General features: G+C 38.9%; 1 protein-coding gene across 1 annotated transcript; it reads left to right on the top strand.

The window, feature by feature from the left end:
• Positions 1–38,516: 38,516 nt before the first annotated feature.
• LOC140839109 (uncharacterized) lies at positions 38,517–40,553 on the top strand. The gene is made up of 2 exons (XM_073205743.1): positions 38,517–39,147; positions 39,757–40,553. Exons 1-2 carry the CDS (start codon positions 38,517–38,519, stop codon positions 40,551–40,553), a joined length of 1,428 nt encoding a protein of 475 aa, XP_073061844.1.
• The last annotated feature ends 31,536 nt before the right edge of the window (positions 40,554–72,089 follow it).

Genomic DNA, 72,089 nt, shown 5'->3' with positions numbered 1-72,089 from the left:
CAAACTCCCGTACCACTGGTAAATCTGCCAATGCCGGGCTCGATTTCTGTACATCTACTGCATACACAAGGAACCCATCTGCCCCTTTCTGCAACAACTTATTCATAGTCAAAGCCAAAATCAAGGGAATCTGAGATCTGGAACCCTTCCCGTAGAATTTCCATTCTTCTGCCATTTCTGGTCTGAATCTGACAATCTTGTGGAAACAATTCAGGGTGGCTCTGTACTTCGTTAACATGTCAATCCCAATAATACAATCAAAAGTATCTAACCCAAGTACTATGCAAGCTAGATCAATTTCATGACCCTCAAATTGTAAGATGCAATGTCTAACCGTAGTCACAGCTATCAAACCACTTCCCAACGGAGAAGTAATGGACACTAAATCCAACAAAGACTCAACAGGCAGGGAATGCAATAATGCAAATCGTTCTGAGATGAATGTATACGATGCACCCGTATCTATCAATATGTAGGCAGGATAACCGCAAAGAGAACAATTACCTGCTATGACATCATCTGGGGCATCCTGTGCTTGCTCCTCTGTCAATGCAAACACCTGAGCCTGTTGTCGAGGAGGCTGGCTCATGGTCTGGCTACCTCTGCCTCTGGGCTGCGTCTGTGACTGTGGTGGCTGAAATGAGTGAACAGATGAAGCTTGCCTCTCAGGCTGAGTTACAGATGCAGATGACCCTGCACCTTGAAATCTCTGTGAGCTTCTCTGGGGACACACTTTGGCGAAGTGCCCTGTTGCCTACATATGTTGCATCTCCCTGTCACTCCCTGGCACTGTTCAGTCGCATGTCTACCCCCACAAGAACTGCAGTAGACACCTGTATACCTTGTATTCGGATCAAAACCACTCTGTCTTGATCCACTGGAGCTCGACGAACTGCTCCCAGGTCTTATAAACTGCTTCCCTTTTGCTTTCAACTGATCCTTTCGCCCACTGCTACTACCACCTGTATCGAATCTAGGAGAAGGTTGTGTTGGAGGTAGTGGTGGTCTCGGACTCGGGGCAACATACGGAACACTCCGTTGCCTAAGCAGTCCTGCTTCTGCTCCTTTGGCACGGTTCAATGCCTCAGCAAAATTGTTGGGTCTTCTAGTATTTACCAACGTAAAGATATCAGGATTTAAGCCGTTTATGAACTGATCTGCCACAGCCTCATCACTACCTGAAACATGAGGTGCAAAACGAAGCAAGGAAGAAAATTTAGCGACATACTCTTAAATGTTCAGTTGCCCTTGCCTCAAGTTTGCAAACTCAGCGCCTTTATCTTTACGGTAGGATATAGGAAAGAATCGCTGATAAAACTCTATCTTGAACACTTTCCATGTAATCTCCGTGCCACGCTATTCCAATGCTCTTTTAATGTTCAACCACCAATTCTTAGCCACGTCTTGCAGTTGATGGCCAATGAGTTTCACTCTTTTCTCATCACTGTATTGTAGAGACTCAAACCACATCTCGATATCCTCCAACCAGCTTTCACATTCGATGGCGTTTTCTATACCCCGTAAGGTAGGTGGTCTGAAAGACTGGAATCGTTTTAACAGAGTCTCCATGGGTGTAGCAGTAACGTCCATTGGATCCCCGGATGTGCTACCCTGTTCTGGTGCTGTGGGTCGTAGAGGCACTGCTGCTCTTCTAGGAGGCATGTATCTGCTATTCAACAAATTAGTATACAAGCTACACAAACTGTCTCAGCCCTCCTCTGATCATTTACCTCTGATCCAGAATCGGTTCTGATTCAGTCTTTACTAACACATGCTGTAATACAAGTCAGATAATCATACAACATGCAATAATGAAAACAATAAATCATGCTAGCACATCATAAAGCAAGGAAGAAGACTCGATCTTCCCCGCTCATTCTATCTTATCTTAATCTAAAGGATCTATCGCTCTGATACCACCTGTTGTGGGGACCCGGGCTCTAATTTTGTTCTTTTGGGATTAAATGGATCATTAATATAAAAAGTGGGTCAAATTTTTGCTTTACAACATTACTTCTAATGTATGTATACAAGCACAAGTCTTATTTATATTACAACATACAAGCATATCTTGTTCTAGTACATTCATCCAACTAGTGTTTAATACAAAAGAGCAAATACAAATAGTCCAAGTCTACTAAAACAACCACTAGTCCTCTGCTGTGCCCGTAGTCTCCACGCTATATCAATCTCGTCTCTGTCTCGACCCAGATCCTGCCCCACATGTTGTTATGCACACATACAGACATAACAATAGCCGGAAACTCCGGTGAGAACAAATCCCAGTATAAACATGTATACATGCATATATCAAACTAAACATGAAACATGCTATAATGAATGTCATCCATATAAATATGCAATGCAATGCGAATCAAACCATGTCTGGACTCGATCGACTAGAACTCTAGGGATCCTCGTGTGAATAAGACGATCTATCACCTACCCTCCCAATCGGGGTGACGGTATGTCTTATTCCTAGACTTCGGCCTGATCTGTATCCACATCTACAATAGGAGAATGATCTTCCCCTAAGCTGTGATATCACTGAACATCTAGAAGTTTGACGGATCTGTCAAGACTCCCTATCTTAAATGCAATGCACAACAATATGTAAACAATGCATAATCATCTCAAAAGATTTGAATACAAGTCTATAAACAAATCACAATCATAATTCAAGATAAACAATAAATCTAGTATGTGATTTTGGTTGGGAAACTCAAATATGATCTCATTTGAGTTGTATCTCCCCAAACAAAACATGCATTATACCTTTCGTCGCACAATCGTCAAAGTCTCGAAGACGACTCTATCACTATCAGATCTGAAATACAAATGGGAATACATATTCTATTAATCTCTAATCTAATCAACCCATATCTAATTCTATACGTGATCTCGGTACAATTTGACGGCATAACGACGTAATTCTTGATACCGGTAAATTCAATTCTCAACATATATCAACATAGATTATATCCTCAATTCATAACCATCACAATATCTAAGTCAAGATCTCAAAATCTGCATAATCTCATCTCAATATATGCTAAAATTCATAACAAATGCATGCGATATCCAGTTACGAATATATATTCACTAACTTCACAAGAATACATAATCTAGAGTAATTCATAATTTCCCCAACATCCATATCTCAAATCATGTAGGAATTGAAGGAAACTTACATCACCTTGTAGCTAATAATGCGAGAAGTTCAAAACCGAAATCTGATTAAAGTTTGGATGGCTAAATCTTGTTCAATCACAATTTAAGAGTATAAGGAAAAGTTGAAGCTTTCCTCTGAAACTTCCGATTACTTTTGCTGAAAATGAAGAGAGAATCGTGTAATGTTATATATATATTGCATGCCTACACACACATGGCAAATCCTTTGAAGTACACGTCTCGCGCATATGCGCGACATCACCCGCGCATATGCGCGAGACCTACTGGTCTCGGCAATGCAGAATTTATCACCTCGCGCATATGCGCCACTTTTCTCGCGCATATGCGCCATTGCTACTGGAGGTGTCGCGCATATGCGCCGCTTCTTTCCGCGCATATGCGCTGATGCTACTGTAGGTGTCGCGCATATGCGCCTCTTCTTTCCGTGCATATGCGCCACTGCTACTGTAGAAATATTTCATTTCTTGTGCCAACCGCGGGTGCAGGACTTCCCAGACCGCGGGTGCGGTCCTGCTTGGCCCATAATTTTCAGATTTCTTTCTATCAATTATAATTCTTGGGCATTACAAATTCTGAGAGGGGATTGCTGTGTCTGGGGTTGCTTCACACACAACCTCCCTAGCTGTCTAATCAGATTCGCCTCAGCTCTCTTCGCTCTACTCAGGATTTCAGCAAAATGGTAAGGTCGTTACAGATTCATAAATGCAACTACCTCCGAATTCAACCCTCTAATGAACTGATTTACTATAGCTTCATCATTCCAAGCTATCTGAGGAGCAAAATGCAGTTGAGTAGAGAATTTGGCGATATATTCATCAATATTTAACTGACCTTGGCTCAAATTCTCAAATTCTGCTCTTTTATCCTCCCGGTAGGAAACGGAGAAAAATCTTTGATACAATTCAGTTTTGAAGACTCCCCACGTGATCACAGTACCACGTTGTGCTAATACTCCTTTGATTGTAATCCACCAACTTCTGGCAGCCTCTCGTAACTGGTGAAATACCAATTTAACTCTCTGTTCATTTGTGCAATCAAGTAGATCAAATAGTATTTCTATATCATCAACCCAATTCTGACAATCTTCGGATGTCTCGGTACCACTCAGAATCGGCGGCTGAAATAACTGAAGTTCTGCCAACTTTACTTCCATCCGAGTTTCTGATGCATCTATCTGTTCAGAAGAAGTACTACCCCTTTCTGGAATTCGCCGTGGAGGTATATCTGAATATCAAACAAATCAATACCCAATCTATATAATCTGTCTCAGCCCTCCTCTGATCATATACTTCTGGTTCAGACTCGGTTCTGATTCAGTCTTGGTAATTACATGCTGTAGTCAACTCAGATAACAAACAACATGTAATAGGGAAAGCAATAAATCATGCTAGCACACACAATGTAAGTCAACATTAACATAATTCTCATGCTAGCAATCACATGCAAGGAAAGAAAATCCAATCTACCCCGCTCATTCTCTTCTATCTCAATCTAACTCAGTCTAAAGGATATATCAGTTCTGACTATCTCAATCTAAAGGATCTATCGCTCTGATACCACCTGTTGTGGGAACCCGGACACTGATCTTTTTCTTAATCTTCTTTGGGATTTAATTATCAGTTCTGATAAACAGGGTCTAAAAAAAAAATTTCTTTTTAAAATGTCAAGTGCGGAAGGTAATGGAATCTAAATAATATACATCTCTGTATAAAACTACATTTCAGTATAAAAGTACAATGCTGTACAGACTAGGTCTAAGGTTCAGTTACTAAATTCAAGTAATAAAACCAAGTGTACAACAAGTCCGGAATCACCACGCTAACTCGTCTTCTCTCATAATCTTCTTGTCCCCGATCCAGTCCCACCTGTTGTCATGCACACATACAAAACAAGACAACAGCCGGATAACTCCGGTGAGAATAAATCTCAGTATAAAACATGGTAAACATGCATATACATAAAGTAAATCATGAAATATTCTATCATGAATAAACTTAAAAACAATAGATTTCATAATCTATGAAATCAAATCAAATAAGCATGCAACTCGAATCTGATAAACATGCAACTCAAATCAAATCAAAAAAACATGCTATCATGACTGAAAGCAATAGCAATGGGCTCCATAATCTATGAATCCCATTCATCTACGCATGCAGTTCTAATCAAATCATGTCATGAATCGACTCCATGCTGACTCTAGGGATCCCGGTGTGAATAAGACGTCAATGGCTGTCACCTACCCTCCCACTCGGGGTAACTGTACGTCTTATTCCTAGACTTCGGTCTGAGCTGTATCAACGACTGCAATAGGAGTCAGGGTTGCTCCTAAGCTGAGACACACCGAACATCTAGATATTTGACAATGGCTGTCAACGACTCTCCTATATGAAATGCAATGCATATAAATCTATAAACAGAGCAATCACATATCAGCATATAAACAAAGCATATTCATATCAGAATATAACAATAATCTAGTATGTGATTTTATTGGGAAACTCAAATAAGATCTTATTTGAGTTGTGTCTTCCCGAATATCACATGAATTATACCTTTGTCGTCCCGGTCTGACGAAGACGATGACCTGTATTCAAATATGTCCATATCCAATCAGAAAAGACAATATCGAATACATAGTATCAATGAATAACTCAATTCCCAATCTGTTCTGATCAATACTCAACTCAGTACATAATCTGATCAATATCTAAACAAAATACAATCTGATTCATATCAACGATATCACGATGAAATCTAAATCATTATTGAATCTGATCAATCCAAATCAACTGATGTTGCGACGGCATAACAATACAGTCTCGGTAACCCCGTCAATCTCAACATCACAGATATAATATCAGAATTCATAATCAATACTAGTATAACTCGTAATCACAATGATAACACAAATCAGATATTGAATCTCAGTCAAATCAACTCTGAAATTCATAACAATTACAAACACAATCTGTTCTTTAATCTGACTTCAATTATACAATATCTACTGTAGCAGAAACATCATATCTGCTTCATATTCAATTCTGACAATATCATAAATTCAAAACATGTCTAAACATAATAAAAATTACGTCCTTGTATAGCTCGTAGCTAGAGGAACACGATACTGCAATCGGATTCGAAAACAGATGGACTGATTTCTCGTAACACTCAATTCTCACTCGGAAGAAGTTGAAGCTTCCCTCGGTTCTTTATTTCTGATTCTGGAGGAGAATTGCTTGTGTATACATATATATATATATATCCATCTCGCATGCAAGGCAAGTAGCACCATGCATGTGCTGCACGTTGCGCGCATATGCGCGTACAAAGCCGCGCATATGCGCCAGTTATTGAACTAGCGATTTTCCTTCTCGCGCATATGCGCCAATTACTTCCGCGCATATGCGCCAACCATTTTGTCCCTCCCGCGCATATGCGCCATTTACGTCACGCATATGCGCCGATGCTTCTGGACATGCCGCGCATGTGCGCGCAGTGAAGTCGCGCATGTGCGCGCGGGCTTTTGTCTTCCTCGCGCATGTGCGCCGATACCCATCGCGCATGTGCGCGAGGACGCTTTCTTGGCACATTTATGTCGATTCTTTTCTCGACTCTCCCGGTCCGATCCGTTCCGTCTATAATTACCTTGATTAATGAATAAATCATTTCAGATTAATCTCAAATTACCGGAATAAAATCTCGGGCATTACAAACTCTGACCACTTCAAAGCTGAAACATCGACACCAACCTTGGTGGCATTCCACCAGATACGTGCAGCCTTTACCAACATGAATACTGCACAGCTGATCCTGTCTTTATCCTCATACTGGAGATGGTCGAAGATTGCTTCAAGCGCCTTGACCCACTCGACAGCCACTAACGGATCAGTGCTACCTGCGAACTCCGGTGGATCCATCCTCTTGAAAGCAGAAAAGACGGCATCAGCTGCTGAATCTGCTCGCTATGAACTTTGGCCTGCTCCTTAAGCAACTTGCCGAACTCGTCGACAACTCTCGAGGAAGAACTATCCTCACCCTCTACAGCTTTCCTCTTAGGAGGCATACTCTACAATGTGCTCACAAAAGACATATCAATAAATAACAATGGATAGATGCAAAGAAAACATACCCGGACAGTTGAAAGTAGACGAAGTCATATGCATTGGTCCGAAGAACGGTGCTCTGATACCACTAAATGTGATACCTTGACCGATACAATAAAAATACAGTGGAATTTAAAATTTTCTTACAAATGGAAGGAGTTTCAAAATACATTTCCAAATATCATCAAATGTATCAACATGATCAACTAAATGATACATCAAAATACAAAACATCATTTTAAGAATCATGGACAAAATATTGCTTGCAAAACAAACTTCTTCCTTCCAATCTTCGTATGCATATGACCCCAATCCACAGTCAACGTCCTGGCCCGTCGCTCTTAGCTGCATCACATGAAATAACTGAAATGAGTATAAAACTCAGCAAGTGGAACTCTTACATAGCAATGAACATAGCATACTGAAAGGGGATCGGTTACGGTGGCCGGAAACGCAACGGAAGCACAAAATTTTTCGATTTTAGCATATAAATTTCGGCCACCGTGAGTTTGTGTAGGAAATACAATAAAACACCAAAATGACATTCATAGTGTGTTTAGAAATAGTTACCTATCAACCTCTTAAGGTTGATGATGGCTCCAACCAAGTTGTAAACAACTTGGCTGTTGAATGGAATGAAGATCTACAAGCTTCCTTGGACTCCTTTCTTTCCTTCAAATTAGGCCCACCACTAGCAAACTAGAACCCCTCTTATTTTGCACTAGAAAAATAAAAGGATTTTTCAAAGAGAAGTATTTTTCTTCCTCAACACTTGAAGAGAAAAATTGAGAGAACACTTAAGAGAATATGTGTATGAGTTTCGGCCATTCTAGCTTGAATGAGGGGGAAGGGAGACTTGTCTTGGTCTTGCAAAAAGTAGAGACAAAAGTAGCATGCCAAGCCTTGATAGTTGCAAAAGTTGTCTCCAACCCTTCACCTCCCATGTATGCATATATTATATGGTTTTTTTAACAAATTAAAAAACCATGGACTAAATTTAATTATCTCAAACATATTTGAGACTAATTAAACATTACTTGAATTTACCCAAGTCCCACTAGTTAAATAATTAATTTAAATTGAGCTCTACAAGACTCAATATGGTTTAATTAATTCAACACTTGAATTAATTTAATTATTTGCACTCTACTAAGTCCACTAGTGTTTAGTTAATTCAACACTTGAGTTAATTTAATTTAGTCCATAATAATGTTTATGAAAATCACAATTTTCAAATACATTATTCACTTGGCCAAATTTTAATTTAGGAACACTTCCATAAATTAAAATTTACGTTTCTCTCATAGAAGTCATTCTTCTATTTTTCCTTACACTTATAAACTCCTTTATAAGCCGTTCAACACATTGAACTATTTTACTTCTCAACGGGATCTAGAAAGCCAGCACTTGTGTGGCCCTCAATGGTTCATTGATACAACTAGTCGTGGGTTCACATCTCCATGTGATTCGGACTAAACATGTCCTTATATGAGTATACCCCAATTGCTCCATTTTTACTTATCAACTCCTTGATAACAAGAACGTCAGAACTCAAGTCTGATAGTACCCAACCAATCATGTTAAACGCCTAGCAGCATCGCTTACATGATTCCCTAGGTATCAAATGATAGTGCCTGCAAGAACCATTCAATTATGGTTAGCGTACAGTACGGTCCCTTCAACTCATATATCCCGACCGATTCGACAACCATTGGTTTATCGAGAGTTGTCAATGAATCGATACTATGTGTCATGCCGTAGTTGCATCGATGGTGTAATCTATGAAACTCCTTTTATAATTATCACCATACTTTGATCAGAGATTTCACACTACATATACATGAAAACACATAGGATATCCATACCCGAAGGTAAGCGGTGAATCCCCGACTACAATGCATCGACTCCTATATGTTTCGACAGAACACCCAACCTTGCCACCTGATGACCCCTTGAGAGTTGGTAAACAAGTCAAAGTGCAATGCTAGCACATAGAGTCTCAATGTTGTCACGGGTCATAAGGACTAATGGTGTACAACCATAAACTAGGACGTTTCCACTCGATAAGTGAGAACCACTTGGAAAGTCCTTTAATGGAGGGTTGTTCAGTGCACTCTACCAGGAGCACCTATCTGCATTCTTTGACATCACAATGTCCCCTACCAATGAAACATGGTACTCACATCGCAGATACTAGTCTCTAACTCGAGCGGCCTATATCCTTCTTAGCGGCGGCTGAATCGAATAGGAACTATTTAGAATATACAGTATTCCAAATATGAGTTTTATGATACTCATCATATGAGCATCTCATATTCTTTCTACTATTTGTATATTCAAGGACTTTATCTATGCAACTAGCATGGGTATACAGATAAAGATGTGCCAAAACAATAATTTCAAATAAAATTAAAATAAAGATCGTTTATACATAGAGTTTCATTGTGAACACTCGGCCAACACTTGGCTCGACGGGCACCTACTCTAACAATCTCCCACTTGCACTAGAGCCAACTACCCATATGTTTCAAACCCATTGATTCGCGATGGTTCTCGAATAATGGTCCAGGTAAAGGCTTAGTTAGTGGATCAGCAACATTATCTGCGGAGTCGACTATGTCAATCATGACATCTCCTCTTTCCACGATCTCTCTGAGGATGTGGTACTTTCTCAATACGTGTTTGGACTTCTGATGAGACCTCGGCTCCTTTGCTTGAGCAATGGCTCCCGTGTTGTCACAAAACACCGGGACAGGAGCAACTCCATTAGGAATGACGCCCAACTCTTGGACGAAATTCCTTATCCAAACTGCCTCCTTTGCTGCAGCTGATGCAGCAATGTATTCTGCCTCAGTGGTGGAATCCGCTGTACTGTCTTGCTTGGAACTCTTCCAAGAGACAGCAGCACCATTGAGCATGAATATGAATCCAGATGTTGACTTTGAGTCATCAATATCGCTTTGGAAGCTAGAGTCGGTATAGCCTTCCAATTTTAGTTCTCCACCCCCATAGACCAAGAACAATTTATTGGTCCTCCTCAAGTACTTGAGGATGTCTTTCACAGCTTTCCAATGTGGAAGACCAGGGTTCGATTGATATCTACTCACTACACTTAGTGCAAAAGCCACGTTAGGACGTGTGGATATCATTCCATACATGATGCTACCAATTGCCGAAGCATAAGGAATGTGTGTCATCGCCGCTATCTCCGCATCAGTCTTGGGAGACATAGACTTGGATAGGGTCACGCCATGACACATTGGTGTTAGAGTAGGTGCCCGTCGAGCCAAGTGTTGGCCGAGTGTTCACAATGAAACTCTATGTATAAACGATCTTTATTTTAATTATATTTGAAATTATTGTTTTGGCACATCTTTATCTATATACCCATGCTAGTTGCATAGATAAAGTCCTTGAATATACAAATAGTAGAAAGAATATGAGATGCTCATATGATGAGTATCATGAAACTCATATTTGGAATACTGTATATTCTAAACAGTTCCTAGTCGATTCAGCCGCCGCTAAGAAGGATATAGGCTGCTCGAGTTAGAGACTAGTATCTGCGATGTGAGTACCATGTTTCATTGGTAGGGGACATTGTGACGTCCAAGCATGCAGATAGGTGCTCCTGGTAGAGTGCACTGAACAACCCTCCATTAAGGACTTTCCAAGTGGTTCTCACTTATCGAGTGGAAACGTCCTAGTTTATGGTTGTACACCATTAGTCCTTATGACCCGGGACAACATTGAGACTCTATGCGCTAGCATTGCACTTTGACTTGTTTACCGACTCTCAAGGGGTCATCAGGTGGCAAGGTTGGGTGTTCTGTCGAAACATATAGGAGTCGATGCATTGTAGTCGGGGATTCACCGCTTACCTTCGGGTATGGATATCCTATGTGTTTTCATGTATATGTAGTGTGAAATCTCTGATCAGAGTATGGTGGTAATTATGAAAGGAGTTTCATAGATTACACCATCGATGCAACTACGGTATGACACATAGTATCGATTCATTGACAACTCTTGATAAACCAATGGTTGTCGAATCGGTCGGGATATATGAGTTGAAGGGACCGTACTATACGCTAACCATAATTGAATGGTTCTTGCAGGCACTATCATTTGATACCTAGGGAATCATGTAAGCGATGCTGCTAGGCGTTTAACATGATTGGTTGGGTACTATCAGACTTGAGTTCTGACGTTCTTGTTATCAAGGAGTTAATAAGTAAGAATGGAGCAATTGGGGTATGCTCATATAAGGACATGTTTAGTCCGAATCACATGGAGATGTGAACCCACGGCTAGTTGTATCAATGAACCATTGAGGGCCACACAAGTGCTGGCTTTCTAGATCCCGTTGAGAAGTAAAATTAGTTCAATGTGTTGAACGGCTTATAAAGGAGTTTATAAGCGTAAGGAAAATTAGAAGTATGACTTCTATAAAGGAGAAACTAGTTCAATGTGTTGAAAGACTTATAAATGAGTTTATAAGTGTAAGGAAAAATAGAAGTATGACTTCTATGAGAGAAATGTAAATTTTAATTTATGGAAGTGTTTCTAAATTAAAATTTGGCCAAGTGAATAATGTATTTTAAAATTGTGATTTTCATAAACATTATTATGGACTAAATTAAATTAATTTAAGTGTTGAATTAATTAAACACTAGTGGACCTAGTAGAGTCCAAATAATTAAATTAATTCAAGTGTTGAATTAATTAAATTATATTGAGTCTTGTAGAGCTCAATTGAAATTAATTATTTAACTAGTGGGGCTTGGGTAAATTCAAGTAATGTTTAATTAGTCTCAAATATGTTTGAGATAATTAAATTTAGTCCATGGTTTTTTAATTTGTTAAAAACCATATAATATATGCATGCATGGGAGGTGAAGGGTTAGAGACAACTTTTGCAACTATCAAGGCTTGGCATGCTACTTTTGTCTCTACTTTTTGCATGACCAAGACAAGTCTCCCTTCCCCCTCATTCAAGCTAGAATGGCCGAATTCTCCACACAATATTCTCTCAAGTTTTCTCTCAATTTTTCTCTTCAAGTGTTGAGGAAGAAAAATACTTCTCTTTGAAAAATCCTTTTATTTTTCTAGTGCAAAATAAGAGGGGTTCTAGTTTGCTAGTGGTGGGCCTAATTTGAAGGAAAGAAAGGAGTCCAAGGAAGCTTGTAGATCTTCATTCCATTCAAGAGCCAAGTTGTTTACAACTTGGTTGGAGCCATCATCAACCTTAAGAGGTTGATAGGTAACTATTTCTAAACACACTATGAATGTCATTTTGGTGTTTTATTGTATTTCCTACACAAACTCATGGTGGCCGAAATTTATATGCTAAAATCGAAAAATTTTGTGCTTCCGTTGCGTTTTCGGCCACCGTAACCGATCCTCTTTCAATTGGTAGATGTCCTCTCTTGGACTCATCCATCGAGAATCGCTTCAGGATGGTATCAATGTATGTGGACTGGGTGAGACCAAGCAATCTCTTCGATCTATCTCTATAGATTTGTATTCCCAATACAAAAGATGCTTCACCCAAGTCTTGCATCGAGAACTTGCTTGCTAACCATATCTTGGTTGATTGCAACATTCTTACATCATTCCCAATGAGTAGAATGTCATCAACATACAACACCAAGAATGTCACAGCACTCCCACTGACCTTTTTATACACACAGGGTTCCTCAGGATTCTTAGTAAAAGCAAACTCTTTGATTGTACTATCGAATCTAAGGTTCCATCTCCTATATGCCTGTTTTAGACCATAAATAGATCTCTGAAGTTTTCATACCATATGCTCACTTCCGACAGATGTAAACCCTTCGGCTTGAGACATGTAAATTTCTTCCTTAATATCCCCATTAAGAAAGGCTGTCTTAACATCCATCTAGCATATCTCATAGTCATACCATGCAGCTATGGCTAGCAAAATCCTTATGGACTTGAACATTGCGACTGGAGAAAAGGTTTCTTCAAAGTCAACTCCTTGTCTTTGAGTATATCCTTTTGCTACCAATCGCGCTTTGAAGGTCAATACCTTCCCATCCGCCCCAAGTTTCCTCTTGTAAATCCATTTACACCCTATGGGAACAGTTCCCTCAGGTGGATCCACAAGATTCCACACTTGGTTCGAATGCATGGAATTCATCTCAGATTCCATTGCTTTAAGCCACTTGGATGAATCGGCATCAGATAACGCTTCCTTGAAGGTCCTTGGATCACATCCAAGGTTAGGCTCATCACGGCCCTCTTCAAAAAGCAGACCATACCTCATAGGTTGTGGGGACCCGGGCTTTAACTCAATTGTTTTGGGATTTATTGGATCTTTGCTCGAAAATGTGGGTCAAAATTTTGCTTTTAACATTAATTCAAATGTATAATTAAAACAGAATCTGTCTCTAGAACAATTTAACAACATAATGTACATACACGTCTGTTTAGTACAACCATACACTAGTGTTCAAATCCCAACTACAAACATAAGTAGTAACAGTCTAATAAGAAACACTAGAAATCTTCAACGCCCGAGATCTCCATGCTATCATCAATCTCTCATCTAGCTCGAGACCCAGATCCTGCCCCACCTGTTGCCATGCACACATACAGACACGACAACAGCCGGATAACTCCGGTGAGAACAAATCCCAGTATAAAACATGTATGCATGCAATGTAATAATCATGTACAAAAGCATAGCGTATATCAAGTAACATGAATTAAAATCTAAACATGTAAAGGAATACAAATCTGTATTCAACATCAAATTCTTGACTCGATTCGCTTGTAATCTAGGGATCCCGATGTGAATAAGACGGTCTGTCACCTACCCAACCACTCGTGATGACGGTACGTCTTATTCCTAGACTTAGGTAAACTCTGTATCGAGGGTCTACACATAGAGAAAATCTACTACTATGCGTCGATACACCAAAACGTCTAGTTTTGGCCGATCTGCCAATGTCTCCAATCTCAGGACTTGAATATAAATCAATAAACAAGACATTACATAATCAAATGTAATAACAATCTAGTATGTGATTTAGGGAAACTCGTATCAAATCTGAATCGAGTTGTGCAATCCCGTGACCACATGAATTATACCTTTATTGTCGTAGGAATCTGTGTCGTAGCCGGAGTCTTGAGTTCACAATAGCCAATACAAATCTGAAATGGCATTGTGTAAACACATTCTATCAATATACATCTCAATCAACTCAATGTATAAATCTGTAATTGATTTCAATACAATTCAACGGCATAACGGCGTAGTCTCGCGATACCGATAACTCAAACAATATCATAATCAATCCCAATAACTCATAATCTCATCCAACACAAACATGTATACTGAAATCTGTAAAATCTTCACATAATACATGCTGTAATTTCGAAACAGTAACATACGGCGTCTGAAAATCGATCCGTTTACGTTTCTACCATGCTCAAGATATCAAGAACACGTATAAAGCTCAAATCTGAATTTCTCCAACATGTGTTTTTTTCGAAACATGCTGAAAATATATGAAACTATACCCCTTTTATAGTCCTTGAGGAGAGGAACAAGAATCTCTACTTAGATTTAATTTTGGATGTGTAAATCTTACCCAACCACAATTCTAGGCTTGAAAAACTTGAAGAACACTTGCACATGCTCTCGGTTCTTAGCTCTGGAATGAAGAAGAAATGATTCAGCCCAAAATCTATATATATGTATGCCATGTGTCAAAACAAGAAACAAAGGTGGCATTTTCGCATGCAGCACCGCGGGTGCGGTCACCTAGCACCGCGGGTGCGCTTTGCTCTCGGCCGCATTTCCATTTTCCAGAAATCATCGACCGCGGGTGCGGTCTTGTTCTTACCGCGGGTGCGGTCCTTCCTGCACCGCGGGTGCATTCTTGCTTCGCTCAAAACTTCCCAGCCTACTGCCCATCTGCCGCGGGTGCGGTCCACTTCTGAGTGCGGGTGCGGTCTGGCTTTGGCCTTACATTGTAAAATTCTATCTTTTTTTCACTTAACACTTCTTATAATATGACATGCATTCTCATATTTGTGAATCTCACATCAATGACTACTGATAATTCTCGAGCCTTACATAGGTGGTCTCGAGACACTCTCGGATCTTCTAGGAGCTTGTATCTCCTCCCTTGGCTCTTCGGGTGTGGGTTCTACAATTGTGGGTGTCTCTCGAACTTCTTCGATTTCTATCATCTCTCCTTTTCTATTCAATAGAAATTCCCTTTCCAAAAAGGTTTCATTCCTAGAAACAAATACCTTTGTTTCTTGGGGATGATAGAAGTAATATCCAACAGAATTCTTTGGATATCCCACAAAGTAACATAAAATGGACTATCCAATTTATCTCCCACTACCTGCTTCACATAAGCAGGGCACCCCCATATTCAAAAAATATGAATATTTGGGTGGCTTACCCATCCATATCTCATATAGTGTCTTATCAACTGCTTTTGTATGGACATTGTTCAACAACAGTGCCGCTGTCTCAAGCGCATATCCCCAAAAGGATGGCGGCAACTCCGTGAACCCTATCATAGACCCAACCATGTCCATCAAAGTCCGGTTACGACGCTCCGAAACACCATTCAACTGTGGTGTAGCGGGCGGAGTCCACTGCGAGAGAATCCCATTCTCCCTTAGATACTCTTGGAACTCGGCACTCAAGTACTCACCACCCCGATCCGATCGAAGTGTCTTGATGCTTCGTCCCAACTGATTCTCTACTTCACTTTTGAATTCTTTGAACCTTTCAAAAGCTTCAGATTTGTATTTCATCAAATACACATACCCATACCTCGAGAAATCATCGGTAAAGGTGATGAATTAGGCATGTCCATGCTTAGTGGTGATGCTAAGCGGACCGCACACATCGGTATGGATCAAATCCAATAACCCTTTGGCTCGCTCCACATGGCCCTTAAATGGAATTTTGGTCATCTTTTGTAATGCCCGAGAATTATAGAATTGTTAAACCAAGATTATTAATCTTCATTAACGGGAGACTCGGAAGATATGAGGATGCATGACATGCAATGAGGGAAGGAAAGACTTGAGAAACCAGTGGTGGCATGATCAGAAAACTAGAATTTAGAAGTTTGCACAACCGCACCCGCGGTGCTAGCACGACCGCCCCCGCTGTGCGTGTGCAGAAAATGTAGTGCAAAGCCGTAGCCACATCGCACCTGCGGTATTAGATGGAGCGCACCCGCGCTGATGACACCGCACCCGCGGTCTTGTAGGCAGCGCACCCGCGGTCTTTGCTTCGAACATTTTGGATATAGATCACCGCTTGAGCACACCCGCGCTGCTACTCTCACCGCACCCGCGGTCATGCGTGTTGCATGAAGAAATAAGCCACGTTTCCCAGCTTTTGCATGCAGTATATATAGACGAAGGAAGCGTTGTTTACCTCAGAAAATTCAGAAAAAGGGGCGAGGCTTTGGAGAGAAATATCCTTACGCCTTTTGTGAGAAATTCGTGTATTAGAATTCGAAGCTGAACGCAGCAGCGTGTTCCTCTCGACTAGAGCTACACAAGGACGTAAGTGTTATTACGTTTTGCAGTGTTTTGAAAATATGATGTTGCTAGAATTGCATGGGATTCAGATATGGTGTTTCTACTACCGTAGACAATGTAGAATTGAAGACAGATTAAAGAACATACTGTTTCTGTAATTGTTATGATTTTCAGTAGATATTGATTTAGATTAAACACTAGATTTGTATTGTTGTACCGTTGAAACATTCGCTGATTCAGATTGATTAGATTCAGAAATGATTTCGATTATATCGTGATATTGTTAATATGAATCAGATTGTATTTTGTTCAGATATTGATCAGATTTTGTACTGAGTTGAGTATTGATCAGAACAGATTGTGTTTTGAGTTACACATTGATACAGTGTATTTATATTGTCATGTCAGATCGGATATGGACAGACTGAACTTCGAGACTTCGTCTTCCTCAGACGGGGACGACAAAGGTATAATTCATGTGATATTCGGGAAGAAACAACTCAATTGAGATCACATTTGAGTTGCCCAATAAAATCACATACTTGTTCATTGTTTTATTTTGAGATGATTATGATATATCTTGACATGATTAGATTTGTTTATAGATCTTGTATGCAAATTATGTTAAGATGATTATGTTTTGTTTACAGATCATGTTACATCGCATTAAGATGATTATGCTTGTTTACAGATTTTGTATTCATGCATTAAGATAGGACAGTCTGGAGATCAGGCAGACTTCTAGACGTTCGGCGATATCACAGCTTAGGGGAAGATCACCTCCCCTATTGTAGATGCGGATACAGATCAGACCGAAGTCTAGGAATAAGACGTACCGTCACCCCGATTGGAGAGTAGGTGATAGATCGTCTTATTCACCCCGGGATCCCTAGAGTTATAGATCGAGTCAAGTCTAGACATGATTTGATTAGGACTTCATGCTTATATGGATGTGGCTCCTAGATCATGGGACCCATCGTTATTGCTTTTAGTTGTGCTAGCATGTTTTATGATTTAGATTGCTTACATGCATGTTTATGTGAATTGAGCTGCATGCTTAATTTCATAGATTATGAAATATATTGTGATTATACATGACGACATGTTTTATGAATTAGTTTGTTTATATACATGCTTACCATGTGTTATACTGGGATTTATTCTCACCGGAGTTATCCGGCTGTTGTCGTGTTTTGTATGTGTGCATGACAACAGGTGGGGCTGGATCAGGGTCGAGAAGATGACGAGAGAAGACGAGTTTAGCGTGGCGATTCCGCACTTACAGTAGATTGGATTTTACTACTTGAACTTTAGTAGTTGAACCTTAGATTAATTAAAAAGACTGTTGTACATTATTGTATCTTTATACTGAAATGTAGTTTTAAACAGATATGTATATCATGTAGATGCCATTACCTTCCGCACTTTATTTTAAAAAGAAAAATTTTTAGACCCTGTTTATCAGAACTGATAATTAAATCCCAACGATGATTAAGAAGATGATTAGCGTCCGGGTCCCCACATCTTTCCTTTTAGACAGGATTCACAAGTCGTGAGAGCATTAATATCAGACATATCAAACATGCCAACTCCCACTAGCTTGTTCATCCTTCTTAAGGAAATATGTCCTAATCGAGCATGCCATAATTGTGCCGAATTTAGAGTATCTTGTTTTCTCTTGTTTGTTGTTGTTATCGCTTGGACATTGTTTAGTGGAATATCTTTCAATTTTAAGTTATAGAGATGGTTTTCAAGTTCCCCGGTACCAACTAAACATTCATTCTTGTAAATGTTGCAAACACCTTTGCTAAATAAACAAGAAAATCCATCTTTGTCCAACATAGAAATGGAAATAATGTTTTTCACCAAGTCGGGTACAAACAAAACATCTCTCAAAATTAACTTAAAATCATTGTTCAAAAGCAAGTAAACATCTCCTACGGCCTTGGCAGCAACCCTTGCTCCATTGCCCATCCTCAAAAAGGTCTCACCTTTTCTAAGCCTTCTACTTCTTCCCATCACCTGCAAATCATTACAGAGATGTGAGCCACAGCCGGTATCCAATACCCAAGAAGTAGAGTTAATTGAAATGTTTACTTCAATATAGAACATACCGTTTCCAGAACCCTTCTGGGCAAGATATTCCCTGCAGTTACGCCTCCAATGCCCAGGCTTCTTGCAGTAATGACAAACGTCAACAGTCTTGTTAGCCTTCACTGGTGTGGCTACCACAACGGGACTCGGAGCTTGCCTCTTCAAGGGCACGTTCTTCTTGGGACATTGGAAAGAACGCTTCTTCCTCTTCCCACGTGGATCGGTCTTCGTACCAGATGAAGAACCCACATAAAGAACCGACTTCTCTTTCTTGATAGTGGACTCAAAAGTCACAAGCATGTTCACCAACTCCTCAAGGGTCGGCTCCATCTTGTTCATATTGAAATTCACCACAAAAGGATCAAATGAGCTAGGCAGTGATAACAACAACACGTCGGTGGTCAACTCCGAAGGCAACATCACATCCATGCCAACAAGCTTGTCCACGAGCCCAATCAACTTTAGGCCATGCTCATGGACCGAGGCCCCATCTCGCATGCGCAAAGTGATTAGCTCCTTGACGGTAGCATGCCTAAGAGGCCGAGTCTGCTCACCAAAGAGCTCCTTGAGGTGCAAATGAATGTCAGCAGCACTCTTTGCAACCTCAAAACGCATCTGCAGCTCATCATTCATAGAAGCCTGCATATAACACTTGGTCTTCAAGTCATGGTCACACCAATCCTTGTAGGTCTGCAATTCCTCAGGAGTGCAGTCAGTCGGAGCCTTATCAGGGGGCGACTTAGTCAGTGTATATGCAATCTTTTCCGAGTTCAAGACGATTTTCAGGTTTCTTAGCCAAGTGAGGTAGTTAGGTCCGGTTAACACATGTTTTTCGAGTATGGCAGAAAGCGGATTGCGAATTGAAGACATTGTCAAATAGTACTGAAAAGTAAACAGATAAATGTTAATGACTATTTTAAAATATTTAGTAAGATATAAAGTATGGACTTTAACCTTATAAATGTTTACTCCCACTGTTTTGACATCTTTCACTACCCTCTAGTGAAAACGGGAAACTCCTTTCCTCAGTAGGTACGTAAGGTCCAATTAGCGAATTATGATCCCGAATAATATCAGCCAATCACAATTCCTAAAAGATAGTTTCCAATTGCATCACAATGCAACCCTCTATGTAAACTTTTGTCTCACGTTTGATTAGGACCCAATAATATGACGTCGTTCATCTTTACGTGTCAAGCCTTACCCATCGATGTTGAACCTTAATGGACGGTCGCCAAGAGTTCCCTCAATAATATGAGCCAAAGTCATGGGAGTTCCACGTAGTTCATATCACCATGTCAAATGGATGTCATAGCTTTCTGGTACTAAGGGCCCCTCCAATAATATGAGCCGAGCCCCGAGTACGGGTAGCGATTCGTCATGCACCCATTTGTCGATGGAAGACAAGGAAATTATAAACAAATTTATAATTCCCCTTTTCGGGCTTGATATTAATTTTGATTCTAATTCAAAACGAGGGTTTTTAATTTTGAAAAGGTCTCATCATTAATTTTATTTAAAAGCTCGCCATGTTTGATCGTATGTTTGCCGGATTCATGCAACTTTGTTATTATAATAATAACGCACATACTCATTATTTATAACATTACATGCATATATTATAAATAGAAAACAAGACAAGGATGATCAATTGCCCCAATACTAATGGCCCGTGTGAGCTAAACACGGGCCTAGGTCCAATCCTAGGGTAAATGCACGGGATGCAATGCAACTATTACATTAGCTTCCAATATTTACATGTCTTCGATCTTCATAATCATCATGGCCACCATCTTCCAATCTTGATCATCCACTATACTAATATTTACAAATAAATATCCATGGCAAATAGAGATACATCTCATGGGGTGGGAACGGGCCATAAACCAAGCCCACTTTATAAATTGATAATTATTACAATAATTCAACACAAAATATCCTAGCATACACCTAGAAAATTGGGCTTGGGCTTTTGATTATCCTTCATGCATTATATCACATATCATGCACCATCAATTAATTATCACAATAATTAATTGATCCAATATTATATATCTTGATTCAATCACTAACCGCCACGATTATAAACTAAATTAACAAAGTATACAAACACCTTTGTCTACTTTCAAACTAATTTATTTATAACCGAATTTCTTGTAAATCACCATTTACCATGAATATTTAAAGTCCAACTTAAAATATTTATTTCATGAGAAAATATTTGCAACTTTTGTAATTTTAAACTTAAGGGCCCAAAAACTCCTTTTTCACCAAAAACATTTTGGCCCATTTAAAATTCACAAATATGTTAGCCATCCAATGACCCAACAACTCAAGGCCCATGACACTTTGATAATCCAAAACACTTTTGGAAAACCATAGTCGTCATCGCCGTCGCCGGATTCCGGCAACAAAAAATATTTTTTTTATTTGTTAAATTGATGGGGCTGTTCGGGCTGCCCTAGCTGCCCGAAATGGGCAGCCCCTCGGGCAGCCCGAGCTGCCCGAAATTTCCCCAAAAAGCCTTGGTATTTTGTTGCAAAAAATACACTCATGCGGTTGGAAATCGATCTCAACATAATATCTTGTATTTGCTACACAAAAACGTAACCATAGCTCTGATACCACTTGAAAGGGGATCGGTTACGGTGGCCGGAAACGCAACGGAAGCACAAAATTTTTCGATTTTAGCATATAAATTTCGGCCACCATGAGTTTGTGTAGGAAATACAATAAAACACCAAAATGACATTCATAGTGTGTTTAGAAATAGTTACCTATCAACCTCTTAAGGTTGATGATGGCTCCAACCAAGTTGTAAACAACTTGGCTGTTGAATGGAATGAAGATCTACAAGCTTCCTTGGAATCCTTTCTTTCCTTCAAATTAGGCCCACCACTAGCAAACTAGAACCCCTCTTATTTTGCACAAGAAAAATAAAAGGATTTTTCAAAGAGAAGTATTTTTCTTCCTCAACACTTGAAGAGAAAAATTGAGAGAAAACTTGAGAGAATATGTCTATGAGTTTCGGCCATTCTAGCTTGAATGAGAGGGAAGGGAGACTTGTCTTGGTCTTGCAAAAAGTAGAGACAAAAGTAGCATGCCAAGCCTTGATATTTGCAAAAGTTGTCTCCAACCCTTCATCTCCCATGCATGCATATATTATATGGTTTTTTTAACAAATTAAAAAACCATGGACTAAATTTAATTATCTCAAACATATTTGAGACTAATTAAACATTACTTGAATTTACCCAAGTCCCACTAGTTAAATAATTAATTTAAATTGAGCTCTACAAGACTCAATATGGTTTAATTAATTCAACACTTGAATTAATTTAATTATTTGGACTCTACTAGGTCCACTAGTGTTTAATTAATTCAACACTTGAATTAATTTAATTTAGTCCATAATAATGTTTATGAAAATCACAATTTTCAAATACATTATTCACTTGGCCAAATTTTAATTTAGGAACACTTCCATAAATTAAAATTTATGTTTCTCTCATAGAAGTCATACTTCTATTTCTCCTTACACTTATAAAATCCTTTTTAAGCTGTGGGGACCCGGACGCTAATCATCTTCTTAATCATATTTGGGATTTAATTATCAATTCAGATAAATGGGGTCTAAAAATTTTTCTTTTTAACATATAACTGCGGAAGGTAATGGAATCTAAATAATATACACTGCTGTATAAAAATACATTTCAGTATTAAAAGTACAATAATGTACAACAGTCTAATCTAAGGTTCAACTACTAAAGTCAAGTATTAAACCAAATCTACATCCAAGTCCGGAATCACCACGCTAACTTGTCTTCTCTCATCATCATCTTGACCCCGATCCTGCCCCACCTGTTGTCATGCACACATACAAAACAAGACAACAACCGGATAACTCCGGTGAGAATAAATCCCAGTATAAAACATGGTAAACATGCATGTACACAATATAAATCATAGAGCATACTAACATGCATAAAATCAATAACCATGGGTTTCTTAGTCTAGGAAACTAAATCAGAATAAGCATGCAGTAACAATGGTTTACAAAATCTCTAGAACCATAATAAAATAAACATGCAAGTACTAACAATGGATCCCTTGATCTAGGAACCAATCTATCTAAACATGTAATTCAAATCAAATCATATCTTGACTCGACTCAATCTAACTCTAGGGATCCCGGTGTGAATAAGACGTCGCGATCTGTCACCTACCCTACCACTCGGGGTGACTGTACGTCTTATTCCTAGACTTCGGTCTGATCTGTATCCACATCTACAATAGGAGAGGTGATCTTCTCCTAAGCTGTGATATCACCGAACGTCTAGTAGTTTGACTGTTCTGTCAAACTTTCCTATCTTAAATGCAATGAATAACAATCTATAAACAAAGCATAATCATCTTAAAATATTTGAATAGAAAATCCATAAACAAAGCATAATCATATTATAAAATAAACAACAATAGTTCTAGTATGTGATTTTATTGGGAAACTCAAATGGGATCTTAATTGAGTTGTATCTTCCCGAATATCACATGCATTATACCTTTCTTTTGTAGTCCCGGTCTGAAGTAATATCAGTTCTGAAGTCAAGACTGTCTCTGTAAATCTGAAACGACATATCGATAATCATAATATCAACCTTCCATTCTCAATTCAATACTGAATCTAATTAATCTGAATTTAATTCAAATTATCGGCATAACGGCACAATCTCAATATCCCCGTAAATACCATATCAAGAAATATCAATTACAAATCACAACCTATATCCGATACAATCTGTAATCAAACAATAATCTAAATCTGTCCGGTTTTCAGTCCATATAATCAGAAATTCATAACAATTTCATAATCAGTCTGTTCTTCGATCTGATTTCAATTCTACGATTTCTAACATATCCAGAACAGCATATATAAATCATATCAAATTCCTACAACATCATATTTTCAAATGATAATAGAACTCAGTAAAACTTACGTCCAGTTGTAGCTGTCGACGAGAGGATCACAAAACTGTGCTCGGATTGAAATTCGGATAACCGGATCTTGTATAATCAAATTTTTAAGGCAAAATGAAGCTTGAGGAATTTTCATTCATGGAAGTCTCGATTCTTTCTTCAAGATTTAAAGGGAAATGCAAATGTATATAACAAGTTGTATGGTGGTGACAAGTGTCCCACTCAACTTTCCATATTTGCACTTTAGTCCCTAAACTTTTCACTATTTGCAAATCGGCCCCTATTCAATCTTTTCGATTCAATTTCAATCCTAAATAAGTTCAAACATCTTGGAATATAATTCAACACTCCATAATTCTCTAATTCAATAATCTCGGTTTAAAATAATATCATTTCTATAATCTCGGACCTTACAATTCTCCCCCTCTAAGATACGATTTCGTCATCGAAATTACAGGTAATCAAGTCAGATATCAACACGAAACGTATACAAGAGGTAAATCAGAAAACTTATCTCAATGAATCAATTCGGAAATTTCAATCTCATATCAGATTCTGTCTTTCAGATATTCTCATTGACCTACTGACAATCTTACTGTGTTTTCAACAACAGGATAATCTTCATTCTAAATTCTCTTACTTCTACTTATTCTGATTCCAATCTGGAATAAGAATTCACTAAGTACAATGTCATAATACTTCTCCAATCCTTCTGACAGAATTAATCTCGTATTACTGGCTATACAACGTCCGTATAAACCAATCTACAGCTCATCACATATCAGGACCATCAGCTATTATCAAAGCTGTTTATCTCAATCAAGGACATATACTGTCTTCAGCTTCAAATACCAATCGTCATCATCCGACGTTGGTTTCTTAAATCTGTCCATTCTGAACTGTCTTAATAATTATTGTCATACAGGAATTCATACAGTGACAATAATTCATAACAACTAGTGCTAACATCCAGCACTAAAGCTGTATAGCGCTAATATCCAGTACAAAGCTGCACCAAAATCTTCCAATATCTGGCTAGTACATTCTTATTGTCTGTCAATCTGTAAAACAATCTAAGAGAAAGCTCATGTATACTCTATTACAAGTACCAAATCAATCAAAAGTCACAATCTGATATAACCTACTGTGGCATTCTGATCTTTCTGACCACTTTTCTTACATCGATCTGTGTCAGTTGGTCATCTTTGTACATTATCTGGTACAAACTAATAGATATAGATTGAACAATCTGTCAATCATAATCATATCATATCATATCTGGAAAGTATTGAAGTAATCTCATTATGAAATTCATCGAATTATACTCCCCATTTCTCGTCAGAACTATACAATTTCTGTAATAAATCTTCTGATTTCTATCTTTTTGTCTTTTCTGTTAGCGATTCAGACATATCAATACAATTTCTGTCAACATTTCAATACAAATTCTGTCATAGCTGATCTAATCTGTCTATATCAACTCTGTCTGTTCGAATACCATACATTCTCAATCATCAAATTGAAAACTGAATCCACTACGCTACATTTCTGACCCTATCTGTGATTTCAGATTCGAACTATTTGATACAAACAAATCAGTTAATAACATAAATGAAAGAAAATATACCTACCTGGTATTCGGCTCTGACTATCTATATCAAGCTTTGCTGTACAATTCTGACACATCTGACATCACAAGATAATCAGTCTCATACAAAATACACAATCACATATCTGTTACATTCTGATCACGTTCTGAACTGCTGTAACTCTCGAATTTAACTCTGATTCGGTTGGAACTGTATATACTCTCAATGGTTCACAATTATCTGCAGCATATACGGATTCAAAACACAGTAATATTACATCAGAGACGAAATATCAATATCCTATACAGATCTAGTGAGTTCAGTGAACTCATAATACAATGATTTCTGGTAAACATCTTCATGTCATTCTAATCAACTGTTATATCCCATCTGCAAATAAAATATGCTCCCAAAACAATATAAGATGTCTCAAATACTGATTTAGAACAATAAAAATATTCAGCAGATATAAAGCAACAGTCGAATAAAATAATCTGCCAAATCAGACAAAATACATTTCTGACCATTCTGACATTTCTGAAATTTCTGATCTTTCTGATATCAGTATCTTATCAGTCACTGATCACAATCTCAACTGTATCAGAATCAATCGGTATACTAACTGCAGGTATCGCATATTCTGAATACAATCTGTTTCAAGCAGGATTCATATCTGAATAATTTCTGTATACAATAATCCTTATTCTCAGAATAATCAATACAGTCTTCCGATAGTCGATTCGATCAATCAAATGCTACAATTATATCAAAATCTCATAGATATAACAAGCATAGAATTATCAAAACATCTCTGAAGATACTCATACATGCCAAAGAGAAACACTAAATCAGATGTAACTCCTGGTCAGTACTCTTCTACTGATCTTTCAATTTATTCTGTATCATTATGTACATACAATATTATTCTGTACTGAATTCTAAAACAACAATCAGTATCTGATCTGAATTCAATTCTGAAATCTATCTTTCTGATATAAAGCAAATCTAAAATCTTATCTAGGCAAACATCTGCCAACTCGTATATCACTTACAAATCTGCCAATGTTAAGCTCGATTTCAGTACTTCTACTGAGTACATAAGGATACCATCTGTTCCTTTCTGTAACAATCGAGTCATATACGACAATATCAAAGGAATTCTAAATCTAGAATCCTTATTACAAAATCTCTACTCATTAGCGATCTCTAATCTGAATCTTACCATGTCTGTAACATATTCTACAATATTTCTGTCTTTCTGTACTTGATCATTATATCACCAATATCAGTAATGCAGTCAAATCAGACAATACAAGTACACCATATTCTGTCTCGATTCTCATTCTCATCTTACTGTAGTATACAATATATCACAGAAATCTCTGAGATCACTCTTTCTTTCCCCAGAAGGTACAAAGATTAATACTACAGCAATACAGACCCAACAGATAATGCATATCTGCATGCAACTCATTCCAGGATAATCTTAAGAAATGCATTAGTATATATCAATACATATGCAACATAATCATAAAAGATCAGTACCTGTCACTATGTCATCAAGTGTGCCCTGGGTCTGTTCCTCAATCACATATCCAAATGGTCCAGCCCTCTAAGATCTTTGGGGACCTCTCTGTGGACAAACCTTAGCAAAATGCCCTGGTTGTTTACAGATATTGCAACGACCAAGCACTCCTTGGCAATGTCCTGTGGGATGTCTTCCTCCGCAAGTTCTGCAGTACACTCCAGTGTAACTCGAACTAGAATCACTAGAACTAGAGGAACCACTCCCTAACTTCTTGAATGACTTCTTTCGAGCTTTCAGCAAATCTTGCTTTCCACTCGTGTTGCCACGATCAACTCGAAGAGGGGATTGCTGTGTCTGGGGTTGCTTCACACACAACCTTGTTAATTGTCTAATCAAATTCGCCTCCGCTCTCTTCGCTCTACTCAAGACATCAGCAAAATGGTGAGGTCGCTGTATGTTCATCAATGCAACTATCTCTGAGTTCAATCCTCTGATGAATTGATCCGCTATAGCTTCATCATTTCAAGCTAAATGAGGAGCAAAACGCAGTAGAGTAGAGAATTTAGCCACATATCCTTCAATATTCAGTTGCCCTTGGCTCAAATTCTGAAATTCTGCTCTTTTGTCCTCCCGGTAGGAAACAGAAAAAAATCTTTGATAGAATTCAATTTTGAAAACTTCCCACGTGATCACAGTACCACATTGTGCTAATACTCCTTTGATTGTAATCCACCAACTTCTGGCAGCCTCTCGTAACTGGTGAAATACCAATTTAACTCTCTGTTCATCTGTACAATCGAGTAAATCAAACAAAATTTCTATATCATCAAACCAGTTCTGACAATCTTCAGATGTCTCGGTACCACTCAGAATCGGCGGCTGTAATAACTGAAATCCTCTCATCTTAGCTTCTATCTGAGTTTCTGATGCATCTATCTGTTCAGTCGAAGTACTACCCCTTTCTGGAATTCTCCGAGGCGGTATATCTGAATATCAAACAAATCAATACCCAATCTATATAATCTGTCTCAGCCCCCCTCTGATCATATACCTCTGATTCAGACTCGGTTCTGATTCAGTCTTGGTAATTACATGCTGTAATCAACTCAGATAACAAACAACATGTAATAGGGAAAGCAATAAATCATGCTAGCACACACAATGTAAGTCAATATTGAAATAATTCTCATGCTAGCAATCACATGCAAGGGAAGAAAATTCAATCTACCCCGCTCATTCTCTTCTATCTCAGTCTAAAAGATCTATCAACTCTGACTATCTCAATCTAAAGGATCTATCGCTCTGATACCACCTGTTGTGGGGACCCGGACGCTAATCATCTTCTTAATCATATTTGGGATTTAATTATCAATTCAGATAAATGGGGTCTAAAAATTTTTCTTTTTAACATATAACTGCGGAAGGTAATGGAATCTAAATAATATACACTGCTGTATAAAAATACATTTCAGTATTAAAAGTACAATAATGTACAACAGTCTAATCTAAGGTTCAACTACTAAAGTCAAGTATTAAACCAAATCTACATTCAAGTCCGGAATCACCACGCTAACTTGTCTTCTCTCATCATCATCTTGACCCCGATCCTGCCCCACCTGTTGTCATGCACACATACAAAACAAGACAACAGCCGGATAACTCCGGTGAGAATAAATCCCAGTATAAAACATGGTAAACATGCATGTACACAATATAAATCATAGAGCATACTAACATGCATAAAATCAATAACCATGGGTTTCTTAGTCTAGAAAACTAAATCAGAATAAGCATGCAGTAACAATGGGTTACAAAATCTCTTGAACCATAATAAAATAAACATGCAAGTACTAACAATGGATCCCTTGTTCTAGGAACCAATCTATCTAAACATGTAATTCAAATCAAATCATATCTTGACTCGACTCAATCTAACTCTAGGGATCCCGGTGTGAATAAGACGTCGCGATCTGTCACCTACCCTACCACTCGGGGTGACTGTACTTCTTATTCTTAGACTTCGGTCTGATCTGTATCCAATTCTCTAAAATAGGAGAGGTGATCTTCTCCTAAGCTGTGATATCACCGAACGTCTAGTAGTTTGACTGTTATGTCTAACTTTCCTATCTTAAATGCAATGAATAACAATCTATAAACAAAGCATAATCATCTTAAAATATTTGAATACAAAATCCATAAACAAATCATAATCATATTATAAAATAAGCAACAATAGTTCTAGTATGTGATTTTATTGGGAAACTCAAATGGGATCTCAATTGAGTTGTATCTTCCCGAATATCACATGCATTATACCTTTCTTTTGTAGTCCCGGTCTGAAGTAATATCAGTTCTGAACTCAAGACTGTCTCTGTAAATCTGAAACGACATATCGATAATCATAATATCAACCTTCCATTCTCAATTCAATACTGAATCTGATTAATCTGAATTTAATTCAAATTATCGGCATAACGGCACAATCTCAATATCCCCGTAAATACCATATCAAGAAATATCAATTACAAATCATAACCTATATCCGATACAATCTGTAATCAAACAATAATCTAAATCTTTCCGGTTTTCAGTCCATATAATCAGAAATTCATAACAATTTCATAATCAGTCTGTTCTTCGATCTGATTTCAATTCTACGATGTCTAACATATCCAGAACAGCATATATAAATCATATCAAATTCCTACAACATCATATTTTCAAATGATAATAGAACTCAGTAAAACTTACGTCCAGTTGTAGCTGTCGACGAGAGGATCACAAAACTGTGCTCGGATTGAAATTCGGATAACCGGATCTTGTATAATCAAATTTTTAAGGCAAAATGAAGCTTGAGGAATTTTCATTCATGGAAGTCTCGATTCTTTCTTCAAGATTTAAAGGGAAATGCAAATGTATATAACAACTTGTATGGTGGTGACAAGTGTCCCACTCAACGTTCCATATTTGCACTTTAGTCCCTCAACTTTTCACTATTTGCAAATCGGCCCCTATTCAATCTTTTCGATTCAATTTCAATCCTAAATAAGTTCAAACATCTTGGAATATAATTCAACACTCCATAATTCTCTAATCCAATAATCTCGGCTTAAAATAATATCATTTCTATAATCTCGGACCTTACATAAGCCGTTCAACACATTGAACTATTTTACTTCTCAACGGGATCTAGAAAGCCAGCACTTGTGTGGCCCTCAATGGTTCATTGATACAACTAGCCGTGGGTTCACATCTCCATGTGATTCGGACTAAACATGTCCTTATATGAGCATACCCCAATTGCTCCATTCTTACTTATCAACTCCTTGATAACATGAACGTCAGAACTCAAGTCTGATAGTACCCAACCAATCATGTTAAACGCCTAGCAGCATCGCTTACATGATTCCCTAGGTATCAAATGATAGTGCCTGCAAGAACCATTCAATTATGGTTAGCGTACAGTACGGTCCCTTCAACTCATATATCCCGACCGATTCGACAACCATTAGTTTATCGAGAGTTGTCAATGAATTGATACTATGTGTCATGCCGTAGTTGCATCGATGGTGTAATCTATGAAACTCCTTTCATAATTACCACCATACTCTGATCAGAGATTTCACACTACATATACATGAAAACACATAGGATATCCATACCCGATGGTAAGCGGTGAATCCCCGACTACAATGCATCGACTCCTATATGTTTCGACAGAACACCCAACCTTGCCACCTGATGACCCCTTGAGAGTCGGTAAACAAGTCAAAGATTAATGCTAGCACATAGAGTCTCAATGTTGTCCCGGGTCATAAGGACTAATGGTGTACAACCATAAACTAGGACGTTTCCACTCGATAAGTGAGAACCACTTGGAAAGTCCTTTAATGGAGGGTTGTTCAGTGCACTCTACCAGGAGCACCTATCTGCATGCTTGGACATCACAATGTCCCCTACCAATGAAACATGGTACTCACATCGCAGATACTAGTCTCTAACTCGAGCGGCCTATATCCTTCTTAGCGGCGGCTGAATCGACTAGGAACTGTTTAGAATATACAGTATTCCAAATATGAGTTTCATGATACTCATCATATGAGCATCTCATAATCTTTCTACTATTTGTCTATTCAAGGACTTTATCTATGCAACTATCATGGGTATACAGATAAAGATGTGCCAAAACAATAATTTCAAATATAATTAAAATAAAGATCGTTTATACATAGAGTTTCATTGTGAACACTCGGCCAACACTTGGCTCGACGGGCACCTACTCTAACACATACTCTGTAAAACATGGCTTTAAGACATTGAATACCATCAATCAATGAATCATAAATAACATAGCAATAACAATAACAATGAGATGGTATTCCTCTTTTCTCTGGTATGGATTGATATCAATAGCAACTCTGTCTGTGGTTCTCGTATCCCATCGATATAAAAGCCTATGGTCGTTGATCAACTAATTGCATGCAATCTCTGACTATGTATCTATCAATCAATAAAACATTTAAACTCTTTCTCTTTGGTATTTAAACAACACTTTGCAATCACTTACTCTTTTGTATTCCCTTTTCAATACAATTGAGACATACAATGCCTCCAATAGATATACAAGTGAATCAATACATAATTATGAAGCCAATGAAGGGAATAACACATTAAAACCTTTGAAATACAATACATATACATCATGTGAGCACAAGGGATGAAATTCCACTTACAAACCACAAGAACACCTCAATCTAAGCTCTTGATACACCACCTACAACAATAATCCATAAATAACACCATCATCAACTCAATATCCAAGAACCCAAGTCAAATAACCCATTAAACCAACTCATACAACAAACCCATATCATCTCTTCTCCAAAACCAAGAAATAATACAACCAAAAGCTTACCTTAACTTCTTAGAGCAACCAAGAACCTCGATCTCAACTCGAAAATCCAACTATAAGCTTGAATCAAAGATGGGAAGTGAAAGAAATGAGGGAAAACCCTTGCCTACCAAGAGAAAATCGAGAATGGAGAGGAAAGAAAAGGGGAAAAAGTGAAGTCAACTCATCCAAAAAGCACTTTAAATCTCGACCATACCTCTACTGTTCATCACCGCGGGTGCGCTACTCTTTGTACCGCGGGTGCGGTAAGCTCACGGCACACCACCAAAAATTCTGAAATTGATGACCGCGGGTGCGGTCCTGCAATTACCGCGGGTGCGGTACTAACATCACTGCGGGTGCGGTGAAACCACGGGAAAAACACAAAAATCCAACAATTACGACCGCGGGTGCGGTCCTTACACTGAGTGCGGGTGCGGTGCTGCCACGGCAGAAACAAAATCTCAAGCAACTAAAATCTAACCAAAACTCTGAAACGAAATAACCAACACCAACTAACAACATCAAAACCACCAAGCAACTATAACCAGTCATACTATAACACATAAACACAACTCTTAAAATCACTACTAAACTCAAACTTAATCAATAAATCCATAACATACGAAAACTTAAACCGTACCATACACCGAGCTCGTCTATTACAGAAACCCTTGTCTCCAAGGAGAGAAAATCGAGAAGTGAGGGAAAATAATGGGGAAAAGTGAACCAATCATCCAATTATATCACTTAAAATCTCGAAACACGACTTCACTGTTCATTACCACGGGTGCCCTCTTACCTCTACCGCGGGTGCGCTAAGCTCACGGCAACACAACCATAAATCTGAAATCGACGACCGCGGGTGCGGTCCTAACATTACCGCGGGTGCGGTGCCTTCACCGCGGGTGCGGTGTAAGAATATGATTTATTATTTTATTAGTATTAATATTATATTTATTGGTTATTTTGGAGTTCAAAACATTGACAAACATGAGTTCAAAACATTGACAAACATGAGCTCAAAACATTGAAAAACAAGAATTCAAAACATTGAAAAAACAAGAGTTCAAAACATTGAAAAACAATTGTGCCCAAATCCTTGACTAAAATAATTAAAACATTTTAAAGCATGCATTAAATTATAAAAATTATTCTCCAATCTTACCTATAAATAGATGTATTGAGTTTGAGAGAAATCACACCAAAACCTCTTCAGTTAGAGCAAGCTTGAAGTTTGAAACCATCAACCTTCCTTGAAGTGAAATTTAGGAGCAATAATTCTGTTCTACTTCTGAAAATTCGTCCCATCACTCCCGACCTCAGAATCCGATCTCCACCGTTCATAATACACTTTCATATGTTTTAAACATCATATCAAATTTCGGCCCCATCCAACGGTTCAATTTCTGGGAAACGTATCTGCAAGAATACTGCTCGGAATTCAAGCGAATTTAGCAATTTTACGGATTTTCGGACGTTAACTTCCAGCTTGTTTCTTCCATAATTTAGGAGCACCTTTCGGTAAGTGGGCTTATGTTTTAAAGTATTCAAGTATGTTTTCGAAAATTCGATCGACATGATATATTCCTTCGATTTGATATATGAATATTTCGTTTCGATAAATTGTTAAGCATGTTTAACTCAATTTCAAGTGGATGTTCTTTTCGTTTCAAAATTATGTTGTCTTCGTTTCATGTTATATTCTAGTATATGTTCTTAAACACCAATTTGGTATATTCTAAAAATTATGTTTAAAAGCACTGTTATGATTCAAGTTAGAAATGGTAAAAAGGAAAAATTTCCTAAAACATGATAAGATATGACAAGTTTATGGCCCTGATGCGGTGGGTAATAATAACCGATATATGGCCTCACCCCTTAGAGGAATTACATATAGGGGACTGATCAGTAACACCATGGATAATAAGATGAAATAACAGTGCAATACGAATAATGTAATAGCCGAGCCCGGTATACGGTACGGTTTAAGCTTTGCTTGTTATTTGTGTTATGTGATTAGATGTTTAGAGTTGTGTTTTGGGCCATAGTATTATTGGTTATTATTGTCTTGAGGTATTATTTGTTGTTGGTTGTTCGTTTCAGAGTTTCGGATCGATTTTAGTTGGTTGAGTATTGATCATTGCCGTGACCAGAGTGCACCCGCGCTCTTAGAGGAGTGCCCCCGCGGTGTACTATTCATGATTTTGGAGTTGGGAAGCCGTAGCAGGACCGCACCCGCGGTAGTGTAGGGACCGCACCCGCGGTGATGACCGCACCCGCGGTGGTTGCAGTGCCGCACCCGCGGTGATGGTGTTCCAGGAAATGATGGTTTGGTCGAAGGCATAGCGCACCCGCGGTGCTTGTGTGAGCGCACCCGCGGTCAAGCATTATTGAGGTATGGGCGAGATATTTAGTAACTTTTTGGAGTGGTTGGCTTCATTTCCTCCTTTCCTTTTCCCTTCAAACTCGATTTTCTCTCTTCTAGCAAGGGTTTTCCTCCATTTCTTTCATTTCCTATCTTTGATTCTTGGATCTAGTTCGATTTTCGACTTGAGATCGTGGTTCTCCTTGGTGCTAGGAAGCTAAGGTAAGCTTTTAGTGCGATTCTTTTAAGGTTTTGAGTTAAGAGTTGACTTGGGTTTGTTGTTCTTGTGGATTTATGGATTATTTAACTTGGATTCTTGGATATAGAGTTGATGTTGGTGTTATTTATGGATTATTGTTGTAGGTGGTGTTTAAGAGCTTTGATTGAGGTGTTTTATTGGTTTGTAAGTGGAAATTCATCCTTTTTGCTCACATGATGTTATATGTATTGTGTTTTAAAGATTTTAATATGATATTCCCTTCAATTGATTCATTGTAATGTAATGATTCCATTGCTATGTTTATTGGAGACAATTGATGTCTTAATTATTGTTCAAAGGGAATACAAGAGAAAAGATAGAGTTTCAAAGTGTTTTTAATGCCAAGAGAGAGTTTAAATGTTTTCTGGATTGATAAATACATAGTCAAAGATTGCATGCAATTAGTTGATCAACGACCACAGGCTTATATCCCTCAGAGTTATCGGTTTATATCGATAGGGATACGAGCACCCCAGAGCAGAGATACTATTGATATCAATCCCAGAGTAAAGAGAAATACCATCTCATTTATATGCTATTGCTATGATATTCATGTTCAGAGTTTATGATTCAGAGTTGATGGTATTTATGATTTCAAAGCTATGTTTTACAGAGTTTATGTTCATTGCTATGTAAGAGTTCCACTTGCTGAGATTTATTCTCATTTCAGTTATTTCATGTGATGCAGATCAGAGTGGCGGCCCGGGACGTTGACTGTGGACAGGGGGTCATATGCATACACCGTTGGAAGGAAGATTTTGGCATGATCATAGGAATGATGTTTTGTATCCAGGGAGGTCTTGGGTTCCATTCTGGGAATGCACAAACTATAGCCTGGACTAAAGAAGTTCTATGAGTAACCCGTACGACGCCTATGGAAAGCTCGTGAGGGACAAGGCCCCATAGAGGGAGCCCAAGATCGGGATAGCCTTGGGTCGATCGGGGCAGTGGGCCGTATGGAAAGCCCGTGAGGGACAAGGCCCCATAGAGGGACCCCAAGATACTAGCTCAATTGGTACCAGATATGTTGCCAAGTACCTTATATCCAGGGAGGTCTTGGGTTCCATTCTGGGAAGGCACAAACTATAGCCTGGACTATAGAAGTTCTATGAGTAACCCGTACGACGCCTATGGAAAGCCCGTGAGGGACAAGGCCCCATAGAGGGACCCCAAGATCGGGATAGCCTTGGGTTGATCGGGGCAGTGGGCCGTATGGGCGGTCCACTGGGCCTGTAATGGGTCGTTACAAATAATATATGATATGTCTATATGCTTATGATAAGTTATGTTTGCTCATTGTTAATATCATGTCTTGATTATGTTATGAATATTATTGTGACATGAAATTCATTTAATATTTACATAAATATATATAAGTTATGTCCTATCTATCATTTTGACTATTTATTGTTCCGACGTTTGTTGAGACACGGAAAATTTCGAATTGTTAAGATTTATATATATATCTTTGTGTTATTGTGATCGATCGGCCCCCACTTGCTGAGTATTTCACAAAATACTCACCCTTACACCTCTCACTCCCAGATAAGAATGAAAAACAAGTTGAAAAAGAAGAGCAAATGCATTTTTGGGGATGGTAACAAGGTTTCAGTTGATCAAGACATACTTTGAAATTTGGCTCTCTTTTATTTTTACATTATTCGCTTCCGCACTCATTTGTTAAGTTGATTACGTTGTAAAGACAATGTATGTATTATGAAAAAGACTGGTTTGGTTGTACACTGTACTACGAGGCTTGTTGATTTACGATTGATTAATTGTAAAACAACGTCGGATGTCAACTCACCCCGGTATCGGGACGTGACATTTAAGTGGTATCAGAGCCCTCCAGGTTCATAATCCGGCTGGGAAATTGCTATAGGAAATTTGACAAAGTCAGTTTTTGGCAAGACCCTAGCGACTTCCTATCAATGAACAATATTCACTATTCTTATCATGACATCTGAAAATCGCAAAATTCTATTGTTGAAGCATCCAAAAATCACGTTTTGCCGTTTTTGGTAATAATCGTGAATATCATAACTCCTTGTTCTAAGCCTTTCCATTTGTTTTATTTCAGGAAATGGCTCCCCGTACTCGTGCTGAAATACCCAAACGTATGCGTGAACTCGCCCTTAGCGACCACGAAGTTGCAATGGCACATCTTAGAGCGCAACTTTGCGAGGAACAACAAAAATATCACGATCAACTGTTAGCCAAAGATTTGGCATATGAAAACTTGAAGAAGGAAAAACAAGAACTAGAAGATATCAAATATCATCTTCATGCTGACGTACAAAGGTTTGCTTACTATCTCAACTCAGAAGAGAAAAATCACGAAATGACCAAAAATAAACTAGAGGCTTCCCAAACAATAGTCCTTGAATTGAACAAAGAACACCAACAAATGCTAGAAGAATCCCAAGCACTCCAGTCTCAAATTCAACAAAGTATACTGATGGAAAATCAACGTCGTCGGCAAGATGAGGCAACCATTCAAGAACTACAGAATTCAGTGCACAATTTGACTATGCAAAATGAACAATTACAGAATTATGTTCATCATCTTGAGGATGCCATCATTATGGCATTGGAGCCGGAAGTAGAACCGGTAGAAGAACATATGGAAGATGAAGTATTAGGAGATGGCGAGGTTTTAGATGATTGAGTATTTAGTGTCGTGACTATTTGTAATAATGATTGATAATACATTTCCTCTCTTTTACTTCTTATCATTGCACTTCTGAAAACTTTGATTTGTATTGCTTTTCCTTTTCATTGGAATCAATAAAAAATTTATTTGATCTATTCCTTGATTGATTTCGTATCTGAGATAATCTTCAATATTTTTGTACATCATTATTCAGACCTCTTAGAAATTCTCATACGTGTAGGAAATGGCAGAGAGACCCCATCGTAGCAACCGCAACCCGCGATATGCCAATCGCAACAATGATTGCAACAACAATAACAACGAAGATACACCAGCAGCAGCAAGAGTTGGCCTTAGCAGAGAAGATTTAATGGCAATAGCAACCATTGTGGAAACAACCCTCCAAGGAATGAGCCATTTAAATACCAACACTAATCAGCCACCACCACCTCCACTACCGAATGGAATCAAACACCATTATGAATCTCTTCGGAGGAATCGAGTCCCAACGTTTGACGGCAACCCTGACCCAGAAGTTGGTCAAAGCTGGCTCAAGAATATTGAGACACAACTCCAATTGCTTGAAGTGCCAAATGAACTAAAAGTGACTGTGGTGACACCATTCTTAGAAGAAAAAGCGGCCAAATGGTGGGAGACAATCTCAGCAAATATGACAGAAGTCGGACAAATCACATGGCAAAGATTTCGAGAAGCATTCTTGAAACAATACTATCCAGCAGAGTTGAGATTAAAATTGTTGAGTGAATTTGAGAATTTTACTCAAACCCCGGATATGTCTGTTGTGGAGTACACTTCTAAATTCAACTCCCTTGGAACCTATGCTCCTGCCATCATGGCAGATAATATCCTGAAGATGCATTGTTTCAAACGTGGTCTGAACAGCCGTATCCAATCAGCTCTGGCAGTTTACCAACCCACAGGTTTTGATGATTTAATGGGAGCAGCCATTAGAGCTGAGACTGATATCAAGCGCCGAGAAGATGAAAATAAAAATAAACGACCTCTCACGGGACAATCTTTTCAAGGTAAACAACCAGTTAAAAGGTCAAACCAATCGAGTGGACCATTCAAGGGAACTCCTTCCAATTCAAACACGACATTCTCAAGCATAAAACCGTGTCCATTATGCAACTACCGACACATTGGAGAATGTCGAAGGAACACTGGTGCTTGTTTCAATTGTGGGAAGAAGGGACACCGAATTGCTAATTGTCCTGAACCATTAAAGAAAAAGACATGGTCAGACACTAATGCTACCCCCCAACAAACCAAAAGAGAATAAAACCAATGCTCGTATGTTTGCCATAACTCAAGAAGAGGCAGATGATTCAAACGATGTCGTGGCAGGTACCATTATAATCAATAAAATTTCAGCTTATGTGTTGTTTGACTGTGGTGCCACTCATTCATTTATTTCTAAGAGATTCACTAAGAAGTTAGGGCTTATACTAGAGATACTTGTTGAACCTTTTAGAATTGCTTCTCCCACCAGTAAAACAATTGAAACACATAAGATACATCGGAACTGCATAGTATATATCAATGAACACACATTCAACGCTGAATTGATTCAAGTCAACATGGTGGAGTTCGACATTATTCTGGGAATGGATTGGTTATCCAAGAGTCATGCAATAGTAGATTGTCGGCGTAAGATTATCAAACTCCGAACTCCAAGCCAAAAAGAAATCACATACCATGGCAAGGCTAAGAAACGTAAATCCCTCCTTTCTGCATCTCAAACCTGGAAAGCCATGAAGTCTGGAGAAATAGTTTACCTAGCAATGGTAAATGAAGTAAAAGAAGGAGTCGAGCTCAAGATAGAAGATATTCCAGTAGTACAAGAATTTTCGGATGTCTTTCCAGAAGAGCTACTTGGAATGGTCCCGGACCGTGAGATAGAATTCGAGATTAACTTGGTACCAGGTGCTACACCAATATCAAAGGCACCCTATCGAATGGCTCCAGCAGAACTCAATGAGCTAAAAGAACAACTCCAAGAGTTGTTAGACAAGAAACAAATCAGACCAAGTGTCTCTCCTTGGGGAGCTCCAGTCTTATTTGTAAAGAAAAAAGATGGAAGCATGAGATTGTGTATCGATTATAGAGAACTCAACAAGATCACAATCAAAAACAGATATCCTCTTCCAAGGATAGATGATCTTTTCGATCAACTCAAAGGAGCCACAGTATTTTCCAAGCTGGATTTGAGGACAGGATATCATCAACTGATGGTCAAACCAGAAGACGTTCCAAAGACAGCTTTCAGAACAAGATATGGCCATTATGAGTTTACGGTAATGCCATTTGGATTGACAAATGCTCCAGCAGCTTTAATGGATCTCATGAACAGAGTATTCAAGCCATTTCTCGACAAATTTGTGGTGGTATTTATCGATGACATTCTCGTATATTCCCCAAGTGAAGAGGATCACAAAGAACATCTTCACCTGACTCTTCAGATGTTGAGAGAAAAATAGTTATACGCGAAATTCAAGAAATGCGAATTCTGGCTAAAAAGTGTGACTTTCTTAGGTCATATCATTTCAAAAGAAGGAGTATCCGTGGACCCTAAAAAGGTGGAAGCAATCACTGGCTTGCCAAGACCTAAGACAGTAACTGAAATTCGAAGCTTTCTGGGATTGGCAGGTTACTATCGAAAATTTGTTGAAGGTTTCTCTTCAATAGCTACGCCTCTTACAAAACTCACACAAAAGAACTCAAAATTTAACTGGAGTGAGGAGTGTGAAAAGAGCTTCCAAACGCTCAAGGAAAAGCTTGCATCTACACCAGTACTGGTTCTACCCACTGAGGACAAAAGCTTTACCATTTACAGTGACGCATCAAAAGATGGTTTAGGATGCGTACTCATGCAAGAAGGAAGAGTAATCGCATATGCATCAAGACAATTGAAGCCGTACGAGAAAAATTATCCTACTCACCACCTCGAACTAGCTGCGGTAGTTTTTGCCTTAAAAATTTGGAGGCATTATCTTTATGGCGCCAAATGCGAGATCTTCACAGATCATCAAAGTCTCAAGTATTTGTTCACACAGAAAGAATTGAACATGAGGCAGAGAAGATGGATTGAATTGTTAAAAGATTATGATTTAACAATAAGCTATCACCCGGGCAAGGCAAATAAGGTAGCTGATGCTTTAAGTAGGAAAAACATGGGTAAAGTGATCCTAGCTTCACTTTCTGCACAACCATGCCTTCAAGAAACAATCAAATTAAGACAGAATCAAGATCCCACTTTGACAAAACTTAAAGAAGAAGTCAAAGAAAAGAAGTCACAAGATCTTCATATAGACGAGAAGGGAGTTTTGTGAATGAAAGGATGATTGTGTGTACCAAACATCGAGAATCTTCGACAGGAAGTAATGTCTGAAGCACATAAATCAAAATTTTCGGTCCACCCCGGCAGTACAAAAATGTACAGAGATTTAAAGAAAAATTTCTGGTGGAACGGAATGAAGAAGGATGTAGCAGAATACATCTCTAGATGCCAGGTCTGTCAACAAGTTAAAGCTGAACATCAACGGCCTGGAGGACTTCTTCAACCCTTGGAAATTCCAGAATGGAAATGGGAACATATTTCCATGGATTTTGTGGTAGGTTTACCAAAGTCTAGGCAAAGTCATAATGGAATATGGGTAATCGTAGATAGACTCACCAAATCTGCACATTTTCTACCTGTCCGCATGAATTATAATCTGGAAAAATTGGCTACCATATACATGGACAATATTGTGCGATTACATGGAGTTCCGGCAAGCATTCTGTCTGATAGAGATCCAAGATTTGTATCTCGGTTCTGGAAAAGTTTTCAACAAGCTATGGGGACTAAGGTTACTCTCAGTACAACTTATCACCCTCAAACTGATGGCCAAACAGAGAGAACAATAAAAACCCTTGAAGATATGCTACGAGCATGTGCTTTAGAATTCAGTGGTAATTGGAGTGAATATCTACCTTTAATTGAGTTCGCTTACAATAACAGTTATCATAGTAGTATTGGAATGGCTCCATACGAAGCTCTGTACGATCGAAAATGTCGATCACCTCTATACTGGGATGAGGTAGGAGAGAAATCCATAACTGGACCTGAACTTGTCCAAGAAACCGTGGACAAAGTAACAATCATTAAAGAAAGACTCAAAATTGCTCAAGATCGACAGAAAAGTTGGGCTGATCTAAAGAGGAGACCAGTGGAGTTCACCGTTGGAGAAAAAGCTTACGTAAAAGTTTCTCCTAAGAAAGGAGTTGTTCGATTCAATAAAGCTGGGAAATTACATCCTCGATATATAGGACCTTTTGAAATTTTAGAAAGAATCGGAACATTGGCATACAGACTAGCTTTGCCACCAGATATGTCAAGAATTCATAATGTATTTCATGTTTCACAATTGAGGAAATACATCCCAGATCCAAGTCATGTTCTTGAAACTGGACCGCTCCTGATGGAAAGTAATCTGAATGAAAAACTAAGATATGACGAAGTTCCAATTCGAATTTTGGACAACAAAGAACAAGTATTAAGGCGACGCAACATTTCCTATGTTAAGATACAGTGGTCTAATCATACCGAAAGAGAAGCTACTTGGGAACTAAAAGAGAAGATGTTTCTAGCAATATCCCTATCTGTTCGAGAATATAGATAACTCAAGTTTCAGAGACGAAACTTCCAACAAGGAGGGAGGAATGTAAGAATATGATTTATTATTTTATTAGTATTAATATTATATTTATTGGTTATTTTGGAGTTCAAAACATTGACAAACATGAGCTCAAAACATTGAAAAACAAGAATTCAAAACATTGAAAAAACAAGAGTTCAAAACATTGAAAAACAATTGTGCCCAAATCCTTGACTAAAATAATTAAAATATTTTAAAGCATGCATTAAATTATAAAAATTATTCTTCAATCTTACCTATAAATAGATGTATTGAGTTTGAGAGAAATCACACCAAAACCTCTTCAGTTAGAGCAAGCTTGAAGTTTGAAACCATCAACCTTCCTTGAAGTGAAATTTAGGAGCTATAATTCTGTTCTACTTCTGAAAATTCGTCCCATCACTCCCGACCTCAGAATCCGATCTCCACCGTTCATAATACACTTTCATATGTTTTAAACATCATATCCAAATTTCGGCCCCATCCAACGGTTCAATTTCTGGGAAACGTATCTGCAAGAATACTGCTCGGAATTCAAGCGAATTTAGCAATTTTACGGATTTTCGGACGTTAACTTCCAGCTTGTTTCTTCCATAATTTAGGAGCACCTTTCGGTAAGTGGCCTTATGTTTTAAATATTTAAGTATGTTTTCTAAAATTCGATCGACATGATATATTCCTTCGATTTGATATATGAATATTTCGTTTCGATAAATTGTTAAGCATGTTTAAATCAATTTCAAGTGGATGTTCTTTTCGTTTCAAAATTATGTTGTCTTCGTTTCATGTTATATTCTAGTATATGTTCTTAAACACCAATTTGGTGTATTCTAAAAATTATGTTTAAAAGCACTGTTATGATTCAAGTTAGAAATGGTAAAAAGGAAAATTTTCCTAAAACATGATAAGATATGACAAGTTTATGGCCCTGATGCGGTGGGTAATAATAACCGATATATGGCCTCACCCCTTAGAGGAATTACATATAGGGGACTGAGCAGTAACACCATGGATAATAAGATGAAATAACAGTGCAATAAGAATAATATATGATATGTCTATATGCTTATGATAAGTTATGTTTGCTCATTGTTAATATCATGTCTTGATTATGTTATGAATAATTATTGTGATATGAAATTCATTTAATATTTACATAAATATATATAAGTTATGTCGTATATATCATTTTGACTATTTATTGTTCCGACGTTTGTTGAGACACGGAAAATTTTGAATTGTTAAGATTTATATATATATCTTTGTGTTATTGTGATCGATCGGCCCCACTTGCTGAGTATTTCACAAAATACTCACCCTTACACCTCTCACTCCCAGATAAGAATGAAGAACAAGTTGAAGAAGAAGAGCAAATGCATTTTTGGGGATGGTAACAAGGTTTCAATTGATCAAGACATACTTTGAAATTTGGCTATCTTTTATTTTTACATTATTCGCTTCCGCACTCATTTGTTAAGTTGATTACGTTGTAAAGACAATGTATGTATTATGAAAAAACTGGTTTGGTTGTACACTGTACTACGAGGCTTGTTGATTTACAATTGATTAATTGTAAAACAACGCCGGATGTCAACTCACCCCGGTATCGGGACGTGACATGCGGTGTGTTTACGACATTTCTACACAAAATGTTGCAATCAAGACCACGGGTGCGCTGCTGCAAGGACCGCGGGTTCGGTGATGTCACGGCCAAAAACAACTCTTAAGCAACTAAAATCGAACCGAAACGCTGATACTAAACATCTACCAACAACCACTAACAACAACACCACAAAACAATAATAACCAACAATACTAAAACCAATAAACACGAATTTTAACATCTGTACCAAATAACCCAATAAACATACTAAGACTTAAACAGTACCGGGCTAGGCTATTACAATCTCCCCTCCTTGTGTGGACCCGGACGCTGATCATCTTCTTAATCATCTTTTGGGATTTACTTATCAATTAAGATAAAACAGGGTCTAAAATTTTTTTCTTTTTAACATACAAGTGCGGAAGGTAATGGCATCTACATAATATACATATATGTATAAAAGTTCAATAATGTAAAACAATCTTTCAATTAATCTAAGGTTCAACTACTAAAGTTCCAGTAATAAAACCTATCTATATCCAAGTCCGGAATCACCACGCTAAACTCGTCTTCTCTCATCATTTTCTTGACCCCGATCTTGTCCCACCTGTTGTCATGCACACAAACAAAACAAGACAACAGCCGGATACTCCGGTGAGAATAAATCCCAGTATAAAACATGTTAAACATGCATATACCCAAAGTAAATCATGAATTATTCTATCATGAATAAAACTAAAAGCAATAGATTTCATAATCTGTGAAATCAACTCAAAATAAGCATGCAACGCAAATCAGTTAAACATGCTATTCAAATCAAATCATAAAAATATGCTATCATAACTGAAAGCAATAACAAATGGGTTTCACAGTCTATGAAACCACATCCATAACACATGCAGTTCTAGTCGAATCCTGTCTAGACTCGACTCAACTATAACTCTAAGGATCCCGGTGTGAATAAGACGATCTATCACCTACCCTCCCAATCGGGGTGACTGTACGTCTTATTCCTAGACTTCGGCCTGATCTGTATCCACATCTACAATAGGAGACTGATCTTCCCCTAAGCTGTGATATCACCGAACGTCTAGAAGTTTGACTGTTCTGTAAAGTGTAAGGCTCGAGAATTGTCGGTTGTTATTGATGCTAGACTTGAAGCCGTAAGAATGCATGACATTTAAATGAGAATTTTGAAGGAATGGCCGAAGCCATACCGCACCCGCGGTGTTAGAGATACAGCACCCGCGGTGCATTGAGAAGAAATTGGTGAATTTGTGCGAAGCGACACCGCACCCGCGGTGCTAACAGGACCTCACCCGCGGTGGTGAGACCGCACCCGCGGTCATGCAGGGACCGCACCCGCGGTCTTAGCACTGCACTTTAAAATGAATTTGCCGTGAGCCTAGCGCACCCGCGCACTGAGACACCGCACCCGCGGTTTGCATGCGAAAGTGCCACCTTTGAATTTCGTATTGACACATGGCATGTGATATATAAACTTGAAATGACACTTCATCTCTTCATTTCCCATCAGCAGAACCGAGAGCCTCCTCCAAGAATTCTTCAAGCTTCTTCATAGATTAGAAATCATATTGTGCAAGATTTACACATCCAAATTAAAAACCGAGTTGAGATTATTGTTCCTTACACCAAGGGCTATTTAAGGATGTAAGTATATCTCATTTTTCAGCATGATTCAGATTGTAGATATTGGGGAAATTATGATTTCGTTGTGAATATGTGTTCTGGATATGTTGAGTGTGCTATATTCGTTATCAGATCGAATTTCGGACATAATATACTATTGTTTCGATTTCCAGCATATATTATGAGTTGTTTATGCAGATTTCAGTGTATGTATTAATGTTTTGATGATATTGGGAGTTGATTTGGGACTAGTATGTTGAGATGGAGTTACTGGTATCGAAGGACTACGCCGTTACGCTGTTGAATTGTATTGAAATCAATTACAGATTTATGCATTGAGTTGAGTGAGATGTATTTTGATAGAACGTGTCTACACATTGTCATTTCAGATTAGTCTTGACAGAGTGACATTACGACTTCAAGATCTCGACACAGACAGTGCGACAAGAAATGTATAATTCATGTGGTCACGGGATGGCACAACTCGATTCAGACTTGATACGGGTTTCCCTAAATCACATACTAGATTGTTATTACATTTGATTATGTAATGCCTTGTTTATTGATTTATATTCGAGTCCTGAGATAGGAGATATTGGCAGACTTGCCAAAACTAGACGTTTCGGTGTATCGACGCATAGGAGCAGATTTGCTATATGTGCAGACCCTCGATACAGAGTTGACCGAAGTCTAGGAATAAGACGTACCGTTGCCCCGAGTGGTTGGGTAGGTGACAGACCGTCTTATTCATACGGGATCCCTAGATTAGAAAAGAGTCGAGTCAAGATTTAAATGTGAATACAGATTTGTATTCTTCTACATGTTTAGATTTACATTCATGTTATTTGATATATGCTATGCATTTGTATATGATTATTACATTGCATGCATTCATGTTTTATACTGGGATATGTTCTCACCGGAGTTATCCGGCTGTTGTCGTGTCTGTATGTGTGCATGGCAACAGGTGGGGCAGGATCTGGGTCACGAGCTAGATGAGAGGTTGATGATAGGGTGGAGATCTCGGGCATGGAAGATTTCTAGTGGTTTCTATTTAGACTTGTATCACCAATGTTTGTAGTTGGTATGTAAACACTAGTGTATGGTTGTACTAGACAGACATGTATGTATATTATGTTGTTATTTCTTATAAAGACAATGTTATGCTTTGACTATACATTTGAATTAATGTTAAAAGCAAATTTTTGACCCACATTTTCGAACAAAGATCCAATTAAATCCCAAAAGAATTGAGTTAGAGCCCGGGTCCCCACAACAGGTGGTATCAGAGCAGTAGGTTCTGTAGACTGAGATAGAATAGAATGAGCGGGGTAGATCGAGTCATCTTCCTTGCTTTTGAGATGTTAGCATGATTTATTGATTTCCCTATTATATGTTGTGTTGTATTATCTGAATTGATTTACAGCATTTCAAGCCTGAATCAGAACCGATTCTCGATCAGAGTCTATGATCAGAGGAGGGCTGAGACAGATGATATTGATTGTATACTAATCAGTTTGATAATCAGATTTATGCCGCCTAGACGTATACCACAGCCAGAGCAGGGTAGCACATCAGGTGCACAGATGGATGTTACCGCTACGCCGATGGAGACCTTATTGAAGAGATTTCAGTCTTTCCATCCGCCTACCCTGAAGGGCACAGAGAGTGCAGTAGAGTGCGAGAGCTGGCTTGATGATATCGAGATGTTGTTTGAGTCTTTGGCATATACTGATGAGCGACGTGTGAAACTGATAGGGCATCAGATGCAAGAGGTTGCAAAGAGCTGGTGGTTGACTACGAAGAGAGCCTTGGAGCACCGAGGCATTGATATTACATGGAAAGTCTTCAAAGATGAGTTTTATCAGCGCTTCTTCCCCGTTTCCTACCGAAAAGATAAAGGAGCTGAATTTGCGAATCTGAGGCAGGGACAGTGGAACATCGAGGAGTATGTTGCTAAATTTTCTGCGTTGCTTCGATTTGCACCGCATGTGGCCGGGAACGACGAGGCAGTGGCCGATCAGTTCATCAACGGGCTGAACCCCGATGTCTTTACCTTGGTGAACACGGGCCGGCCTAGTACTTTTTCAGAGGCACTGAACCGAGCGAAGGGAGCAGAGGCTGGCTTGATCAGGCAGCGAGGGGCTTCCTACGGTGTTCAGGGGCAGAGACCGCCACAGCCTACTACCGTACAGTTTCCACCACCTCCTCCTCGTTTTGACAGCGGAGCTAGTGGTAGTGGCAAGAAGGAATTTCTGAAGGCTAAAGGCAAACAGTTTAAGAAATCTGGGAGTAGTTCATCGAGTTCGAGTGGATCTCGACAGAGAGGTCAGGGGTCAGATTATAGTGGCGCATACTGTGGTTCGTGCGGAGGGCGACATACCACGGAGCAGTGTCAAGGAGTTCTGGGACGCTGCAACATCTGTAGGCAACAGGGACACTTCGCTAGAGTTTGTCCCCAGAGAGGTGCACAACGATTCCAGAGCACAGGATCATCAGCACCAGCGCCACAGATGGAGAGAGACAGGCATCTTCTGTACACTCCTTCCAGCCACCCTCCACACAGACCCAGCAGAGACCAGGAGGTAGTCAGACGGTGAGTCAGCCTCCCAGACAGCAGGCACGTGTTTTTGCCCTGACAGAGGAGCAGGCGCAGGAGGCACCAGATGACGTCATTGCAGGTAGCTGTTTTCTTTGCGGTTATCCTGCATATGTGTTGATAGACACAGGTGCATCTCATACATTCATATCTGAACATTTTGCATTGAGACATTCATTGCCTGTTGAGTCGATGTCTACGGTAGTGTCTATAGCTTCTCCGTTAGGAAGTGGTTTGATATCTGTGACTACTGTTAGACACTGTATGCTTCAGTTTGAAGGGCATGAGATCGATCTTGATTGTGTAGTACTTGGTTTAGCTGATTTTGATTGTATAGTTGGCATAGATATGTTAACCAAGTACAGGGCCACTGTAGATTGTTTCCACAAAATTGTCAGATTCAGACCCGAGATGACAGATGAGTGGAAATTCTACGGAAAGGGTTCCAGATCTCGGATTCCCTTAGTATCTGCTCTGACTATGAGTAGATTGCTTCAGAGAGGAGCAGAGGGCTTTCTCGTATATTCAGTAGATCTACTGAAGTCGAGCCCAGCATTGGCAGATCTGCCAGTGGTTTGCGAGTTTGCAGATGTTTTTCCTGACGAGATTCCAGGGTTGCCTCCAGTTCGAGAGGTTGATTTCAGCATTGATCTTGTGCCAGGCAGTGTTCCTATCTCGAGAGCTCCGTATAGGATGGCACCGATAGAGCTGAAAGAGTTGAAAGCACAGTTGGAAGATCTTTTGTCCAAGGGATATATCAGACCCAGTGTATCACCTTGGGGTGCTCCGGTGCTTTTCGTTAGAAAGAAAGATGGTTCGATGCGACTGTGTATTGATTATAGGCAGTTGAACAAGGCAACAGTGAAGAACAGGTATCCTTTGCCGCGCATCGACGATTTGTTTGATCAGTTACAGGGATCTTCTGTATACTCGAAGATTGATTTGAGATCAGGGTATCATCAGCTCCGAGTTAGAGACGTTGATATTCCGAAGACTGCATTCCGAACCAGGTATGGGCATTACGAGTTTATTGTTATGCCTTTCGGTTTGACGAATGCACCTGCGGTGTTTATGAGTTTGATGAACCGCATTTTCAGAGATATTTAGATGAGTTTGTAATTGTGTTTATCGATGATATTTTGGTGTATTCGAAGAGTTTGACTGAGCATGCAGATCATCTGAGGATCGTATTGAAGACTTTAAGAAAAGAGCAGTTGTATGCCAAACTGTCCAAGTGTGAATTCTGGTTGCGACAGGTTGTCTTCTTGGGGCATATTATATCTGGAGATGGTATTGCTGTAGATCCGAGTAAAGTTGAGGCTGTGATCAGTTGGCCGAGACCGACTTCTGTGCCTGAGATACGCAGTTTCATGGGTCTAGCCGGATATTATCGTCGTTTTATCCGAGATTTCTCCAGTATAGCGAAGCCTATCACCCAGTTGACACAGAAGAATATGCCATTTGTGTGGTCCGAAGATTGTGAAGCCAGTTTTGTAGAGCTGAAGAAGAGGCTGACTAGTGCGCCTGTCTTGACGATTCCTTCAGGTACAGGTGAGTTCGTTGTATATTGTGATGCATCTCACAGGGGGCTTGGATGTGTTCTTATGCAGCGAGGGCACGTGATAGCGTACGCCTCTAGACAGCTGAAGCCACACGAGACTCGTTACCCAATTCATGATCTTGAATTGGCGGCGATTGTCTTTGCCTTGAAGATCTGGCGTCATTATCTGTATGGCGAGAAATTTGAGATCTATTCCGATCATAAGAGCTTGAAGTATCTCTTTTCTCAGTCAGAGTTGAACATGAGGCAGCGACGATGGCTTGATCTGCTGAAAGATTTTGATTGCGAGATCAAATACCATCCAGGAAAATCGAATGCAGCGGCAGACGCCTTGAGTCGAAAGGTATGTGCTCTTTCCTTGTCGACTGTAGGTGTATCGAGTTTAGTAGAAGATTGTTGCTTGTCTGGATTGACATTTGATACAGAGAGTAGACCGTTGCGACTTGATGCGATTCAGATTGAGCCAGATCTGATTTTGAGGATCAAAGAAGCGCAAAGAACTGATCCGAGGCATTCAGAGATCGATGGATATGGTCAGAGCTGGTCATATATCAGAGTATCAGGTTAGAGATTCTGTTCTGTATGTGAATAACCGCTTAGTAGTGCCAGAGATTTCAGATTTGAGACGACAGATCATGTCGGAGGCACACTGTAGTCGGTTCAGCATTCATCCTGGTGGCAGGAAGATGTATAACGACTTGAAGACACAATTCTGGTGGAAGCAGATGAAGACAGACATTGCAGAATTTGTGTCTAAGTGCCTGAATTGCCAGCAGGTGAAGGCAGAGAGGAAGAAGCCCGGAGGTTTACTTCAGAGTTTGTCTGTTCCTGAATGGAAATGGGACCACATTTCCATGGACTTCGTGACGAAGTTACCTCGATCTTCGCGGGGCTGTGACGCGATTTGGGTGGTGATAGACAGACTGACCAAATCAGCGTGCTTTATTCCGTACAAAATGACCTACCGACACGATCAGATGGCAGAGTTGTATGTCAGAGAGGTCGTCAGATTACACGGTGTGCCGAAGTCGATCGTATCAGATCGGGATCCACGATTCACTTCTCACTTTTGGCACAGCCTGCAGCAGGCTTTGGGTACGACTTTACACCTGAGCACTGCTTATCATCCTCAGACGGACGGACAGTCAGAGCGGACTATCCAGACTTTAGAGGACATGCTGAGAGCTGTAGTACTAGACTTTGGTACTAGTTGGCAAGATTCATTGCCGTTGTGTGAGTTTTCATACAACAACAGCTATCAGACTAGCATTGAGATGGCACCGTTCGAAGCTTTATACGGAAAGAAATGCAGATCTCCGTTGCACTGGGATGATATCTCTGAGGTACCAGAGTTGGGGCCTGATATGATTCGTGAGATGACCGAGAAAGTGAAGATCATTCAGAAGCGAATGAAGACGGCACAGGATAGGCAAGCGAAGTACGCCAATGTCAGACGCAGACCGTTGGTATTTGAGCAGGGAGACAGAGTATTTTTGAAGATTTCACCTTTCAGAGGCGTTGTCAGATTTGGCAAGCGAGGAAAGTTGTCTCCTAGATACGTCGGTCCGTATGAGATTCTTGAGAAGATTGGCGATCGAGCTTACAGACTTGCTCTTCCTCCTTCATTGTCTGATATACATGACGTTTTTCATGTATCGATGTTGCGCAGATACATGCCAGATGATTCCCATGTCATTCAGCCTGATGAAGCCGAGTTAGATCAGACCTTGAGCTATACAGAAAGACCGATACAGATTCTTGATCGGAAAGAGAAACAACTCAGAACCAAGACCATTCCGCTTGTGAAGGTTCAATGGAGTCGTCACGGCATCGAGGAAGCAACATGGGAAATAGAGTCTGAGATGAGACAGAGGCATCCCGAGCTATTCAGTTGATGTAAGTATTTTGTTAGTTTGATTTTACTGCTTTTGTATATACTTGCATGATTACTGATTTACGAGTTCGAGGACGAACTCCGATCTAAGAGGGAGAGAAATGTAAGGCTCGAGAATTGTCGGTTGTTATTGATGCTAGACTTGAAGCCGTAAGAATGCATGACATTTAAATGAGAATTTTGAAGGAATGGCCGAAGCCATACCGCACCCGCGGTGTTAGAGATACAGCACCCGCGGTGCATTGAGAAGAAATTGGTGAATTTGTGCGAAGCCACACCGCACCCGCGGTGCTAACAGGACCGCACCCGCGGTGGTGAGACCGCACCCGCGGTCATGCAGGGACCGCACCCCCGGTCTTAGCACTGCACTTTAAAATGAATTTGCCGTGAGCCTAACGCACCCGCGCTCTTGAGACACCGCACCCGCGGTTTGCATGCGAAAGTGCCACCTTTGAATTTCGTATTGACACATGGCATGTGATATATAAACTTGAAATGACACTTCATCTCTTCATTTCCCATCAGCAGAACCGAGAGCCTCCTCCAAGAATTCTTCAAGCTTCTTCATAGATTAGAAATCATATTGTGCAAGATTTACACATCCAAATTAAAAACCGAGTTGAGATTATTGTTCCTTACACCAAGGGCTATCTAAGGATGTAAGTATATCTCATTTTTCAGCATGATTCAGATTGTAGATATTGGGGAAATTATGATTTCGTTGTGAATATGTGTTCTGGATATGTTGAGTGTGCTATATTCGTTATCAGATCGAATTTCGGACATAGTATACTATTGTTTCGATTTCCAGCATATATTATGAGTTGTTTATGCAGATTTCAGTGTATGTATTGATGTTTTGATGATATTGGGAGTTGATTTGGGATTAGTATGTTGAGATGGAGTTACTGGTATCGAAGGACTACGCCGTTACGCTGTTGAATTGTATTGAAATCAATTACAGATTTATGCATTGAGTTGAGTGAGATGTATTTTGATAGAACGTGTCTACACATTGTCATTTCAGATTAGTCTTGACAGAGTGACATTCTGACTTCAAGATCTCGACACAGACAGTGCGACAAGAAAGGTATAATTCATGTGGTCACGGGATTGCACAACTCGATTCAGACTTGATACGAGTTTCCCTAAATCACATACTAGATTGTTATTACATTTGATTATGTAATGCCTTGTTTATTGATTTATATTCGAGTCCTGAGATAGGAGATATTGGCAGACTTGCCAAAACTAGACGTTTCGGTGTATCGACGCATAGGAGCAGATTTGCTATATGTGCAGACCCTCGATACAGAGTTGACCGAAGTCTAGGAATAAGACGTACCGTTGCCCCGAGTGGTTGGGTAGGTGACAGATCGTCTTATTCATACGGGATCCCTAGATTAGAAAAGAGTCGAGTCAAGATTTAAATGTGAATACAGATTTGTATTCTTCTACAAGTTTAGATTTACATTCATGTTATTTGATATATGCTATGCATTTGTATATGATTATTACATTGCATGCATTCATGTTTTATACTGGGATATGTTCTCACCGGAGTTATCCGGCTGTTGTCGTGTCTGTATGTGTGCATGGCAACAGGTGGGGCAGGATCTGGGTCACGAGCTAGATGAGAGGTTGATGATAGCGTGGAGATCTCGGGCATGGAAGATTTCTAGTGGTTTCTATTTAGACTTGTATCACCTATGTTTGTAGTTGGTATGTAAACACTAGTGTATGGTTGTACTAGACAGACATGTATGTATATTATGTTGTTATTTCTTATAAAGACAATGTTATGCTTTGACTATACATTTGAATTAATGTTAAAAGCAAATTTTTGACCCACATTTTCGAACAAAGATCCAATTAGATCCCAAAAGAATTGAGTTAGAGCCCGGGTCCCCACAGCAATACTAGAGAAATCTTAGATAAATCGTAGGTAATAGCCTGCTAAACCCATAAAACTGCGAATCTCTGGCACAGATGTCGGTCTCGGCCAAGAAATCACGGCCTCTACCTTGTTGGGATCAATTGATATACCATCTTCGGATATGATATTGAAAGGGATCGATATACGGTGTTCAAAATCGCAACGGAAGCACAAAATATTTTATTAATCATGAAAATCGAAATTTTTCAAGAATATTTATCAAAAATGAACACCATGTACTAGTTGTGCAAACATATACAAAAATCTCAACTTTCAAGCATAGGGTGTTGAGAAAATTTTACCTATCAACTTTAAAAGTTGATTGTGGCTCCAACTTTGTTGACTAGCAACAAAGCTATTGAATGGAAGATGAATCTACAAGCTCTCCTCCAAATCCTTGAAGCTTTCCTTCAAATTAGGCCCACCACCAACTAGGTAGATCCCCTCACAATTTGCACTAGAAAAATGTGAGGATTTTTCAAAGAGAAGTGTAGTGTTCCTCAACAAATTGAAGAACACACAAGAAGAGAAAAATGGAGAGAAATTGGGAGGAGAATTTTCGGCCAAGTTGAGTGGAATGGAGGAGGGAAGAGTTCTCTTGGGGTTGCAAAAAGTTAGATACAAAAGTTGTATGCCTTTGCAATTTTTTAATCAAAAGTATTCAAGACTCTTCACCTCCCAAGCATGCAAACCCTAGCATGTCTCACATATATTATATGGTTTTTAACACATTAAAAACCATGGACTAAATTTTAATTATCTCAAACATATTTGAGATTAATTAAATACTACTTGAATTTATTCAAGTCCCACTAGTTAAATAATTATTTTAATTGAGCTCTACAAGACTCAATATTATTTAATTAATTCAACACTTGAATTAATTTTAATTATTTAGACTCTACTAGGTCTACTAGTGTTTAATTAATTCAACACTTGAATTAATTTAATTTAGTCCCCAATAATGTTTATGAAAATCACAATTTTCAACTACATTATTTACTTGGCCAAATTTTAATCTAGGAACACTTTCATAAATTAAAATTTATATTTCTCTCATAGAAGTCATACTTCTATTTTTCTTTACGCTTATAAACACATTTATAAGCCGTTCAACACATTGAACCATTTTCTCCTTTATAGAAGTCAAACTTCTAATTTTACTTACGCTTATAAACTCCTTTATAAGCCGTTCAACACATTGAACTATTTTACTTCTCATCGGGATTTACAAAGCTAGTACTTGTGTGGCCCTCAATGGTTCATTGATACAACTAGCCGTGGGTTCACATCTCCATGTGATTCGGACTAAACATGTCCTTATTCGAGCATACCCTAATTGCTCCATTCTTACTTATCAACACCGTACCCAACCAATCACGTTAAACGCCTAGCAGCATCGCTTACGTGATTCCCTAGGTATCACATGATAGTGCCTGCAAGAACCATTCAATTATGGTTAGCGCACAGTACGGTCCCTTCAACTCATATATCCCGATCGATTCGACAACCATTGGTTTATCGAGAGTTGTCAATGAATCGATACTATGTGTCATGTCGTAGTTGCATCGATGGTGTAATCTATGAAACACCTTTCATAATTACAACCATACTCTGGCCAGAGATTTCGATCTACATACACATGATAACACATAGGATATCCATACCCGAAGGTAAGCGGTGAATCCCCGACTACAATGCATCGACTCCTATGTGTTTCGACAGAACACCCAACCTTGCCACCTGATGACCCCATAAGAGTCGGTAAACAAGTCAAAGTGTAATTCTAGCACATAGAGTCTCAATGTTGTCCCGGGTCATAAGGACTAATTCTGTACAACCATAAACTAGGACATTTCCACTCGATAAGTGAGAACCACTTGGAAAGTCCTTTTATGGAGGGTTGTTCAGTGCACTCTACAAGGTGCACCTATCTGCATGTTCGGACATCACAATGTCCCCTACCAATGAAACATGGTACTCACATCGCAGATACTAGTCTCGAACTCTAGCGGCCTATATACTTCTTAGTGGCGGCTGAATCGACTAGGAACCGTTTAGAATATACAGTATTACAAATATGAGTTTCATGATACTCATCATATGAGCATCTCATATTCTTTCTACTATTTGTATATTCAAGGGCTTTATCTATGCAGCTAGCATGGGTATACAGATAAAGATTTGCCAAAATAATAATTTCAAATATTATTAAAATAAAGATTGCTTATACATAGAGTTTCATTGTGAACACTCGGCCAACACTTGGCTCGACGGGCACCTACTCTAACAATCTCCCACTTGCACTAGAGCCAACTACCCATATGCATAAAACCCATTGATTCGCGATGCTTGTCGAATAATGGTCCAGGTAAAGGCTTAGCTAGTGGATCAACAACATAATCTGCGGAGCCGACTTTGTCAATAGACACTACTCTTCTTTCCACAATCTCTCCGAGGATGTGGTACTTTCTCAATACGAGTTTGGATTCTGATGAGACCTTGGCTCCTTTGCTTGAGCTATAGCTCCCGTGTTGTCACACAACACCGGGATAGGAGCAACTCCATTAGGAATGACGTCCAACTCTTAGACGAAATTCCTTATCCAAACAGCCTCCCTTGCTGCATCTGATGCAGCAATGTATTCGGCCTCTGTGCTGGAATCCGTAATATTGTCTTGCTTGGAACTCTTCCAAGAGACAGCAGCACCTTTGAGCATGAATACAAACCTAGAGGTTGACTTCGAGTTATCGATATCGCTTTGGAAGCTAGAGTCGGTATAGCCTTCCAATTTCAGTTCTCTACCCCCATAGACCAAGAACAACTTATTGGTCCTTCTCAACAACTTGAGGATGTCTTTCACAGCTTTCTAGTTGTGGAAGACCGGGGTTCGATTGATATCTTTTCACTACACATAGTGAAAACGCCACGTCAGGACGTGTAGATATCATCCCATACATGATATTACCAATTGCCGAAGCATACGGAATGCGTGTCATCGTCACTATCTCTGCATCAGTCTCAGGAGACAGACTTGGATAGGGACACGCCATGCCACATTGGTAGATGTCCTCTCAAGGACGCATCCATCGAGAACCGCTTCACGATGGTATCATGTATGTGGACTGAGACCAAGTCATCTTTTCGATCTATCTCAATAGATCTGTATCCCAATACAAAAGATGCTTTACCCAAGTCCTTCATCGAGAACTTACTCGCTAACCATATCTTTGTTGATTGCAACATTCCTACATCATTCCCAAAGATTAGAATGTCATCAACATAAAGCACCAGGAATGTCACAACACTCCCACTGACCTTCTTATACACATAGGGTCCCTCATGATTCACAGTAAATCAAACTATTTGATTGTACTGTCGAATCTGAGGTTCCAACTCCTAGATGCCTGCTTTAGATCATAAATAGATCTCTGAAGTTTGCATACCATATGCTCACTTCCGATAGATGTAAACCCTTCAGGTTTAGACATGTAAATAACTTTCTTAAAATCCTCATTTAAGAAAGTTTGTCTTGACATCCATCTGCCATATCTCATAGTCATACTATGCAGCTATGGCTAATAAAATCCTTATGGACTTGAACATTGCGATTGGGAAAAGGTTTCCTCAAAGTCAACTCCTTGTCTTTGAGTACATCCTTTTGCCACCAATCGCGCCTTGAAGGTCAACACCTTCCCATCCTCCCCAAGTCCCTGTGGGAACAGTTCCCACAGGTGGATCCACAAGATCCTACACTTGGTTCGAATGCATGGAATTCATCTCAGATTCCATTGCTTCAAGCCACTTGGATGAATCAGCATCAGATAACGCTTCCTTGAAGGTCCATGGATCACATCCATGGTTAGGCTCATCATGGCCTTCTTCAAGAAGCTGACCATACCTCATAGGTGGTCTCGAGACTTTCTCGTATCTTCTAGGAGCTTGTATCTCCTCTCTTGGCTCTTGGGTGTGGGTTCTATAACTGTGGATGTCTCTCGAACATCTTCGAGTTCTATCATCTCCCTTTTTCTATCCAATAGAAAATCCTTTTCCCAAAAAGGTTGCATTCCTAGAAACAAACACTTTTGTTTCTTGGGGATGATAGAAATGATATCCAACTTAATTCCTTGGATATCCCACAAAGTAACATAAAATGGATCAACAATCCAATTTATCTCCCACTACCTGCTTCACATAAGCAGGGCTCCCCATATTCTAAGATAAGAATATTTGGGAGGCTTACCCATCCATATCTCATATGGTGTCTGCCTTTGAATGGACATTTAATGGAATATCTTTTAATTTTAAGTTATAGAGATCGTTTTCAAGTTCTCAAGTACCAATTAAACATTCATTCTTGTAAATGTTGCAAACACCTTTGCTAAATAAACAAGAATATCCATCTTTATCACAATAGAAATGGAAATAATGTTTTTTCATCAAAAAGGTACAAACAAACATCTCTTAATTAACTTAAAACTATTGTTCAACAATAAGTAAACATCTCTTAAGGTCTTGGCAGCAACTCTTGCTTCATTGCCCATCCTCAAGAAGGTCACACCTTCCTTAAGCTTCCTACTTCTTCCCATCACCTGTAACCCATTACAGAGATGTGAGTCACAACCGGTATCTAATACCCAAGAAGTAGAGTTAATTAAAATGTTTACTTAAATTTAGAACATACCGTTTCCAGAACACTTCTGGGCAAGATATTCTTTGCAATTTCGCCTCCAATGTCCAGGCTTCTTGCAGTGATGACAAACATCACCAGTCTTGTCAGCCTTAACTGGTCTGGCTGCCACAACGGGATTCGGAGATTGCCTCAACAAGGGCTCGTTCTTCTCGGGACGTTGGAAAGAACGCTTCTTTCCATTCCCATGTGGATCAATCTTCGTACCAGATGAAGAACCCACATAAAGAACCGACTTCTCTTTCTTGATAGTGGACTCAAAGGTAACAAGCATGTTTACCAACTCCTCAAGGGTCGGTTCCATCTTGTTCATGTTGAAGTTCACCACAAAAAGATCAAATGAGCTAGGCAGCGATAACAGCAACACGTCCGTGGTCAACTCCGAAGGCAAGATCAAATCCATGCCAACGAGCTTGTCCACGAGCCCGATCACCTTTAAGCCATGCTCATGGACCGAGGCCCCATCTCGCATGCGCAAAGTGATCAGCTCCTTGACGGTAGCATGCCTTAGAGGTCGTGTTTGCTCACCAAAGAGCTCTTTGAGATGCAAATGAATGTCAGCAGCACTCTTTGCACCCTCAAAACGCCTCTGAAGCTCATCGTTCATAGAAGTCAGCATATAACACCTGGCTATCAAGTCATGGTCACACCATTCCTTGTAAGCCTGCAATTCCTCAGGATTGCAGTCAGTCGGAGCCTCAACAGGGGGCGAGTGAGTTAGTGTATATGTTACCCTTTCCGAATTCAAGACGATTTTTAGGTTTCTTAGCCAAGTGAGGTAATTAGGTCTGGTTAACATGTGTTTGTCGAGTATTGCAGATATCGGATTGCGAATCGAAGACATTGTCAAAATTTGTACTGAAAAGTAAAACAGATAAATGTTGATGACTATTTTAAATATTTAGTAAGATATGAAGTTTGGACTTTTACTTCATAAATATTTGCTCCCACTGTTTTGACATCTTTCACTACCCTCTAGTGAAAACGGGAAACTCCTTTCCTCAGTAGGTACGTAAGGTCCAATTAACGAATTGTGATCCCGAATAATATCAGCCAATCACAATTCCTAAAAGGTAGTTTCCAATTGCATCACAATGCAACCCTCTACGTAAACTTTTGTCTCACGTTTGATTAGGACCCAATAATATGACGTCGTTCATCTTCACGTGTCAAGCCTTACCCATCGATGTTGAACCTTAATGGACGGTCGCCATGAGTTCCCTCAATAATATGAGCCGAAATCATGGGAGTTCCACGTAGTTCACATCACCATGTCAATGGATGTCACAGCTTTCCGGCACCCAGGGCCCCCCCAATAATATGAGCCGAGCCCCGAGTACGGGTAGCGTTCATCATGCACCCATTGTCGATGGAAGACAAGGAAATTATAAACAAATTTATAATTCCCCTTTTCGGGCTTGATATTAATTTTGAATCTTATTCAAAATGAGGGTTTTTAATTTTGAAAGGTCTCATCATTAATTTTATTTTAAAAGGTCGCCATGTTTGATCGTATGTTTGCCGGATTCATGCAACTTTGTTATTATAATAATAATAACGCACATACTCATTATTTATAACATATCGTGCATATTTTATAAATAGAAAACAATACAAGGATGATCAATCGCCCCAAGTACTAATGGCCCGTGTGAGCCAAACACGGGCCTAGGTCCAATCCTAGGGTAAATGCACGGGATGCAATGCAACTATACTATTACATTAGCATCCAATATTACATGTCTTCGATCTTCATAATCACCAAGGCCACCATCTTCCAATCTTGATCTTCCCCTATTCTAATATTTACAAATAAATATCCATGGCACATAGGGATACATCTCATGGGGTGGGAACGGGCCATAAACCAAGCCCACTTTAAATTGATAATTATTACAATCATACAACACAAATATCCTAGCATACAGCTAGCAAATTGGGCTTGGGCTTTTGATCATCCTTCATGCATAATATCACATATCATACACCATCAATTAATTATCATAATAATTAATTGATCCAATATTATATATCTTGAACCAATCACTAACCGCCACGATTATAAACTAAATTAACAAAGTATACAAACACCTTTGTCTACTTTCCAATTAATTTATTTATAACCGAATTTCTTATAAATCACAATTTACTATAAATAATTAAAGTCCAACTTCAATTATTTATTTTATGAGAAAAATTTGCAACTTTTGTAATTTTAAACTTAAGGGCCCAAAAACTTATTTTTCACCAAAAACATTTTGGCCCATTTAAAATTCACAAATATGTTGACCATCTAATGGCCCAACAACTCAAGGCCCATGACACTTTGATATTCCAAAACACTTTTGGAAACCCTAGTCGTCATCGCCGTCGCCGGAGTTCCGTCGCCGGATTCCGGCCAACATTCCGGCCAACATGCAAAAAAAATTTTTTTTTTTTTGTTAAACTTTAGGGGCTGTTCGGGCAGCCCCTCGGGCTGCCCTTGCTGCCCGAAATGGGCAGCCCGAGCTGCCCGAAACGGGCAGCAACATGCTGCCCGAAATTCCCCACAAGAAGGCCTCGGTTTTGTTGCAAATTTTCATCTCAAACGGTTAGAAATCGCCCTCAATATAATATCTTGTATATGTTGCACAAAAACTAGTAACCTTAGCTCTTGATACCACTTGAAAGGGATCGATATACGGTGTTCAAAATCGCAACGGAAGCACAAAATATTTTATTAATCATGAAAACCGAAATTTTTCAAGAATATTTATCAAAAATGAACACCATGTACTAGTTGTGCAAACATATACAAAAATCTCAACTTTCAAGCATAGGGTGTTGAGAAAATTTTACCTATCAACTTTAAAAGTTGATTGTGGCTCCAACTTTGTTGACTAGCAACAAAGCTCTTGAATGGAAGATGAATCTACAAGCTCTCCTCCAAATCCTTGAAGCTTTCCTTCAAATTAGGCCCACCACCAACTAGGTAGATCCCCTCACAATTTGCACTAGAAAAATGTGAGGATTTTTCAAAGAGAAGTGTAGTGTTCCTCAACAAATTGAAGAACACACAAGAAGAGAAAAATGGAGAGAAATTGGGAGGAGAATTTTCGGCCAAGTTGAGTGGAATGGAGGAGGGAAGAGTTCTCTTGGGGTTGCAAAAAGTTAGATACAAAAGTTGTATGCCTTTGCAATTTTTTAATCAAAAGTATTCAAGACTCTTCACCTCCCAAGCATGCAAACCCTAGCATGTCTCACATATATTATATGGTTTTTAACACATTAAAAACCATGGACTAAATTTTAATTATCTCAAACATATTTGAGATTAATTAAATACTACTTGAATTTATTCAAGTCCCACTAGTTAAATAATTATTTTAATTGAGCTCTACAAGACTCAATATTATTTAATTAATTCAACACTTGAATTAATTTTAATTATTTAGACTCTACTAGGTCTACTAGTGTTTAATTAATTCAACACTTGAATTAATTTAATTTAGTCCCCAATAATGTTTATGAAAATCACAATTTTCAACTACATTATTTACTTGGCCAAATTTTAATCTAGGAACACTTTCATAAATTAAAATTTATATTTCTCTCATAGAAGTCATACTTCTATTTTTCTTTACGCTTATAAACACATTTATAAGCCGTTCAACACATTGAACCATTTTCTCCTTTATAGAAGTCAAACTTCTAATTTTACTTACGCTTATAAACTCCTTTATAAGCCGTTCAACACATTGAACTATTTTACTTCTCATCGGGATTTACAAAGCTAGTACTTGTGTGGCCCTCAATGGTTCATTGATACAACTAGCCGTGGGTTCACATCTCCATGTGATTCGGACTAAACATGTCCTTATTCGAGCATACCCTAATTGCTCCATTCTTACTTATCAACACCTTGATAATAAGAACGTCAGAACTCAAGTCTGATAGTACCCAACCAATCACGTTAAACGCCTAGCAGCATCGCTTACGTGATTCCCTAGGTATCACATGATAGTGCCTGCAAGAACCATTCAATTATGGTTAGCGCACAGTACGGTCCCTTCAACTCATATATCCCGATCGATTCGACAACCATTGGTTTATCGAGAGTTGTCAATGAATCGATACTATGTGTCATGTCGTAGTTGCATCGATGGTGTAATCTATGAAACACCTTTCATAATTACAACCATACTCTGGCCAGAGATTTCGATCTACATACACATGATAACACATAGGATATCCATACCCGAAGGTAAGCGGTGAATCCCCGACTACAATGCATCGACTCCTATGTGTTTCGACAGAACACCCAACCTTGCCACCTGATGACCCCATAAGAGTCGGTAAACAAGTCAAAGTGTAATTCTAGCACATAGAGTCTCAATGTTGTCCCGGGTCATAAGGACTAATTCTGTACAACCATAAACTAGGACATTTCCACTCGATAAGTGAGAACCACTTGGAAAGTCCTTTTATGGAGGGTTGTTCAGTGCACTCTACAAGGTGCACCTATCTGCATGTTCGGACATCACAATGTCCCCTACCAATGAAACATGGTACTCACATCGCAGATACTAGTCTCGAACTCTAGCGGCCTATATCCTTCTTAGTGGCGGCTGAATCGACTAGGAACCGTTTAGAATATACAGTATTACAAATATGAGTTTCATGATACTCATCATATGAGCATCTCATATTCTTTCTACTATTTGTATATTCAAGGGCTTTATCTATGCAGCTAGCATGGGTATACAGATAAAGATTTGCCAAAATAATAATTTCAAATATTATTAAAATAAAGATTGCTTATACATAGAGTTTCATTGTGAACACTCGGCCAACACTTGGCTCGACGGGCACCTACTCTAACAGATATGACCCAGAAATACAACATGTCTCAACAAGAATTCACATTTCGCCAATTTTGCATAAAATTTCTCAGCCCTCAGAGTTCTCAACAAAATCCTCAAATGCTCGGCATGATCAATCATATTCTTGGAATAAATCAAAATATCATCGATAATAATAATCGAAAAATCATCGAGATACTTCTGAAACATACGGTTCATCAGACTCATAAACACAGCTGGAGCATTCGTCAAACCGAACGGCATGACAATAAACTCATAGTGTCCATACCTGGTTCTGAATGGTGTCTTCGAGATATCAGAATCCTTGACTCTCAGCTGATGATATCCTGATCTCAGATTGATCTTGGAATATACAGAAGAACCCTGCAACTGATCAAATAAATCATCAATAAGAGGCAAATGATATTTATTCTTTACCGTCGCCTTGTTCTGTTGTCGGTAATCAATGCAAAGTCTCATCGAACTGTCTTTCTTTCTCACAAACAATACTGGAGCACCCCAAGGAGAAACACTCGGTCTGATGTACCCCTTGGCCAGTAAATCTTCCAACTGATCTTTCAATTCTTTCAGTTCAATTGGTGCCATTCTGTACGGAGCTCTAGAAATCGGAACTGTACCTTGTACCAATTCAATGCTGATGTCTATCTCTCGAATCGGAGGCAATCTCGGAATCTCATCTGGGAAGACGTCAGCAAACTCACACACCACTGGCAAGTCTGCCAATGATGGACTCGATTTCAGTATGTCAACTGAATATACAAGGAACCCCTCTGCTCCTTTCTGCAACAATCGAGTCATAGATAACACAGATATCAAAGGAATTATATATTTAGAACCCTTACCGTAGAATTTCCATTCTTCAGCCATCTCAGGTCTAGATCTCACCATCTTATGGAAACAATCAACGGCTGATCTGTACTTGGTCAGCATATCAATACCGATAATACATTCAAATTCAAACAACCCTAGTACAATACAATCCAAATCAATCTCATGCCCGACATACTGTAGCATACAATGTTTCATAGATTTCACTGATATCAAACATGTCCCCAAAGCAGAAGAGACAGACACTACAGCAGATAAAGACTCAACTGGCAAATCATGCATCAAAGCAAATCGCTCAGAAATAAATGTATGTGAAGCACTCGTATCTATCAATACATAAGTAGGGTAACCACATAAAGAACAGTTACATGCAACAACATCATCTGGTGCTTCCTGAGCCTGTTCCTCTATCAAAGCAAATACCTTGGCCTGCTTTCTAGGAGGCTAGCTAACTGTCTGGCTTCCTCTTGGCCTCTGTTGTGACGGAATAGTAGTCGATAGTGGCTAGAAAGAATGAACAGCTGATGATAGTCTATCAGTCTGAGCCACTGATCCAGCTAATTCTTCTCCCTTGGATCCCTGGGAACCTCTCTATGGAAATACTCTCGCAAAATGTCCCTGCTGTCTACAGATACGGCAACTACCAATCACTCCTTGGCATTGCTCGGTCGAAAGACTCCCTCCGCAAGTTCTACAATAAGCCTCGGTATAACTCTGGCTCTGTCGGGAACCACTGGAGCTAGAAGAACTGCTGCTAGAATTCTTAAACTGTTTTCCTCTGGCTTTCAGATAATCTTTCTTCCCACCACCACTGCTGCCACTCTCAAATCTGGGAGGTTTTTGTTGTGGTCTCGGTGCTGGAGGAACATACGAAGCTCTCTTCTGTCTTATCAGACCTGCTTCGGCTCCCTTTGCTCTGTTCAGGGAATCAGCAAAGTTATTCCGTCGCCCTGTATTCACCAGTGTAAAAATCTCGGGATTCAAGCCATTGATGAACAAATCAGCAACAACTTCATCATTGTCAGCTACATGTGGAGCAAATCGTAGCAAGGTAGAGAACTTTGCCACATACTCTTCTATGTTCAACTCACCCTGTCTCAAATTGGCAAACTCTGCCCCCTTGTCCTTTTTGTACGACACTGGGAAAAATCTCTGATAGAACTCAGTATTAAAGACATTCCAAGTGATATTCGTACCTCGATGCTCCAATGCTCTCTTTGTCGTGATCCACCAGTTCTTTGCAACGTCATGCAACTGGTGCCCAATCAGTCTAACTTGATGCTCATCTATGTAATCCAAGAAATCAAACAGCATCTCTATATCATCTAACCAACACTCACCGTCAACAGAAGTCTTTGTTCCTTTCAAGGTTGGCGGTTTGAACGAATGAAATCTCTTCAGTAGCGTTTCCATTGGAGTTGCTGTCGCATCCATCGGATTAGCAGAAGTACTGCCATGTTCTGGTACTCTTTGAGGAGGCATATCTGATTATCAAAAGGATTAGTAACCCAATATAACAAACCTGTTTTAGTCCTCATCCGATCATCTTACTTCTGATTTTGAATTGGTTCTGATTCATTCTAAGTAATACACATTATCAATCAAATCAGATAATCAAATAACATGTATTTCAAAGCAGTAAAACATGATGGAATGCTAGCATGTAAAAGCAAGGAGAAAAAGTCAATCTCCCCCGCTCACTAGCTTCTATCTCAGTCTCAAGAACCTACAGCTCTGATACCACCTACAGTAGGGACCCGGACGCTAATTCATTTCCTAATCACTCTTGGGAATAATTTAATCAATTAAGATAAATAGGGTCTAAATTTTTTATTTTTTTTTATACAACTGCGGAACGTAATGGAATCACCTTGATATACATATCAAAATTCACACCTGTTGTCCTGCACACATACAAACACGACAACAGCCGGATAACTCCGGTGAGAATATAATCCCAGTATAAACAATGAATAAATGCAATCATATAAAAATATATATAAAAGCATAAACAGTCATCCATAACGTATATCAAATTTGAAAGCATGAATCGATATAAAACTGTAAATCAACTTGTGGGAACCCGGACGCTAATTCATTTCTTAATAATCTTTGGGAATAATTACATCAATTAAATAAACAGGGTCTAATTTTTTTAAAAAATACAAGAGTACGCAACATATGAAATAACACTTATTTCATTTACAAGATCATTATCCAGATCTAAGTACAAATCCTGTACAAAAGTAAATCATAACAACTACTGTTCATTCATTACATGTCAGATAATGAAACAAATCTACTTCTGGATCCGAATCTCCACGCTACACTAGTCCTCTTTCGTCCTTGTCTTGACCCTGATCTTGTTCTACCTGTTGTCATGCACACATACAAACAAGACAACAGCCGGATAACTCCGGTGAGAAATACATTCTCAGTATAAATCATGTATACATTCAATCATATAAACAGATATAAAAGCATGAAATAAATATCAATAACATGTATTAAATCTGAAACACATGAATCGATATAAAACTGTCAATCAAACTCTGACTCACGATCTCTGACTCGACTCTTTCCTAATCTAGGGATCCCGATCTGAATAAGAACGCAACAATATCCCACCTACTCTCCCGGTCATGTGGCGGTACGTTCTTATTTACGGACCTTGGCCCTTTCCATATCGAATTTCGCTATAGAAGTTGCTCTACTACTATGCACACATCGATATGACCAAACGTCCGGTGTCTTGACATATCCTGCCAAAGACTTGGCATATCCTGTCAATGACTCCTCACATAACAAATGCTTGACTATAAATCATTAAAATAAGAATATTAATCTTAAACACTACCATATATCGAGGCAATGACAATCAAGTATGTGATTTTGGAAGACTCAAGTTAAATCAAACTCGATTTGTGCAATACCGAATCAACATTGATTTATACCTTTCTCTTCTCGGTCTGACAAAGTCGAAGTCTCAAATTCGAATATGTCCATATCTATCTGGTAATGACAACGGTAGAGGAGTATAATATCAATACACCAATCAAATCAATAGTGGATATAATCAAAACTTAATCAAACTCTATGTCAACCACATAACTGCAAAATCTCGAAATACCGGCAATACTATATTAGTATATTCAAATCAACAACTCATATGATTCAAATCTGAATACTATCAATATACTCAGTAATACAGTATCAATAAGATATCAATCCCAACATCTCATAATTGATGACGACACAATTCTGATATCAAATCGGTCTAATCACAATCAAATCAAATTTGATAAATCATAACAATTTCATACGGTATCTGTTCTTCGATCCGGTTTGATTATACGATGTCTGATATCGTAAGAACAACATATATGAATCATATCCGATTCTGGCAATATCATAATTTCAAATCATAACTAAACATAACAAAAATTACGTATAGTTGAAGCTCTCGTCGATAGAAACACGGTACTGAAATCGGATTACAAATGAGATGGACGGATTTCTCAGAAATTGCAAATCTCTAGAATAAGAAAGCTTACTTCTCTGGCTCCCTCGTTTCTTTCTTTCTTCTATTGAATTCTGGAGAAGGAAGGTAATATATATATATATATATATATATATATATATATATATATATACATATATATATATATATATATATATATATATATCGCATGCATGGTAGAAAACGTGGCATGATTCTTCAAGCAGCACGTCTCGCGCATATGCGCGAGACCTTAGATCTCGGCCCGTAACATCACGACATCTCGCAAATGCGCGCCTCACCTCCCCGTATATGCACGAGGTTCTCTGGACATAGCATTAAGCTTCCGCATAGCTGGCGCATATGCGCGCACACTTCTCGCGCATATGCACGAGGTCTTCTGCCTCCTTGTCGCGCATATGCGCGGCTCCTTGTCGCACATATGCGCGAGGTGTTCTGTCCTCAGACATATTTCTTGTTTTCTTCCGTCTTTTTCCGTTCTAATCCTTTCCGTCTATAATCACATTAATTATCACCAAATCATTTCAGATTAAATGGATAACATCTCAGGCCTTACATTTCTCCCCCCAAGATCCGATTTCGTCCCCGTAATCACAGGCAATCTGATCATATCACATGTAATCATATCATACCACGAAGAAATGTATAACTGAAGTTAATCATAAAACTCACTGCAATGAAACAATTCTGAAATCTCGCTCTCATATCAGATTCTGCCTCCCAAATAGTTTCTTTAGTACCATGACGATTCCACTGAACTTCCACAAGCGGAATAGTCTTTGTTCTGAGCGGCTTTTCTTCATGATTTCTGATTCCAATCTTGAATAATAATTCAAGAAGTATAATATCATAATACAACTCGAAGTAACTCAGTGTCTTATCCATTTTGGCCTCGTCTGGTTGAATAACGTGTGAAGCATCAGAATATACTTCCGTAATAAAGATACATGAAAAATATCATGTATCCCAGATAAAGAAGGTGGTAATACGAGTCGATAGGAATGATTTTATATCTTCTCGAGAATCTCATACAGCCTAAAATAATGTGGAGACAACTTCCTTCTCCTTGCTAAATCTGACAACTCTTCTGAAAGGTGATATCTTCAAGAATGCTCGGTCTACTGCCTCAAATACCGATGGTCTACGTCGAACATAGGCATATTCGGCCTATTTATCTTGTGTTGCCTTCATTTTTTTCTAAATCGGCTTCACTTTTCAGTCACATCTCTAATCATATCAGGTCCAATCTCAGGAACCTCAATGATATCATCCCGATAAAGAGGGAATCTATACTTCTTACCATACAACGTTTCAAACGGTGCCATCTCCATACTCGTCTGAACGTTACTGTGGTGTGAAACTCACAAAGTGGCAAAGATTCTTGCCAACTAGTGCTAAAATCAAGCACTACCATTCTAATCATATCTTCCGATGTCTGGATAATCCAATCTGACTGTCCGTCGGTCTGTGGATAATAATCGGTACTCATATGAAACTTCGTGCCCAAATCTTGTTGTACACTCTATCAAAAGTGTAAAATCAACCGAAAATCACAGTCTAATATAATCAACTTCGGCACCCTGTGAAAATGAACAATTCTCTTACATGGATCTCAGTCTTTTGGTCATGTCTGTACATCTTCTTGTGCGAAATGACACAAGCTGATTTGGTCAATCTGTCAATCATGACTCAAATCGCATCACAATCTCAGGAAGAATGCAGTAGCTTCTTCATGAAATCACTAGAACTGTAATCACATTCTTATTCAGAAATTGATAAGCTATATACAAACCTCTTGTTTTCTTTCTTTCTGTCTTCATCTGTCGGCAATTCAGACGTTTCAGTTCAAACTCGGCCATATCTAATCTTATCTGTTTCAACTAACACTATCTTTTCAATCATCATATATCTTTCTATCATCAGAATAAATGTTGAATCAATTATTGTGCACTTCTGACAATACCCGTCGTTTTAAATCCGAAACATCTGGCACAACAAATCGGTTATTGTTAGGATCGGTTATTGACTAAGGAGTGTTTAGAAGGGGGGGGGGGGGGGGGGGGGGGGGGGTTGAATAAACACTTCTAGAAATTTAAATGTTTTTCAAAAAAGGTAGTTCAGTTTTGTTACAAACTGAACTGAGTATCCCGTCTGTCAATTATCAATCAGTTAAACTGAATAAGCAGTTGCGCAAAATAAACTGATTGAAAGATAGAATATCTAACTGGAAGTAAAAAGCTGAAGTAAAGACAACACAATATGTTTCTGGATGTTCGGAGAATTGAATAACTCCTACGTCACCCCTTCTATCACAAGGATATGATATTCACTAAAAGACTTTGATCGAGTACAACGCTTGTACAGACCCACTTCAGTTAGGACTTATCTATTGCCTGAACTGAAACTCTTAGTATAATACAATGATCTCTGTAAGTAACTGAACTTAGCACTTATCGAGTTATCAATATTTCACAGTGCTAGATTGCTCAATATGTAGCCTTGATTGCTACGAATAGATCTGATAGGTGTGAGCAGAGATTTTTAACAGAGTAATGGCAAGTTTGAGATTGGTCAATCGTCTATTTTGTCAACTGCTCTTTAGTCATATTTATAGACTTATCTTTCAACGGTAATTTTGAATTCTCGTATCCGTTGATTGCCTCCTTATCATTTCTTGGACAGAGTTCTTGATTGCCGCTTCATCATTTATTGTAAGACGGCGTATTAATCTCAATAGCCGAAATACGTTTTTCTATGCAGTGCGGCTTTCCACATTCAGTTGCTGTCTGATATGTCTTTTTGTCTGTTGAATGATATTTCCCGAGGTATCATCAGTTGAGAAGCTTTAATGTTTTCGGCTGAATGTTTTAACTGATCAGTTCTCAACTGATCAGTTTGTGTCAACTGATTTTAGTTGAATGTTCAGCTGCCGAATATGCTTTCATGTATTAGTTGATTTTATGTTTTGTCAAACTCCAGAATTTAGTTTCCAACAATTTCCCCCTTTATGGTGTTTGACAAAACCAAGAGATTTAACTCAGCTCTTTGTTGATAATAGATTACGCAACTGAATCATAGAATATTTTGATTTGTTGTAGAAGTCTGAGAAACTGGTATCAGTTGAAAATAATAGCTTGATTAATTCTTCTTCTAATTCTTTATCATAACTGAATCATAAAATAACTGGTCAAATGATATCAGTTTCTTCAGCTGCTTTCCCCCTTTTTGTCAAATACATCCATCTTGTCAGATAGCTTGCGAACGTGAGAAGAGAGGACCGTGACAGATGATGACATATTTTCAATAGCAGTAGTCATTGTGACTTGCAGTAGTTCAATTTTCCGAGACACAAGCGATTCCACATTGTTGACGCGTTGGTTAATCAATTCTTGAGTGGCAGTCAGACTGGACATGATACCTCTATTTTTCTAAATATCACCAACTGCAAAAGAGAGAGCAGTAACAGTAGATTGAATATCCTTCAGTCTTTTCAAGGATTCCTGATTTTCTTCCAATTTCAGACTGTGCGAAAGTTGTGTATTTTGAATTTTGGAAATGGCAGTAATGATTTGATTCATGCTGTCCTGCATATGTTGGACTTCTTCAAAAATGAGATCAAAATCTGCTGAAGATGGAGGATTGGATTGGCGAGAAGTGCTTGCATTACCCTTATCAAGTTCAGAAACGATCAAGGCTTGATCAGTTGAAACTATTTCAGTAACATTTCGAACTGAAATATCATTAGCAGGGATTTCTGCTTGATCCTGAGATTGTGAGGAAGGATTTTGTTCAGTTGATGATGGCACAACCTGAACTGATGTTTCTAGGGAATGATCGATTGAGTCATCTGGCATTTCTGTTGGTATAACCTGATCAACAGATTGATCTGGTGGAACAATTTCCTCTGAAGGAATAGTGACCTCTGGATGGGTTTGATCAACAGAATGATCTACTTTATCATTAACTGGTTCACTAAGGTTGGATTCTTCTACCACGGCTTGAATTACTTCATCAATATGAGCGAAAGTCAGCTCAGCTTCAGTATATAGTTGTTGTTCAATAGGTGGTGAAGAAAGCTTATCAGAAATTGGCTCTTCAGTTGGAACAAGAACTAAAGCTGATGATGGTTCTGTAGTGTTAGAGGGTGCTTCTTCAACTAGTTCCACATCATCATCTGAATCTTCTTGGTAGACTACTAGCTCTTGATCCAATTCCCAAAATTTGATTCGAGAAAGTAGCCCTATAAGGTCAGTGTCAAGCTGAGTAATTACAGCTTGATCAGCATATGCAGTAGGACCAGTTGGCAAGTAATTGTTTTTAAGCTTAGCGACAAATTGAGCCAACTTCTTCGCTCTCATCTGATCAAAGAAATAACTTTTCCTCTCTAAGGATTGAGCAATAGAGGCAGCTTTGACAGTTCGAAGAACAAAGGCCTCCAGCTTGATGAATTTTCGGAGCTCGGACTTTTCCTTTAGTTGCTTGGCAAAAACCTCAGTACGATAGCCTACCCAAGCATCATAGGACTTAGTTTTTGCAGCAGCAAAACTATTCACCTTTCCCCATACAAGATCAATATGAGTCTGAATCGGGTTGGAAGGTCTGGGTTCTTCAATCAATTTCCCTTTCCCTTTATCAGTACTCATGATATGAGGAATTTCCAGTCCAGTTCGAGTTGATTCAATTTGTTCTACAAATTTTATTCCTTTGGGTCTGGCAGGTGCTACACCAATTGGTCGAGGTATTTGAGTAACAGGAGCCTGGGTCCTAACTGATTTCTTTATGGTACTTACTGAATCAGCTTGTGGGATAATCTGTAGAGGAACTGCTTCTATAGGCTGCTGATCAGTAAAGGAAATCATTTTGTCAGTAGAAATGTATACCTCAGAAGTAGTTTTAACCCTTTGAGTTCTTGGCTTTTTCGCAATTTGAGGTGATGATGTCTTTTCTGACTCTGATGGACTCAAAATCAACTTCCTTTTGGCAGCCTTCAGTTGAGCTAACGTTTTGGTTTTCTTGACTGATTTGGTAGTCGCCTGATCAATTCCA

Source organism: Primulina eburnea, chromosome 8, assembly GCF_022965805.1.
Source record: "Primulina eburnea isolate SZY01 chromosome 8, ASM2296580v1, whole genome shotgun sequence".
Lineage (NCBI taxonomy): Eukaryota > Viridiplantae > Streptophyta > Magnoliopsida > Lamiales > Gesneriaceae > Primulina > Primulina eburnea.
Note: the sequence above shows the minus strand (reverse complement) of the source record. Positions and strands in the feature narration are given on the sequence as shown.

Coding starts and splice junctions, on each gene's coding strand:
- LOC140839109 (XM_073205743.1), top strand. CDS start 38,517: ATGTTTGCCATAACTCAAGAAGAGGCAGATGATTCAAACGATGTCGTG. Junction 39,148..39,756: donor CGAGATTAACTTGGTACCAG/GTGCTACACCAA, acceptor TGACTTTCTTAG/GTCATATCATTTCAAAAGAA.